This window comes from Chlorocebus sabaeus, chromosome 14 (assembly GCF_047675955.1).
Source record: "Chlorocebus sabaeus isolate Y175 chromosome 14, mChlSab1.0.hap1, whole genome shotgun sequence".
In the NCBI taxonomy this organism is placed as follows: Eukaryota; Metazoa; Chordata; class Mammalia; order Primates; family Cercopithecidae; genus Chlorocebus; species Chlorocebus sabaeus.
The window spans coordinates 101,175,036-101,247,124 of NC_132917.1; the positions used below are offsets into that span (position 1 = coordinate 101,175,036).

The 72,089-nt window shown below is 45.4% G+C and overlaps 1 protein-coding gene and 1 pseudogene across 4 annotated transcripts; one reads left to right on the plus strand and one right to left on the minus strand.

Annotated features, from left to right (window-relative positions):
* Positions 1 to 14,707: 14,707 nt before the first annotated feature.
* CHST10 (carbohydrate sulfotransferase 10) lies at positions 14,708 to 40,293 on the minus strand. Of its 4 annotated transcripts, none has more exons than XM_038004217.2 (7): positions 39,860 to 40,293; positions 37,582 to 37,652; positions 28,895 to 29,026; positions 24,840 to 24,931; positions 20,464 to 20,698; positions 18,080 to 18,185; positions 14,708 to 16,357 (listed from the first exon to the last, which is right to left on the minus strand). In XM_038004217.2, the coding sequence occupies exons 3-7, from the start codon at positions 28,992 to 28,994 to the stop codon at positions 15,820 to 15,822; spliced, it is 1,071 nt and encodes a 356-aa protein (XP_037860145.1). In that variant the 5' UTR covers positions 28,995 to 29,026; positions 37,582 to 37,652; positions 39,860 to 40,293; the 3' UTR covers positions 14,708 to 15,819. The 4 variants fall into 4 exon arrangements, with proteins under 4 accessions (XP_037860145.1, XP_037860142.1, XP_008006371.1 ...); XM_038004214.2 differs by lacking the exon at positions 39,860 to 40,293 and adding an exon at positions 39,744 to 39,827; XM_008008180.3 differs by lacking the exon at positions 39,860 to 40,293 and adding an exon at positions 39,333 to 39,351.
* A 7,274-nt stretch (positions 40,294 to 47,567) lies between these two features.
* On the plus strand, positions 47,568 to 48,902 carry LOC103241121 (ralA-binding protein 1 pseudogene; annotated as a pseudogene).
* The last annotated feature ends 23,187 nt before the right edge of the window (positions 48,903 to 72,089 follow it).

Sequence of the window (72,089 nt, forward strand, 5' to 3'; positions counted from 1 at the left end):
GTGGTGGCGGGCACCTGTAGTCTCAGCCACTTGGGAGGCTGAGGCAGGAGAAGGGCGTGAACTCGGGAGGCAGAGCTTGCAGTGAGCCAAGATTGTGCCACTGCACTCCAGCCTGGGCAAAAGTGTGAGACCCTGTCTCAAAATTAATTAATTAATTAATAAAATAAAATAAAATAAAATAAAGACATGCTGATTCCCAAATGAGTAGGACTGGCTGAACATTAAAGCTGAATGATGGATGAGGAGTCCCTGTGGGATGATGCTATGAACGTGGGCCACCACAGTTAACATCATGACCACTGTCTTTACATACTGGACCTTGGCAGACAAATTTTTACCAGCAGGCCCAGATTTACATGTTTCAAAGAGTATAAAAATAAACTATGAACAACATCCCACCTGCCTGGGACACATGCACATTGAACAGGAGATGGCACGAATTTCTGTATGAAGTGGCCGTTAGTCATTCTACAAGTACAGACCTTGTTGCCAGGAGTGGAAACAAGCCATCATTAGTGTTAGTGGAGTTATTGGCTGAGTGGTAATGAGGCTATTGATTGGACAAAAGCTCTGTGGCCTTTTTTCCCTTATGGAAGTCCCTGAACCTGAGCATGTATAGCATTACAATGGAAATTTCTCTCACCAAATCCTTTGCACGTGTCCTGGTAAATCTTCACAAAGTAGTTCTTATATGTATAACTCAGTTTCACAGATCTCCTAGATATCAGTTTGCATTCTCCAGAATTATGTGGCAAAAAAAAAGAAGCAAGCAGGCTAAAAAGAAATTAGACATAGGTCGGGCGCAGTGGCTCATGCCTGTAATCCCAGCACTTTGGGAGGTCGAGGCGGGTGGATCACAAGATCAAGAGATGGAGACCATCCTGTCCAACATGGTAAAACCCTGTCTCTACTAAAAATACAAAAATTAGCTGAGCATGGTGGTGTGCACCTGTAGTTCCAGCTACCTGGGAGGCTGAGGCAGGAGAATCGCTTGAACCCGGGAGGCAGAGGTTGCAGTGAGGCAAGATTGCACCACTGCACTCCAGCCTGGGAGACAGAGTGAAACTCCGTCTCAAAAAAAAAAAAAAAAAATCAAAGACGTAAAGCAAGCCTACCCATTTCTACTTCACATTCACAGCTCTTTCCACACCTGGTACCCATTTCTCAGATTCCCTCACTATACACCTTCCTGCCCTTTATTCCTGGCATTAAATGACTATATCTGCCAGGGTATTCCCAGGTAGGCAGGTTCACATGCAGATTCCCACAAGTAATTGTCACCCAGGCTGGAGTGCAGTGGTGCAATCTTGGCTCATTGCAACCTCTGCCTCCTGGGCTCAAGCGATTCTCCTGCCTCAGTCTCCCAAGTAGCTGGGATTATAGGTGCCTGCCACCACATCCAACTAAGTTTTAGTATTTTTAGTACAGACAGGGTTTCACCATGCTGGCCAAGCTGGTCTTGAACTACTGACCTCAAGTGATCCACCTCGGCATCCCACCTCGGCATCCCAAAGTGCTGGGATTACAGGTGTGAGCCACTGCACCTGGCCCCTACAAGCATCTTTAAAGCCATCTGCCATTAATACCACAAAGACAGAATCAGCAGGATGCTGTGTCTGTGTGCAGGAGAAACATATCTCAGGTGATACAGGCTGAAGGTTGTCAGTGAAGTGTGTACACGGTAACATGGGAAGCAAGAAAGCAGTCAATGTGTGGAGCAGAAGGCTTTTAAAGGAAGAAAAACCCCGCTGCATTACATAAAAGCAAAGTATACATTTTATATCTCTTTGCCAAGAATGGAAGCTATAGCTGTAGGCTTACTGAAACCAACCTGAGTTATATGGGTATGTATATACATGTACACACACATATAAAGCTTTTTCTACATATCTTTTTTTTTTTTTTTTTTTTTTTTTTTTGAGACAGAGTCTCACTGTGTCGCCCAGGCTGGAGTGCAGTGGCCGGATCTCAGCTCACTGCAAGCTCCGCCTCCCAGGTTTACACCATTCTCCTGCCTCAGCCTCCCGAGTAGCTGGGACTACAGGCGCCCGCCACCTCGCCCGGCTAGTTTTTTGTATTTTTTAGTAGAGACGGGGTTTCACCATGTTAGCCAGGATGGTCTCGATCTTCTGACCTCGTGATCCACCCGTCTCGGCCTCCCAAAGTGCTGGGATTACAGACTTGAGCCACCGCGCCCGGCCTTTCTGCATATCTTGATTTTACTGTTTGCTGGATTCTTATCAAGCAGGAACATCTTTCTGGAGAATAATCTGCAACTTTGAGCAATCATTGAATAGAAAAGTTGCTCACGAATGCTCTGTGCATTTAGTTAGATGGTTTTGTTGAAGCTGATGAGCGCCATTCTGCCAGGCACGGAGAGGCCTGTTTTTCTAAAACTCCCTCCAAAGCCCTGAGGAGCCTCTACTCAGGCCAAGGTGGGTTAAACCCCCTGTGGCTGACAGTTGCTTTCTTCACTGCAGGCGAAGATGCCCCTTTGTAACTGGAACGGCTGCTCTGGGCCCACCACAGGTCACCATTCCTTTTAGAGGAAGACATACACAGTTAGAATGACTTGTCTCAACTATTGCTGGGGCAGGCTCCAGGATGGGTAAAATCTTGGTGAAACCGTACTAAGACCAAAGCAAGGCATTCCAGATTTCAAACACATCACCACCACCGTCACTACCAACAACAAAACCACCACCGCCACTACCAACAACAAAACCACCACCGCCACTACCAACAACAACAAAACCACCACCGCCACTACCAACAACAAAACCACCACCACCACTACCAACAACAAAACCACCACCGCCACTACCAACAACAAAACCACCACCGCCACTACCAACAACAACAAAACCACCACCGCCACTACCAACAACAAAACCACCACCGCCACTACCAACAAAACCACCACCGCCACTACCAACAACAACAAAACCACCACCGCCACTACCAACAACAAAACCACCACCGCCACTACCAACAACAACAAAACCACCACCGCCACTACCAACAACAAAACCACCACCGCCACTACCAACAACAAAACCACCACCGCCACTACCAACAACAAAACCACCACCGCCACTACCAACAACAAAACCACCACCGCCACTACCAACAACAAAACCACCACCGCCACTACCAACAACAAAACCATCACCGCCAGTACCAACAACAAAACCACCACCGCCACTACCAACAACAAAACCATCACCGCCACTACTAACAACAAAACCACCACCGCCACTACCAACAACAAAACCACCACCGCCACTACCAACAACAAAACCACCACCGCCACTACCACCAACAAAACCACCACCGCCACTACCAACAACAACATAACCACCACCGCCACTACCAACAACAACATAACCACCACCGCCACTACCAACAACAAAACCACCACCGCCACTACCAACAACAAAACCACCACCACCACTACCAACAACAAAACTACCACCGCCCCTACCAACAACAAAACCACCACCACCCCTACCAACAACAAAACCACCACCGCCACTACCAACAACAACAACACCCTGCAGGTTTTAGCAGCCTTTTACCAGGAATTATCTTCTAGGGAGGGAAGCTTTGCACTGTTTTTAGAACTTATGATTTAATAAAACAGACAAAATTTCCGTTCCCACACTTCTGAGATTTTTGGCGATCTCTGTACACTTGTTTTCCCATTCTCTACCTGCTTGCTCTTCAACAGAGAAAAATCTGACCACATATGTCCTAGGCCTAATCTCCGAACAGTGGTGTCTTGTAACTGTCATCATTGTAGCTTCGGAGAGTACCTGCCTGAGTTTCCCCAAGTGAGTTTACAGAAAAAGGAACCTGGCTTTAGCAGGAGCTAGAATGGGAAGCAGCGCCCCCTGGAGGAAAATGGGGAAATGAAGCTGGCAGAGAAACTTCCATGCGGATAGCTTTGAAAGGTAGCCCAAGAATCTCCTTCACTTGTTGCCGTTCCTGTTCTTTGATGCCCTTCATTGTAAAATGGGTACTCTCACTTCTGCCATTCTGTTCATCTTCTTATGCTTGGAAGTGTGGAAAATACTATGCAGGTCAGAGGTTCTCGACACTTTCCTCCTCAGGAACCACTTTGGATTTATCCAAAATTACACACATCTTCATATTTGCCTCTTTTTAGGATCAATGGGAGGTAACATTAATGAGAGTGCTGGAATGGTGAAACATCAGTACTTGGTGACAGTGAATCACAAGGCTTCACGCAGACATGCTGGGGAGAAGGATTGTCAGCCTCTTCCCGCTTTCCACATCAGCTGTCATGGCGCTACCCAGGGCAAGCATGGCCACACCCTTCCAGACTCTGGTCTAGAAGTCTACAGCTTTTGGTCATAATTATCATATATATATATTTTCTTTCTTTCTTTTGAGACGGAGTCTCGTTCTGTCGCCCAGGCTGGAGTGCAGTGGCACAATCTCCGCTCACTGCAACCTCCGCCTCCTGGGTTCAAATGATTCTCCTGCCTCAGCCTCCCAAGTAGCTGGGATTACAGGCACATGCCACCAGGCCCGGCTAATTTTTATTTTATTTTTAGTAGAGATGGGGTGCGAACTCCTGATCTCAGGTGATCCACCTGCCTCGGCCTCCCAAAGTGCTGGGATTACAGGATTGAACCAGCACGCCCGGCCATAATTATCTAATATTTAAGGATCAGTTGGAGACCAGAAAATATGTTGCTGCTATTTTTATAATTAACCTTTTAGTTTTCAGATAATTTATCAGTGTAATTTGCCTATGGCTAATTCTTTAGTTCTATTCTCTCTGTAACATGGAAGTTGGACCTAGTTTTGCCCTTTGGAAAAGCCATAACATTGATTTGATTTTTCTTTGCATTAAAAAAAAAAAAAGCTGTTTATTACCAGCAATTCCATGCCTCAATATCCCATGGAAATGAAAACATATACCTATACCAAGACTTGTATGCAAGTGTTCATAGCAGCATTATTTATAAGAGCCAAACCTGGGAAACAACCCAAATTTCCATCAAATGTGAATAGATAAAATTGGTATCTCCATATAATGGAATTCCCACAGCAGTAAAAATGATTTTTTTTTTTTTTTTTTTTTTTTTGAGACAGGGTCTCACTCTGTCACCCAGGCTGGTGTGCAGTGGTGCGATGTTGGCTTACCACAACATCTGCCTCCTGGGTTCAAGCAATTCTCCTGCCACAGCCTCCTGAGTAGCTGGGATTACAGGCACCCGCTACCACGCCTGGCTAATTTTTGTATTTTTAGTAGAGACAGGGTTTCATCACGTTGACCAGGCTGGTCTTGAACTCCTGACCTCAATGATCCACCCGCCTTGGCCTCCCAAAGTGCTGAGATTACAGGTGTGAGCCACTGCACCCAGTCTACGAGCTAAATATTGATACATGCAGCAATACAGATGGATCTAAAAGACTATACTAAGGGAAAAAACCATACTCAAGCATTTTTACATTGTATGAATTCATTTATGTGAAATTTCTAATAAAGGCAAAAACAGAAACAGAAGGAAGATCAGTGGTTGTCTGGGCCTAAAACTGGACCTCAAATGGGTATTCAGAAGCTTTTTTGGGTAACAAATGTGTTCTAAAACTAGATTGTAGTAACAGTCACAAAAGTACATTTACTGAAACATAGAACTGCATAGTTATAAAAGGTAAAATTTATGTTTTGTAATTGCATGTCAGTTAAGCTGAAGAATGAAAACTAATTTTTAAAAAATCTATCTTTCCAGCTTATTAGGATTTTGTCCCTAAAAATAATATATGTTTTTGATAACTGAACTTCGCAGTTATTAAGTTGACTTACTGACTTTTAGGAATTTATTTTTGGCATGCTAGTTTAAATCAATCGTGACAAAATTTGGGTAGCAAAAGCATCGTATTGTTCGGGGTCTGTGAGACAGGGCTTGGCCTAGGGGACGGGAGTGGCAGAGTATGGCAGGTGCTACTAAGCCCCAGAGAAAGTAGCGAAGTCTGAGGTGGCAGAAAGCCAGAGCCCAGGAAAGATAGCTAAGGCTAGTTCTACATTATCATCTGTGACCAGGGACGGAGGTGGACAATGAGTTTCCAGGTTTCTCTGGGGTTCTGGAAAATGCAGAGGCCAGAGCCCATGTCAGTGTCCAAACAGTAAGGAGTCTGGGGCTCGGCCACAGAGCCTCCAAAAGTCTGGCAGCAACAGCAAGAGAGGAATAATCAGCTTATGGAGACCGTGTACCCAAATCCCACAAGTTCTGGTCTGTTCATTTCTGTCACTGAGAAAGGAAGAGCACTTAAAACACATGACACAAAATTAAAGATGGGTGCATATATTTCAGATTTCAACATTAGTGTCAAAAACACACACTCCGATTTTACATTAGAACACCAGAGGCCGGGCGCGGTGACTCAAGCCTGTAATCCCTGCACTTTGGGAGGCCGAGACGGGCGGATCACGAGGTCAGGAGATAGAGACCATCCTGGCTAACACGGTGAAACCCCATCTCTACTAAAAATACAAAAAACTAGCCAGGTGCGTTGGCGGGCGCCTGTAGTCCCGGCTACTCGGGAGGCTGAGGCAGGAGAATGGCATAAACCCGGGAGGTGGAGCTTGCAGTGAGGTGAGATCCGGCCACTGTACTCCAGCCTGGGCGACAGAGAGAGACTCCGTCTCAAAAAAAAGAAAAAAAAAAAAAAAAAAAAAAAAAAAAAAAGAACACCAGAGACAAACATCATGGGTATGAAGGAAAATAAAATGTTAAATAACTGAGAAATAAAATGAGTAAACCCTAAGCTAACCGGGGTTTTTACTGTTGCAACATGTCTAATGAAGTGGTTTCAACCATACCAAAAGGATCAGAACATGAGTATTTCCAGTCTACTTGGAATAAATGGATCTCATTCTATGAATCATTTAATAAAAACTGATCCTGGATAACAGGACAGGATCCACTTCCCTCGTTGTTAACTTGATACATTCTGTTCTATGTTAATTTTTACTTTCAAACTTGAGTACTGAGCAAATACTTTAGCTTGTCATTCCTCATCAACATCTTGGTGAAAACTGAGGGTTTGTGGGCAATTCACTTTCTGAAAAACGGAAGGCCCAGAGCCCATTCACTTATTCGTGTAGGGTCATGGGTACTAATTCTGAATTTAGAAAATGGAGCAAATGTATTGGTGTAGAACCAAAGGGCCTGGAAGCCAGATGCTCCAAGTCTATTTCTTGCATAAGGGATCTAGGAGGAAGGTAAAAGGAATTCTCTTTTCCTTCCTTAGCACCTGGGTTCTCAGTGGGTTTTTTATGAAGTCCTTGAATAAATGCTTATTAAAGCATATTCTCATCCAGCCACAAAGCACCATTTCTAACCTCTACATGTAGCCAAATTTTATTACCAGAACAGTGTGGAGACAGGTGGCCATAGTTCCTTCTTCCTGGTTATGCTCAGCCCATTCCATTCCAGCTTAGCTTATAGGCATAGCTACCTCTTCCTTTAGAACCTGGGGGCCTGGAGGAACTCATTGGGCCTCCAGGTCTTCAGGTGGAGCACAGCCAACTTGGCTGGCTCAAGATGAGATTCCCATGTCTTTATTTCCAAAGCAGTGGGACCTGACATGAGTTGAGCTGCTCAATGTTCACAGATAGCTTTGATATGATGTGCGAAGGTCTCTAAAGTACATTGTATACTGAAGTGACTTTGAGATTAATGAAAGTGCAAATTGCTATTGTTGCTTTACATCTGACACTTTTCTAAGGGAAAAGGCAATAGAGGGCCCACAGAAAGAAAAGACACATTTAGAAATTGGCAACCATATTTTTGTGGGAGTGCTCTTTTATTTCTCCTCATCCCCATCCTCAAATTATGGGAGATGATAAGGCTTTGGAATAGGGGGTTTGTGATAGGGTTCATGATAGGGTTTTGGAACAGGGTGAGGGTAGAAGGAGTTTCAGTTAATAACTTATTCCCTAGTTGAATCCTGGCAGCAGGGGAGGGAGGGAGGAAGATTCAGTGGTTGCTTCAGCCATGCCAAGGTATACAATACATGGGTAACCGAGGAGGTCAATGAATGTCCAGATAGAAAATGCCATATACGCATGACCATAACAAGTCAATTCAACATTTATGAAGCACCTAGTTTTCAGGCTTGGGTGCTGCAATGGTAAATGGAAACATTTCCTGCCCTGACCATCACATAGGGTTACAGCCCGAATGCTTGTGCTCCCGAGAATTACTATGTTGAAGCTCTAATCCTCAGTGCAATGGCAGTTGAAGGTGGGGCCTCAGAGAGGTAATTAGGTTTAGATGAGGTCATGAGGATAGGAACCCGTGATGGGATTAGTATCCTTATAAGAGGAGGGAGACCAGAGCACGTTCTCTCTCTGCCACATGAGGACACGGTGAGAAGGCTGACTGCAAGCCAGAAAGAGAGCCGTTGCCAGGAACTGAATCTGCCAACCCCATGTTCTTGGACTTCTCAGCCTCCAGAACTGTGAGAAATAAATTTCTGTTGTTTAAGCCACTCAGTTTATAGTATTTTATTGCGGCAATCCAAGTAGACTAAGAAATTACCACCAAGAAGGGGGTTCTACTGTAACAAATAATGTGGAATCAGCTTTGGAAATGGATGATGTATAGATAATGGAGAAGTTGCAAGATGCATGCTGACAATATGGACAAGAAATATGATTCTGACGAGGATTCAGATGGAAAAGAGAGGCTGGGCGCAGTGGCTCACGTATGTAATCCCAGCACTTTGGGAAGCCAAGGAGGATAGATTACCTGAGGCGAGGAGTTCGAGATCAGCCTGGCCAACATGGTGAAACCCCGTCTCTACTAAAAATATAAAAATTAGCCGGGCATGGTAGTGGGCACCTGTAATCTCAGCTACTTAAGAGGCTGAGGCAGGAGAATTGCTTGAACCGGGGAGGGGGAGGTTGCCGTGAGCCGAGATTGCATCATTGCACTCCAGCCTGGGCGACCAAGCAAGATTCCATTGCAAAAAAAAAAAAGATGGAAAAGAGGAGAGCTGTAGAGAAAGCATCCATCTTCTTAGAAGGTGAATATACACATAATTACGAACAGAATATTGGTAGAAATATGGTTGGTAAAGGCCATTCTAGTGAGGTCACAGACAGAAGTAAGGAAAGTGACACTGGACAATGCAGAAAGGGTTATTTTTGTTATATAGTGGCAAAGGATTTGCCTGACTTATGCTGACGTTCCAGTGTTTTGTGGAAGGTACAACTTGCAAGTGATGACATTAAATACTTAGCTGAAGCAAGTTCTAAGTAGTGTTGAAGAAGCAGTTTGGTTTCTCCCGACTGGTTATAGTAAAATGCAAGAAGAGAGGAATGACTTGAAGACTGAATTATTAAGCAAAAAGGAACCAGAGCCTAAAGATTTTGAGATTCTCAGTCTGTCCGTGTTGCAAAAAATAAGAAAACATGTTCAGAAGAGAACAAGGGTATGGCTGACCTACCACTTGATAAGGAGATTAGTGTGGGTGTGAAGCACGGACCTCACCAACCATCTCAACAGAGATGGCCAAGAACAGAGATGGGATAATACCGACAGAAACACTGCCAGCTGATACTAAACACACAGCTGACAGCAGAGGCTGGGCGCGGTGGCTCACGCCTGTAATCCCAGCACCTTGAGAGGCTGAGGTGGGAAGTTTGCTTGAGCCCAGGAGTTTGAGACCAGTATGGGCAACACAGGAGGTGGGGCCACCAGGTCAAGCTGTGGGAGTGACTTTGCCACCCCAGTGGTTCTGGAAGGTGAGGCCACTGCTCCAGTGGGTCTGGAGGACAGAGCATCAAACCAAAGAAGATTCATCTTAAGCCATAAACCCTAATGTGATTTGCTTTACTATGTTTTGGAACTGCTTGGGACCCATCATCCCTTTCTTTCCTCTGGCCGCTTCCTTTTGGCATGAGGATGTCTGTGCCTGTCGCACCATCGTATTTTGAAAGCACGTAACTCATCTGGTCTCATAGCTTCACAGATGGAGAGGAATTTTGCCCCAGGATGAATTGTATCTCAAGGAAGGGCATCTCGGGCTTAAGAGTTCCTAAATGCTTTCTGAGCTGGATATTAAGGGATGAATAGCAGTTAGCTATATGAAGAGGAGGGAAGAGAATCCCAGGTGCAGGGAACAGCATATGACAAGGTCTGGAGATGACAAGAGGCCATGGCGAACTCATGGAAACGAGAATAGGTGGCTATAGCCAAAGCCTATGGGTGGGGCATGGAGTGAAAGTGAAGGAGATGGTGAGAGATGAGATCAGAGGAACCAGAGTCTAAATCTTTAAAGACTTTGTACTTTATGTGGAAGAAACTGGACTTTTTTTCTAAGAGCAATGGGGAGCCATTTAACCGTTTCAGGTAAGGAACAACACAATTAGAGTTTTATTTGACAAAACCCACTCTAGCTGTGGGGTATAGAAATGATTGCAGGTGGGGCCAGGTGTGCTGGTTCACACCTGTAATCCCAGCACTTTGGGAGGCCGAGGCAGGCGGATCACCTGAGATCCGGAGTTCAAGACCAGCCTGACCAACATGGAGAAACCCCTTCTCTACTAAAAATACAAAATTATTGGGGTATGGTGGTGCATGCTTATAATTCCAGCTACTCAGGAGGCTGAGGCAGAAGAATCGCTTGAACCTGGGAGGCAGAGGTTGCAGGGAGCCAAGATTGTGCCATTGCACTTCAACCTGGGCAACAAGACCAAAACTCCGTCTCAAAAAAAAAAAGACATGATTGCAGGTGGCTAAAATCAGAGGCGGAGGCAGGGGGAGCAGCAGGGCAGGCATCTGTGTTTGTGGACGTGGCCCGCGTGAGACATCTAGTGGCCCATACTGGAGAGGTGGCAATAGGGATGGAAAGAAGTAAGTGGCCCGGGACCTGAAACCTGTAGATAGTTGAATCTACAGGATGCGGTGACTGATTGGATGTGAGGAGTGAGTAAGAAGGAGGAGTCCAAGATTCTGACCCAGATTTCTTGTTCAGACACCTGGATGGTTTGTGTCACTGTTGTCTGAAATCATGGCCACATAAAAACCAACAGGTTTGAAGGGGAAGATGAAGGTTCTGCTCGGGAATTAATAAGTTTGAAATGAGTGTGTGGCAACCAGGAGGAAATACCTAGTAGGCAGGTGGTATAAGAGTCAGAAGCTCAAAAAAGACATGCAGACAGAAGGCACAAACTTGGGTCTAAATCAGCATTCGAAAAGTCTTCTTTGAGAACCTTGTGCCAAGCACCGTTTTAGACAGTTGTGCTGCTACAGCGGACAAAACACACAAAAGTGCTTGGGTCTCCATGGGGCTTATTTCCATAAGATCTTCAGACGGTAACTGAAGATCTGCAGGGAGGCCTCTTTGCCCAGAGAGCAGCGACAGAAAAGAACTGAGCTAAGAATACTGGGAAGCAATAGAAATTAAAGGATGCACAGAAGAAAGGAATCTGGAAAATAGACTGCCAGCCCTGAAAATTGCCAGATTCAAGACGGGGGCGACATGTAGGGCAGGGCCCCATGTGGGATGGGGAAAGAGCTAAGGCAGGATGGTCTTAGGATTCGAGAGCCCTGAACGTGCTTGAATGCCACTGGGAAAGAGCCTGGTGGGGAGAAGGGGTGCAGATACAGGAGTCAGCACTAGAGCAGGAGGGTAATTCGGAATAGAGTGGGGAGGTGCGGAGTAAGGTGGGAGGCAAGCCCCGCCCACTGTACTAGAACATGGGGAAAGGGGAGAGGATGTGTGGATGCAGGTGTTTGCAGGTGTGGAGCTAGGATGTTGGAGAAGTGCTCATCTGATGGCACCTGTTCCCTCTATCGGGGACAAGGTCATCTGCCCACAGTAAATGAGAGTGGAGTAGAAGTTTGAGAAAAATGGGCTATGTTGAAATAGACACCGTGGTGAATGGGGAGAGCAAATTGAGAAGCCAAGGGGAGCTGCTGGGAGGCACTGGGTTGGGGGCCTTGGTGGGGCAGTCAGATGAACGAAGGGCAATGAACTGAAGAACAGCAGGGTTAAAACAACGGATTTGAGTCAGTAGAATGTAGCTGGCAGTCAACGCTGTGGGCTCTGGTGTCAAAGTACTAGGACTCAAATCCCCTGTCTGAGCTTCTCAGGTGTGTGCACCATGCAAGTCATGGTAAGTGAGTGGGGCAAAGGGCAGATGAAATGAGAAAGGGAACTTGTTATACAAAAACTGTTGGGCCGGGTGTGGTGGCTCACGCCTGTAATCCCAGCACTTTGGGAGGCCCAGGCAGGTGGATCACCTGAGCTCAGGAGTTTGAGACCAGCCTGACCAACATGGTGAAACCCTGTCTCTACTAAAAATAAAAAAATTAGCCAGGCATAGTGGCACGTGCCTGTAGTCCCAACTACTCAGGAGGCTGAGGCACGAGAATCGTTTGAACCCAGAAGGCAGAGGTTGCATTGAGCCGAGATCGCACCACTGTACTCCACTCTGGGTGACAGAGTGAGACTCCGTCTCCAAAACCAAAACAAATATATAAAAAAACAAGCGGTTGAAGCTGAGAGCTACTTGGAGCTCAGTGATCACTGTGACACATACACATATTTTTGAGAACGAGTTTCACTCTTGTTGCCCAGGCTGGAGCGCAATGGCGAGATCTTGGCTTATCGCAACCTCTGCCTCCTGGGTTCAAGTGATTCTCCTCCCTCAGCCTCCCTAGTAGCTAGGATTACAGGCATGTGCCACCATGCCCAGCTACTTTTGTATTTTTAGTAGAGACGGAGTTTTTCCACGTTCGTCAGGATGGTCTTGAACTCCCAACCTCAGGTGATCTGCCCACCTTGGCCTCCCAAAGTGCTGGGATTACAGGCGTAAGCCACCGCACCCGGCCGACATATATTTTTAAATTTATTTAGTAAAAAGAAAAAATAAATCCTCCAGAGCCCCTATTACCCCAATGACACCCAAACTTGCAGAGCACAGCCATTCCTGGTCACATCAAGCTACTTGCCTTCCCCCTCCAGGCGCCAACTACTTGCTGTGGGGGTGTGAGTCTGTACTGATGCATGCTCCTCCCTCAGCCTTGGGGACACCCCCCATCACCCCAATCATCACAGCTGTTGGTTGCCTTGTGCTTGCCCCTCCTCCCGGAGGGGAGGAGCACACCCCTGGAAGCGCTACGTGATGCTGCCCAGCCTTCCTGTCTGGGCGCCCACATTAATCACAGCCAACCCACCATGCCTTGAATGTGGCTTCCATCCCCCCGGTGTCCTCTCCTCTGGCCAACCCTTCTGTAATGCTCCCCAGTGTGGCTACCTCACCTGCCTGAAGCCGCCTGACTCAAGCTGGACAGGTGCAGCCTTGTCCTGGCACTTCCCAGGCCTCTCGTCTCTCGTGAGCCCACGGTTCTGCTCAGCCCTGGAACCGCACCATCCTGCTGAGGGTCTCCGCATGTCCGAGGGGCTTGGGAAACTATGCTGCATAATTTGAGTTTAGTCCAATAGGCTGCCTTTGCCTCACGTTTAGCTGCTGTCTTGATTTTTCCCTTTCTGTTCCCTGCTTCTGGAGATTCCAGTTGAGCAAACCAGGCCGGGGTTTAGAGTGAGGAAGTTGGGGGGTGAAAGCGAGGACTCCCCCACCGCCGGGTCAGAGGGTCTTCTTTCCAGGAACCCAGGGCAGAGGCCACCTGGGTCCCCTGTAGGCTGTGAGCACACATCTTCATGTGCACCCAGCCCCTGTGAAAATCAAATTTCATCTCAGCTCTGGGCGTTTCTCTGTAGTGGTTCTCAACACAAGACCAATAAACCTGACACTTGCTAGGAGTGAAATCCAGTAGGAGAGAAGTGGTCTAAGACATAAGCCCATTAAGTCAACCTTGTATTACTAAACTTCCTAATTTAGGAACTGCACTCCGGGCCCTAACACCACTTTTTGGAGGCAGAGTCGCTGTTTATGTTTCTCTCAAATCCAGGCTGTTAGTGTAGAGGTCCCCCTAGGCCTGCCTGCTCCAGCCGCCCCCGCCCTGGTGTCACTGCCTGGGAATGAGCTGTGCCACCATCCAGCCCAGTTCTGAGGGACGCCCAGACAGGGCAGCAGACCCCTCCATGTGGTGCTGCCTCAGGGGGTAGAAGGAGGTGCACCACCTGCTGTAAGCTGAGGAGGGAGGAAGTGGATCTGGAGCCTCGGAAGGAAGTTGGGGCACAGGGGAGTCGGGGTGCTGGCTGTGCAAAAATGAAGAGGGTGGGCTGCTGTTCTCAGCGGCATCCTTGCTCTGGACACAGTGATATGTCTAGGAGATACTATGGTAGCAATCTCCACTTATGTGGCAAAATATGTTAGGAAAATGACCCAAATGCCAAAGCGGAGGAAGAAACCATCCTGGGGCCAACCTTTTGTTTCTGAGGGAAAACACTATTTTAATTAAGACTAGCTTTAAGGCCTTCCATTCATATACATTATACAGATCCAGTTAGATTCCAAACAGCAAAGAGGTCATCAATCAGCTCATTTGATCTGAAACTGTAACAAGACTTTGCTAAACATTGTAGAAAAATAACCCAGCATGGTGTCCTCGGCACTGTGTGTCCATGGCGGCTGAAAGCTGGGCCTCCTGTGGTCTGCCTGCCCTAAGCAGCCGTGCACGCACGCACACCTGCCTACCCCACCTGGCTGGGGCACGTGTGGCCACAGGCACCCTTCCCAGAACCGCAGCTCATGTCAGGTTTGGCACATACATTTTATTTTACTTTCACATTGACACGTTCAGGAAACCATTCTGAGAAAAGGTAGAGGCCGCCTTGAAGCAAAGCCTGACTCCTTCCTCTACCCCGGGCTCAGCAGCACCACACAGGCTCAGGCTGGCACTCACCCCAGGAAACTGTCCCGGGTCTCAGAGGCCCGGGCTGTGGACGGTATCTGAGATGGTCGCTGTGGCTTGCCCTGCACCAGGGCCTACCTCGCTGCCAGGAAGTCACGCTGCTGGAGGCTACCTGGGCCATGGGTTTTATTGCTGGTGAACTTGGTTACCCACCTTCCAGTCACATGGTCCAGGATGGTGGCATGATTAGAAATGGCTCTGGCGGTGCCCATTTTGCTGAGATGAAAGGAATCGAAATATGTAAACGACACTGAATCCTGTGATGCTGGCATGTGGCCCCTGCTAGTCTTCAGCCCCAAGGTGGGAGCTCCCTGGAGGAGACAGGTAGAGATGGACCCCCACACACCACACCGCCCTCTGGCCATCGCTGACCACAGGAACAAAACAGTCACAGAAAGAATGCTTTGCCTCTACAGTCGTAGCAGCACCCAGATGAAGGCCAGAGGTGCCATTTTACTCCTCAGATCTGATGCTGCAAAAGCAGTTTCAGCAATCCTCTTGCTTCTCTGTCCCTCCTCAGAGTGCTGGGTGCTGTTCCTGCAACCAACAGTGACGGGTGAGGCCACCCCGACTAGCCAGGAGAACCTCAGGGGCATCCCCTTCCTTGACACCTGAGGGAAATGGCTCCCAACGCTGTGTGATGCTTCCTCCCTGCTGGGCTGTCAAACTGCAAATCTTAAGTCTTCTCTCCCCTCTGAGGTAAGCAAAGGCCAGCGACATCCTAATGACAATGGCAGGGGTGGGGGCAGGGTCCTCAGAGCATCTTACATCCGAACTAAGTTGTAACAGTCGGGGTCCTGAGTCATATGTCGAGGCAACTCACAGCCCTGTGGGAGACCCCAGGCATCCTAAAAGAAGGGGTGTGGTGGAGAAAGGGTCATTTCTGGGCTCCGACCTCCACCTGGTTAGCCCCAGGTCTAACAGAGATATTTGAATTCATAGGTCCTATGCATTAGTTTAGCAAAAAATCTGGTTTCTGGTACCCAAAGAGCTTAAAGTCCCCTTCGAAACGTGCATACAGGCGTCGGATGTCTCGTTTGCTGATGCCCAGGAAATAGTGCTCCACCTTGGTTCTGTTATACACGGTGATGCCCGGAGGGATGGTCGGGTATGACACCAGGTGGTCAATGCCAGCCTCTTTTAAGATGTAGGGGGCATCGTCCTCCAGGGTCTCGTGGTGTCCAATGACACTGTACATTATCTCACAGGGCGCACAGAGCTCCGCATACGTCACCCAGTGAATGATGTGGTCCCCAAACTGAAGGTCTAGCCATCTGTGGTTCGGATCGCCCAGGTAGCGCACGAAATCTTCAAACTGGATCCCCCGGGTCTCCGTCCGGTTCCTCCTATATTTTCTGATGATGCCAGGGGCAATCTCATGCCTGTACCAAGGCTCAAACCGGGGATTGTGAACAAATTTATCCTTAAATGCAGAAATAAGTCTTTCGAAGGGATCTCTTACAATAAAAAACTTGAAGTATGTTTTCAATCTAAGGAAAAAATGAACAAGAGGTTAACTTGACGCCCCAGGAGGTCACAGCTAAGGGGGTGGGAGAGGGAGGAGGGAGCGGAGCGCAGCACTGTGCATGGGACCCTCACCTGCCGAGGCTGCCGTGAACGCATTCCACACGTCTCTTACTTAATCTACTCCAAGATCCTGTGGATTAATCCTGTTATTACCCCACTTGGCAGGTGAGGAAACGGAGGCTTGGAAAACCTTACCTGTCCAAGGCCACAGCACTCATTGTAGGCAGTCACTGTAAAGACATCTATTTAATCTACATTCTGTTTTACTTGAATGATTCAAAATCATTGATTCAATGATTCAAGAATGTTTACGAATGTTGTTCCTGGGCAGAAAATCCTAAGGGCAGGAACTATGAGTGAGTCAGGAATAGAGGAGGCCAGGGAAAGTTACTTTAACGGCATATTTTTTAAAATTCAATTCCAATTGCCAGGGGAATGGGGGCAAGAGAAAATGGAGAGTCAGGCTTCACACTCCAGCGGGCAGAAGCGGGTCTGGGTGAGCTGCCAGCAGGCGGCAGCAGAGCAGGGCCCTGGGGAGGAGGGCCGGCAGCAGTGACGATGACAACAGTGACACCACGGAACACGGCGTGCTTACGACGGGCCAGAAACTGCTCTCTGTGCTTTGCACGTCTTCACTCACTGGGTCTCACAAAAGCCCCACGAGTGCTCAAGGCGACAGCAGGACAGTCCTCACCAGGAGCATCTCTGGTAAGGGTTGTGAGGGTGGGCGGGCACCATGCAAGGCAGGTGGCTGCAGACCCAGAAGGCAAAATCCAGCTGGTGACCTGACATGAGCTGCTGCTTCTGTATCCTCACTCCTTTTCAGCCTTGCTCTCCCGGGCCACCTGAGAGCTACTATGTGAGAACTTTCTCATTTATTAGCTAAGGACTCCATCTTTTTTTTTTTTTTTTTTTTTTTTTTTTTGAGACGGTCTTGCTCTGTCACCCGGGCTAGAGTGAAGTGGCCAGATCTCGGCTTACTGCAACCTTTGCCTCCAAGGTTCAAGCAATTCTCCTGTCTTAGCCACCCAAGTAGCTGGGACTACACGTGTGTGCCACCATGGCTTTTTTTTTTTTTTTAGTAGAGACGGGGTTTCTGTCAGTCACAGTCATCTTGAACTCCTGACTTCAAATGATCTGCCCACCTTGGCCTCCCAAAGTGCTGGTATTACAGGCGTGAGCCACTGTGCCCAGCCTGGACTCCATCCTTGCTGCGATCAGGGGTTCTGTCTCTCTACCCTGCCCATGCTGGGTGTAGCCCACACAACCACTCCGGGGGCAGCTCCCACGGCAGTGGGCACAATGCCTCCGGGAGAATCAAACACTCAGTGAGGTCTCTGCAATCCAAATCCCTTTCTTGTAAAGAAAAGATCACATTCAGCAAGCAATCTATAAAACTTTACCAAAGGAGAACAAAGTTGTCTGCTCATTTCTATTAATAAAATTATGTAACCTTCATGTTAATGGACTGTGTGAAGGTGAGGCTGGAAATTCTCAGAAGGAACTGAGAGTTGAGAGGAGCTGAATGGGGGGTGAAGTTTGCTGCCTCTCACTGATGCAAACCGACAGCCCTCTGTGGTCCTTCAATCAACCTGGCAAGTACAGAACTGAGCCTGGGGTTTTTCCCAAATTTCTTCCCAGGTTTACAAAAACTCCCCCCTCCCCTTTGAGGAAGCTGCTCTCACCGCTTCTGAATTTCTGCATCACTGAAGGAAGAGAGCCGAGGAAGGCCGTTCTTCTCGTGGTCGTGCACCACATTTTCGGGGATCTCCTCAATGGAAGGAAAGGCTCCTGGGAATTAAACAGAAGGGAAAGCGGGTTGGCTGCTCCAGTGCACCCCTTAGAGAAGGGCATGTCCTTACCTCGGGCCCCATGTTCCCCACGTGTGCATGATATGCCCACCCCCAATATCCAAGTTTAGGTCTTTGAGTTTCAACTGCTTCTGCCAGCAGGATGAGAGAGTGAAGAAAAGCTTCTGGTGAATCCATAAGCCAACTAGAGGAAACTGACGCTTTCAGAGAGGAGGGGGAGGGAGCAGGAGTGGAAATGCTGGCAGTGCCTACCCCTGGCAATGGACCTAACTGGGCTAAATCTGCCATTAGAGGAAGATCGCTGCATGCAAACAGAATTCCTAACACCAGCAACACTTACTCTACTCTGAGACTGGGGGAAAATGCCGGAGAAGCAGGACTTTGGAACGTCGTGCTCACAGATGCCGGCGGCAGCTTCACAGCCCTATCCCATAGACAGGCTAAGCTCTCCAAGCACCACATGCTGCCCGGCCCACAGTGGCACTCAGGTACCCCCGGAGCATCCCAGGCTGGCAAGGAGCAAGGACCTTTTGATGCTGGAAAAATCTGACTAAGCTATGGGATACATTTGAGACAGGAGTCAAAAGAGGACAAAGCGTGTCGAGTAGGCAGGGTCGTGCCAACAGCCAGGGTCTGTCATCAGGGAACAGTGCAGGTCCAGGCTGCTGAATGGAACTTAGGCAGGGCCATCCTCAGCCTGGGGGCCGAGCAGGTTTTTCACTCTTTTCTCAATGCAGACAAATGGAAATATACTGTCAGTATGCTGAGGTTTTCTCCAAGCCTCTGCAAACCTTGATATCCATCTCTGTGTTAATCCTGTAGGGTTAAGATTGGAGACCTGGCAGGGAAGACTCTCCCTTGGCCATCTGAGCAGTGGACACAGTCTTGTCTGTTTTATTCATTCCTCCCCCGAGTGTTTAAAGCCTAGTCCAGAACTCTGCAGTATGTGCTATGGATGGTTGCAAATTAGGTGTGGGGAGCACTGCTCTCAAGGGGACAATGACAGAACCAGCTCTGTGGGTCCACACATGGACCCATTCACGTACCTGTCCCCCTCCAGGTACACTAGTGGTCACCGAAGACAGCCACAAGGACCACCCGCTTCTGTATTACATGACACAGCAGGCCCACTCCGATTTCTACACTGCCCTTGTAAGTGGGTGTTTACTTCTTAAAGTATGCTGCTTCACACTGTGGTGGCTGATTTGTGAGTCTTTTGTATAATTCTTGTTTTCAATTTGATTTGCAGCCTCCTTCTGCTTCTGAAAACCCAACATGCTATCCAATGACTACAGAAGCACATTAACTATATGTGACAACCAGAAGATGAGGTGCCACCATGCTTTCTCCCAGCCAACCCGTGTGAAGGCCAAACAACAGCCAGGAGTGACCACGGACTCTGTGGGCAGCATCAGGAGTGGCAAGCAGGACATGGAGCCCCAGGACCACCCACCCATGGTGCCCCAAAATCTGATTCCTGATCCAGGAGTCCCACTGCTGCTGACAGGAACTAACTTCTGTCTGAAGCTAAATTTCATAAGCAGAGCCCATAATTATGAGGATAGGTTTAGACTAATTGGAATTAAAACAAATAAACATCTCTAAAAAGAGTAGTGAGTAATCAAAACTGCCGTGTATGAGGTCACTTTGTGATGATCTAATCTGTTCCCTAGCAAACATCAGGTTTCCTGAAGCAAGCTGACTCAACCCTCTGAACGCAGATGCTTAGTGTGAAATGGGGTACAATTTCTTCCTGCTCGCTGACAAAGAACGCTTGATCTGCAGGTAAAGAGGCCCAAGGCCCCGGGCCAGGGTTCCCCTCCCAGGATCTATGGTGTGAGCCCTTCTCATTGCAGAGAGGGTAACCGTGAGGCTACCTGGCGGCTCAGCGAGTGTGGGGCTCTGGGGACGTGGGACACAGTGGGTGACCATAACCATCAGCACAGGGAACCTGAAGAGACAAAGGAGGGGGGCCTGCGAGTGGGCGAGCCACCAAAAGTGAGGATCCGCTGTGACAGGTGAGGAGAGCCAGACTGTCGCTGTGCCCCTTTGAAAAGAATCGGTGTCTAAACGAGCTCCCCTAACTTTTAAGGCACAACACTAACAGGAAACAACAAAAGCAGGCCTGACTGGAAGGCCACCAGTCCTTCCAGGAGAAACCAGCCCCTGTGTGACTCCTCCCGGCCGTCCTCCCCAGTCTCCTCAGCCCGGGCCACCGAGACCCTTCCCAGAGGGACACTCAGCGAACCCACACACACCGTTCAGAACAATCAGTACTTTCTTCCACTGGGTGTTGCCCACTTTGGGAGTCTGGCAGAAAAGAATCTTGTGCTTGTCACAGACAAATATTCGGTCCAGGACAAACTTGGAGACGGGAGTGTGCGAGAGATTCTTCAGGGCGTCATCCCTGCAGACGTTTCTGATGAGTTCCAGGCGCTCCATGTAGACCAGGGGTTGAACAAGCCGGCTGTCTGGAAGCTCCTTCCCAGTTGGCTGCAGGTGACACGGAGCAGAAGAGGCCCAAGGACCATTAAAAGAGGCAGGACCGGGTCAAGCAGAGCTGCTCCTGCTGGCCTATCCCCTCCTTTCCATCTGGGGCCCTCTTTTCTTCCCTTCCTTGCCTTTCTACAGAGTGACACCCACTACCCCCAGCTCCCTCCCGAGGCCTTCCTCAGAGCCTCTCCACCAGCCTGATCGGCAGGCTGGGCAAGGAAAATGCATTTGAGCTTGGTTCCTTGGACGTCTTTGGAGATAAGTTTGACTTTAAGAAACAAAATAAGGCCGGGCACAGTGGCTCATGTCTGTAATCCCAGCACTTTGGGAGGCCAAGGTGGGCAGATCCCAAGGTCAGGAGTTCAAGACCAGCCTGGCCAACATACTGAAACCCCATCTGTACTAAAAATACAAAAATTAGCTGGGTGTGGTGGTGCACGCCTGTAATCCCAGCTATCTGGGAGGCTCAAGCAGGAGAATCACCTGAACCTGGGAGGTGGAGGTTGCAGTGAGCCTGAGATCGCACCACTGCACTCCAGCGTGGGCATCAGAGCAAGACTCCGTCTTGGGGAAAAAAAAAAAAAGAAAATTAAAAACCAAAGTAAGAGGTTTGGCATCCTCTGGCTAGGGGGAAAGAAAATGAAAAAGCTCAAATTCTACATGCTGGTCCTTTCTTTTCAGGGCTGTTTTAGAACCTAAGAGAATACCTGTAACGTGAGAGGCCTTGTGTGTGTGTGGGTTGGAGGGGGCACAGGGAGATGTACCAGTACACACAGAAGTTGCTCAGAGGCCCCTGTCCTCAGTGAGTTGAAGTCCCCTTGCTGCTCACACTTCCTTGTTCCCCGGGGGTATCCCGAGGGCACTCCTGAATAGCAGGGCTGCTTCCGCCAACACCACCCCATCGGCCTCCTCTAGCTGTGGCCCTGTTTCTCAGCATTTTGAAGGCTTCTGCTGCTACATCTATCTCTTAAAGCTACACAGAACTTCCCAAGATTTCAAAGCAGGCGATCCTTCCAAATAATTGTATTGAATGGACCCAAATGTCCTTGCTATATCTTTTAAAATGCGCTAGGCTTGCCAGGAAATCCATTTATAGGGTAGTTTTAACAACCTGTCCTCCCAGGGGACAATGTCAGTTAGAAAATGGGAAGGATGTAAGCCTTCTAGAACACACTAGAATGCAGACGCTGGAACTATCAGGATGACAGAGGGCGCCCCTCAATGCCCCCTTCCCAGTTCTTCCTTTGTGGATCTACTGTAACCAAACTCCCTTACACTCATGACCTCTGGCCAGGATGCTTTCTCCCTCATGTGTTTAAGTGAATTTCCTGGGACTCCCTGGTGGTGGGAAGAGCGTCCTGGGGGCTCCTGACTGCCTGCTTTCCAAGATGAAGACACTGGAAGCGAGAGGCCCCTTTGCAGAGTGGCCTCCGTTCCTCCCCACAGGGCATCAGCGGCTGCCCGGGGCCCTCCACCCGCCACAGAAAATCAGGAGCCATGCCAGGCACTCTCCTTGCTCTTAGAAGAACGGGTATCATTTAACCTCATTTCCTCATCCATCCCACCTTTTGTTCACTGATCCCAAAAAAGCCTGTCTTCTCCTCCCTCTGTTCCAAACCTAACCCCGATCATGGATGGCACTCAAGAGCAGCGTGTCAGGGGAGAGCACCTCCCAGCAAGTTCCCTTTAGAAAATGCAGAAAACTCTGCACTTTTAAATATTGCTTTCCTTTGAACAACAACAAAAAAAAGATATTAGATATTGCTTTTCTTTGAGCAAAGCATTAAAGACAAAGACAAAAATTCTTCTTTTAAGAGACGAGGTCTCGTTCTGTCACCCAGGCTGGAGTGCAGTGGCACAATCATGGCTCACTATAGCCTCCAACTCCTGGGCTCAAGTGATTCTCCCACCTCAGCCTCCCAAGTACCTGGGGTTATAGACACACACCACCATAACCACCTAATTTTTGTATCTTTTGTAGAGATGAGGTCTTAGTACATTGCCCAGGCTGGTCTCGAACTCCTGGATTCAATCGATTCTCCTGCCTTAGCCTCCCAAAGTGCTGGGATTACAGGCATAATAAGCCACCATGCTCAGCTAAAGAAAAAAGATTTCCTGTTCAATTGTTTCTACGAATGAGCATTGTTTTCTTTTTTCCTTTTGGAAATATACAAAACTAATTTAAAGATAGATATTATTTTCTATTTTCCATTCAAACATTTGGCTACATCACGCACAAAATAAAGTTTTTTTTTTTTTTTGAGACCAAGTTTTGCTCTTGTTGCCCAAGCGGGAGTGCAATGGCACGATCTCAGCTCACTGCAACCTCCACTTCCTGGGTTCAAGTGATTCTCCTACCTCAGCCTCCCAAGTAGCTGGGATTACAGGTGCATGGCACCACACCTGGCTAATTTTTTGTATTTTTAGTAGAAATGGGGTTTCACCATGTTAGCCAGGCTGGTCTCGAACCCCTGACCTCAGGTGATCTGCCCGCCTCGGCCTCCCAAAGTGCTGGGATCACAGGAGTGAGCCACTGCGCCCGGCCAAAAAAAACTTTTAAAGGCGAGCTACGGAACCTGATCACGTTGATAAATCCCCTTCCTTGTGAGAAGACACATGTTGAGTTTTGGTGTCACCCAAGGACACGTGGCCTCAGCGGACATCACCCCTGACATCCCCCACTTCCCTCACCTCCCATCTGAGTCTCATGAGAATGAACAGGGCAGGGGGTAAGAGAAGGGCACAGAGGACACTGAGTTCAAAGCCCAGGCTCACAGCTGGCTGTCCAGGGGATACTGACCCAGTGAGCAGTTCCTTGAGCTTCATGTTTCCCAAATGCAAACCGAGAATAAAAATATACCTCAGAGGGCGGCGCAGAAGACCAATGAGATCGAAGCCCAGTAAAGTACACTGCAAACTGTAAAGCACATTCAGGCGCAGTCTTTTTATTTGCAATGACTCCTGCAGGCTGGCAATCTCTCCGGGAGCCCCCTCCACCAGGAGAGAGGGAGAGGGAGCACCAAGATGACCGCCCTCTTCCTCACAGGATGTGGCATCCTCGAGGGAACCTTGTTGTGACACTTTACCGAAGGCTTACCCTGCATTTGTTTTCACCCATGTAACTGATTTCCTATTAAATCCATCCTATTAAAGTCACTCTCCTATTTTCCATAGGATTTTCTGGTCTTGTTTCTGTAGCCCATCCAAATTATTTTCTTACCCTGGGATGCCTCAACCTAAAAGCAACAACACCTAGGCTGTCTCAGAGTTCTGTAGACTTGACTTCCATTCCCTCAATGTCGTACGAGAAGTAACCTCCAGCAGCACTCTCCTCTGACTGGTGTATGTGTTCTATGTTTATTGAGTTCTAATTTATCGTCCTTACACTGTGAACCATGGCTAGGAGCTGTCCCCATCTCTATGGCTTGATTCTGGGCTTAAAAATATTTTCAGGGCTTGCTATACCCATTTCATCCCTTCTGGCACAATTGTAACTTCGACCCTCTAGCTCCAGAATGGGGGTTAGGAAGTGAGAGGCCTTCCAGAGTGCACCCTCATCCCAGCTAGGGAATGATTAGGAATTTAGGTGCACAAGAAGCCTGCAGAGAAAGACGCAGAGCCAGAATGTCAAGCCAGGCAAGGTCCAGGTGGAAATCAGCATGCCTGAGCTCTGCCAGGAACTCCATGGGACTGTGGAGGATCTGCCTTTTTCCTAGGCTCAGTTCTCTCATCCACAGAATTTGGAGGCTGAATTAGTTGCTCTACTGTCCAGGGCCCCCTTTTGCTCTAAAATCCCACGACTTGGTGAGACGTCTTCTCCCACTCCTGGTTTCCTCCTGACCCTGCCCAATACTCTCGGCTACCCGGGCGAGGCTCATGTTCACCTGGTCAGGAATGCCACCCAACCAAGTGACAGAGCAGCCCTGATGCGCCGAGCTCTGTGAGGAGCACAAAAATAGACCTGGCCTGTGCCTCCCCCAAATGGAAATTAACACAGTGAACTAAACATGGAGAAGTAACACAGGAAAAGGCTCTAACGCAGACGTGATGACAAGCGGAACCGGCCACAGGGGAAGGCCAGCTCCCCGCAACAGGGGTGCCGTGTTCGAGGGGACAAGGACCACGGCCTGGCTGTGCCCACCTTCAGTTCCTCGGGAATGTGCTTCTCTTCTGGCAACTTCCTCACTTCCGGCATGGTTGTCAGGAACAGAAACTCCTGTTTGGCACTGTACACTGGAAGACAGAGAGGTTGAATGTCTTCTCTAAAAGGAAAAGGCGCACAGGTGGATGGGACAGAACAGAGGCCCCAGAAATAGAAGCTCTCAAAGACGCCAGAATGCCTTTTGACAAAGCCACAAAAGCCATTCGGCGGAGGAGGGCAGTCTGTCCAACAAATGGTGCTGGAGCACCTGGACATCCACACATGGAACAAACCTCGATCCAAACCTCACCCCTTATTCAACAATGAACTCAAAGTGGATCACAGACCTGAATGTGAAACATGAAACCATCAATCTTTTTTAAAAAAACAACCAAGGAGAAAATCTGCACTGTGAAAGCCCATTTGAAGAGGAGGAAAAGACAAGCTCCAGACAGGGAAAAAATATTTACAAACTACTTATCTGACCAAGGACTCCTATCTAAAATATATAAAGAACCCTCAAAACTCAATAATTAAAAAACCAACCAATCCAATTAGAAAACAGGTACGACACACCCAGACATCTCACTGGGGAGTATCCACAGACAGCAAATAAACACACACAAAGATGGTCAAGGCTGCAGAGACCTTCACATCACAGGCTCTGCCCTCAAGAGGCTCAGAACGGATGAGGAGGTCAACCAGGAGAGAGGAAAAGCCAGCGCCTACACACACAAACCAGGTCCACGAGGGCATCATTTTGAGTCTCGCCATATGAGACCATATGAGACTCATTTTGAGTCTCGCCATCACATTCCCTTCACTGAGAGGAATTTATTTTCCTACGAGAAAATCTAGTTACAACACCTGATCCTAGTTCAATATGATACTGAAATTTGCTAACTGAGGATAAATCATTGCCACAAATATCACTGGCTCCACTGCTGAGCTGAACAGAAACTGTAACACTAAAAAAAGTGTTGCTTTAAACAGCAACTCAAGACAACCATGCTCTTCCTAGGGGCTCCAGTGGCAGGAGAAACCGGGAAAGGCAAGTAGGTGAGAACACGCACACCACTGACCGGGGTTCTGAGGCCAGCCCTGTCCCAGAGGACAGAGCTGAAAGGAGCAGCCCGGGAGCACTGAGGCCGAGGCTTCCCCACGCACTTTCCAGGAAATGGAACTCCCCGCTGAGGACACTGCTGCGTCTGTTATTTCCTCGTCGTGACACTTCACAATGGGCTTCCGGTTCATAACCAAAAACACCGTGAATGTGTGTGAAATAAACTCCAACACGTGAAAAACCCTTTATGGCCACAAGTTTACAAACCCTTTGGGTTTGGGTTTGGGTTACACAACCCTTTGGGTTTCCTGTGCTGCCCAAGATCCAGGCTCCGGGGCACACTCTCTAAAACACAGTGCTGGAGGGGCGGGCTCCAGGGGAGAGGCCTACACCACCCCAGCCCAGGGCCTCTCTGACGCCTGCAGGGCAGGCTCTGAGTGTAAATGCTCTTGATGCTTCAGCCCGGCGTCGTTGTGCACTGGCAAGATGCTGCGTGTCAGCTCGCATCCTGCATCCAGAACTCAGCCGGCGGACATCCACCTTCAGGATCCTAACCAGGTACTTTGGGACAATTAGGTAACATCCCACGTGAGTGAAGCAGGCTGGGTGGTGCTGTGGTGGCCACCCCGCAACTGGAGTGGGCCCACGACAGAGGATTCTCCCTGAGTTCACTGGACACTGTGCGGCCAACAGCATCCTCAGCACCAGCACCCCCTGCCTCGGGGTCCAGGGCAGCTCTCCCATCTCAGTGACCCAGCACCCACATGCCACACCACCAGATCTCACAGGGCAGGGGAAACGCCCCCTTCCACTCGCCTTCAGGCAGCCGGCTGGAAGGATCTCACGGGCAGGATTAAGGACCGCTGGCTGCGGTGCCCCTCTCCAGGTATAAAATCCGAAAGCCCTTCATCTTTCTTCATAGGTTTTATCTTCTAACACTCCCTACCACTCCTTTTCTCGTCTTCACAAAACCCTGCTCCACACCTACACTCGCTTTTTTTCTAACTGGGCCCACCCCTGCTTAGCTTCCAGGATCAGTGTTTACACTGAAAACATTCAGCAGGAAACTCGATACATCAAAGGAGAATGAGACCTCATCTACCAGACGCCGCTGGGATGCAAGGCATTCTTTAGAGGCCATTCTGCCAGGTAACAGTAACACACAAAGGCACATGTCTTATTTAACTATTACTAAGTCTCACTAAAATGTATCACATCTACTCCTACTGTTTTAAGCAAAATAAACCATAAACAATTTAACCTCGTGACCTGGCTTTTGAGTGCCTTCCACACCAGGAGGCGACATTTAGGAGCATCCCGAGTAACACCTATTTCTTATTCTCAGAGCTCTGCCTCTCCTCCGTGCTCCAGTTAGGATCTCCACTTGGGCTTCTCAACTGGCCGCACCCCTGGGGATTCTCCTCCACTGGGTCTCACGCACAGCAGGTTTGTAAAATCCCACAGGTGACTCTGACGTGCTGCGGGGATGAGAACCACGGCGCTAGGGCTTCGGGAGGGATCTCTCAGTGGCATGTCACTGGGCTGAAGCTGCCACGGAAATGTCCAAACTGGCAAACTGAGATCATCGTCTCACATTCCAGCAACCTTCCAAGCATCGACCCTTGCTCTGCTGACGGAACCCCGAGTCCTGGGTGTGAGCTGTTATGCTCCGTGACACCTGCCCAGATACTTGTAGGTGTAATACCACCTCCCAAGGCTGGGCAGACCTCACAGGTTTCTCTCCAGGGCTCCTGGGGGATGAGGTGGGACATGCAATGACAGCCAATCAGGGCCCAACAACTGTCACAGGGAGAACCACCATGCGGGCTAATTTCAGGGTGTCCCTCTTTTCCCTGCAGACCTCCCTTCTAACCTTGCTGTCCCTCTGCAGACAGATGGGGCAGACAGAGGATGGGGCAGGAGGTGTACGACATCGGGCAACCCTTGACACAGCCAGGGACGTGCCTGGGAGCTCTGTGGGGTGGAGCAGGGGCCTGTTCCCCACAGTCACACAGACAACACAGGTCAGTGCAGCCTCCAGGAAGGACTGCTGGCATGGAGGCATTCCTAGCTGCCCCTTCCCAAGGCCACCATCGGCAGGAGGATGCACAAAGCACAGTGCAGAGTAAAGATGCTGTGCTCACCTACGTTCCCCAGTATCTCCCCATCAGCCTGAAGGAATGGGCCAATCCACGGCGTGAATGAGGACTTCAATGACTACATGTGTCTGGCCTCCTCGTGCTCGCCTGCTTGGCCACTGAATGAAGTGGCCTCGGGGCTGGAGAGCACATCACACACCTCTTTGGACATATCCAGCACTCCACAGACCACAGAGCGCCTCACCATGCTCAGGGCAATCATGGGCAGTGCCAGAGCAGGCAGGGTGTCCATGTGGTGGGAGAAACACTGTGATGCAGACAAGCCAATGACAAGAGCACGAAGTAGAATCAGCGTTGAGACCCAGTTTGGCGCTCTTTATCCGTCCTCATCTGAATGCCTATGTTCAGTAGGGCTAAAAAAGCCTCCAAGACAACCTGAAGACGTACATTTAAATGACCCCCCTCCACTGCACGGAGGGTGACCTTCACACATGTGGCCATGCCGAGCAGTTGAGGGTGCACCTCTCGTGATGACACGAGGCAGAGAGAATTTCTAACTGCAAGCCTGAGAGGCAGTGTGCTGAAGGCATAAGGCCACTGCACCGCTGGGAGGAGGCCCTGCTCCTTGCTCCTCAGGCACCACCCAGGCCTCAGCCACAGAGAGCACCTTCCTTCCTCCAGAGGAGATGCTTGAAAAGACCCTCCAGCCCCTCCTACTCACCTCCCCTCGCACCTCTGTAACATGAAGGAACAGAGGCCATGACCTCCAAGGTCCCTGCTGGCATGAGGGTCCTTTGACTCTGTGACAGACGTCATCTGTGCATGTACCTAGGAACAGTGTTGCAGCAAGGTCTGAATTAGCCAAAATTCATTCCGCCACGAGGCATACCTACCATCTGGGTCTTTAAAGGTCAACGTGATGAACTTGCTAGCCACCATGAACATGAAGATCACCCAAAAGCACGCGGCCAGTAGCAGCCACTGGTGGTGCATGTTGTCACACTGCAGCCATTCACTGACTCTTCCTGGAAAACACAAGCGAGACGCCCCTGCTGCTTACAAATACATCAAGTCAACAAAGGGGAGTGAAGACGGCAGGTGATTTCCATCAGTAAGTATCAGCACAAATATTTCCGTTATTCCCACTGCTACAATAAGGTAGTTTCACTTGGCATTTAACTTAACATTTCACATTGAATTAATGATATAAATGATGGATTCAATAATAAAATCAAATTTAGAACACCCTAATGGAGAGACAGGATCATCAGAGAAGAGCACCTCTGTGTGTTCTTGGAACACAGAATAAGACTCCTTTGCACATTTGCTCCCTGACTCCTGTTGGGCCCAGGCTAAGGTCCCAGTGAGCTCCCACGACGGCCTGGAAGCAGGTGGCAGGAAGAGGCCTGCCAAGGACTAGGCTGTAGCTGAGGGTCATCCATAGTGGGCAGAAGCCACGCTGGGGCAATTATGAGCTGGCAGTGTTTAAAATTCCGACTGGCTGACAAGATGTAGCCACACCTAGAGAAGCTCTAAAAAAGCAAAGGAATGAACACTGATGCTTCTCGCCTCTGCCCACTCGCCAGCAACGGACTGGGTAGAACACTTGAGGTGGGTGTTTTTCATGCTATCACAGCCAGGGAGCAACACGGGGCATGTCGGTCCTCAGCCTGGCACAGAAGCCACACTCTGCTCCAGGAGGCACATAAAGAACTGGAAAGTCACCGTCAGTTCTTGGCAGGTGACACAAGAAAGTGTGTTTCATTTCACCTTTAACGCAGTGCTTCTTCAAGCCAAAGCTCTCCACGTACAGACATGACCCTGGGCTGAGCTGGCTTCCACCAACTGACTGAGGCCATCCATCACCTCTGCATGGAAGGAAGCGGTCCCCTCAACACGGTGCTGACAGCAAGTAATTTCAGAGAGAGCTTCCTAACCCTGCGTGGCTCAGAGCTCCAGGAAGAGCCAGGTACATCACTCTCCTCCTGGTCTCAACATTTACATCCTGGAATCTCACTGGAACCAGGCATCTGGAATGCAAATACGCTCCGTGACACACCCACCACGTGTTTATCCGGCCACACCTGAATACAGCCTGCAGTGGGGAGCTCACCACCTGCCAAGCTGCGTGGGTTTTCTCCGAATGGCTCATGAGCCACGCTCAGGTGCCCGTGTATAAGGCTTCATGTATCTCCTGTGGTCACCAACAGGGTTGCCTGATTAGACAAATAAAAATACAGGATATCCCCCTGCCCGAGTTAAGATTAAATTTCAGATAAACAACATAAAATTTTAGTGTAAGTATAACCTAAATATTGCATGAGACACGCTTATACCCCCCGCTCCCAAACCAGTATTTTTTGTGCTCAGATATCAGGCCCAGCATCCTTCCAGGGTTCCCCAAGTCGGGTTGAACAAATAAAAACACAGGATATCCAGTTAGGTTTAATTTCATTTTTTTTTTTTTTAGTATAAAGTACGTCCTAAATATTGCATATACTTATACTAAAAAAAAAAAAAACAAAAACCTATGTGTTGTTTTCTGAACTTCAGATTTAACCGAGCATACTGTAGTTTATCAGCAACACCACCCAGCAGGGGACATGCCAAATTCCTTGGAAGCCAGCTGTCCTGTCTCCTGTCTCCATCCCATAATCCCCTCCTCCTTCCACCACTCTTTGTCAGAGGCGGTGAGGCACAAAGTGAAGAGCCCCAGACGTGGTTCAAATCCCTGCTCACACGTGTGAGCTCTGTGACTCCGTAAGTCACTCAACCTCTCTAAGCCTCCATGTCCCATCTCTAATAGAAGGCGCTCTTCCTCCCAGAGTGGCCATGAGGATTAAATGAGACAATGAACACAAAACACCAGCACCCACCTGGCCTGGTGCAGACCCCCAGTCAAAACTGACCAACCCCTTGGCAGTCTTCATGATTTTCCAGCTTAATCTACAACCTTCTCAGTGTGGTTGCCAGAAATGAAGGCCACAGTATGGTCTGCCCCAGGAAGACAGAAAAAACAAAACACACTCTTACTCCAACAACTTCCCTTCTAGAAACTGAGGCTTAGACCGTGGCCAGAGGATGCAGGGCCCAGCAGTACCGAGTCCACTGAGCTCGTCCCTCTAAGACAGTGCACTCAGGGGGATCCATCCTCATCGGTCACAGTGAGAGCATCCCCCTGAAAAATGCCAGCTGCAGACTGTTTCTAACCGGGCAGCAGAGGCACCAGAGTGGGTTCGGGAGGGAGTAAAAAGAACAGGATGTACCAAGCAGGTTGCGTGCAATTCTGAACAGAGAGGTCCTGGCTCTGAGTATCCTGAGACTTACAACCCACCCTCTCCTAGGCTCAGGGCTATGAAAGAGGGAACAGTGATAAGAGGCACTGCCTCCGTCCTGCACATGATGCCTGACTGCAGAGCATGTGGTGGGAGGACCCGGGAACTGCACACTCCACCACCTGCCCTGCTCATTGCCTCCGGGCTTCCAACCCCCAAGCACCCTTGCCCTGCCTCAGGACAGCACTTGGGAGGTTTTTACAGTTTAAGAATCTAGTCTTTCCAATGGGAACTAGTCTTCTGAAGGAATCTAATACGATTTCGCCCACTGAGCTCATACCTGCAGGTAAAGTGGGAAGATGATAAGGCCTTACCTGAAAACGAAGAGCCCCTCTGCTGCTCTCCAGGAAGCCGGCTGGCCTAGGGATAGGATTTCGCCACCTACGCGAGTTGAAAACGGAGAGGCGCGCTATCCTGAAGCCACGTTTGCCTTCCTAAGTATTGGATTTTCATTTAAAGTCAGGAGCTCTTAGCTTCTTTCACCCGGGCTGGGGGTCAGGGACTGGTCTGCACTCACCCTCTCCCTAGCTAGGTGGCTGTGGGTGTGTCACTGAAGCGCTCTTTGGGCTCCCATTTTTCATCCATGAGAATAAACAGCCACCTGCACACCCATTAGTCAGGAGACCTTCTCAACAATCATGCGACTTACAACGTACCATCCAATGTGTTCTTTCAGATGGGTATTTCATTTTCAAAAAAATCCATTTTTAACTTGACTTCTGCAAACTCTTACCAAACTAAGATATACAGAGAATCTCCCCTTCCCTGGCCACTCCATTAGGACAGGAGAAGGGTGGACTGCAGGGTTCCCACCTCCTTCCCCTGCTTATTCCCTGCTTCTTGTCCCCGGGATGGTGCCAGGACATGTGGAGACCCCAGTGGGGGCTGTGGATTTGCAAAGCTTCGGGAGCAAAACCCTAGCCCTGCCAAAGCCACTCTCTTGAGAAGAGCATTACACCCCAGACCCCTATCAGCATTTCAAGCACATCTGCCTGCCAGCATTCCCATATCGGGCTGTAGGGCCCCTTGCAGGCCACAGAGCCTGTGGGCAGTCACTGTGGAGTCCAGGAGGGAGCTCTTTGAGGAGCCGCTCTCAGTCACTGGGCTTCTTGTACACTCGGGGTGAGCAGGGCCTGCTCCCTTTCCCGTGGGCAGCAGAGGAAGAGTCAGCTCTGCCTCATCACCACCCAGGTGGCACCCCCAGCACTGCTCTGCACCGCCTGACCTTGCTCCACTTCCTCCACTGCACCTAGCACAGCCCACATGCTCTCGCTGTGTGCCATTTGCTCTCCTTGCAAAACGTGGGCTCATGTTGGTCCGGATAGCAGCGCCTGGCATACCACGAGCCAACAATCACTATTTGCTAAATGACTGTGTCAACTGAGCGACTTGCTAGAATTCAGAAACATGGAAAGGTACCTCAGGAGGCAGCCTGCCCAACCCTCTCCCTGAAGGTCTCCGGGCTTTTCCAAGAATGAGGCCCCCTTTCAACCTCAAAATATTTCTCCAGTCTCCACAGAGCAGTTCCATGTTTAATATCCACTAACCGAGACCAGAAAACAACCAAATGCTATGAGGACTTCAGTATTACTTGGAAAGAAAATGATCTAAGCCACAGCATGTATATGCATTCAAATACACTTACTACTTAAAACACATTGGTTGGGGGGGTTAGGAAATCATGCCAAAGTCCAAAAACGTTTTCATTTTAAATAAAACTCTATGCTGAAAGCAAGCCAACGACATAGATCCATATCCAAAGTGTCAAGATATACCAGTAAACAAAAAAGACAAGTTGCAGGATGGAACATATGATCCCACTTGTTAAAAAAAATCACGTGGCCGGACGCAGGGGTTGAAGCCTGTAATCCCAGCACTTTGGGATCTCCGCCGAGATGGGCGGATCACGAGGTCAGGAGATCGAGACCATCCTGGCTAACACAGTGAAACCCCGTCTCTACTAAAAAAATACAAAACACTAGCCCGGCGAGGTGGCGGGTGCCTGTAGCCCCAGCTACTCGGGAGGCTGAGGCAGGAGAATGGCGTAAACCCGGGAGGCGGAGCTTGCAGTGAGCTGAGATCTGGCCACTGCACTCCAGCCTGGGCGACAGACCAAGACTCCGTCTCAAGAAAAAAAAAAAAAAAAATCACGTATGTGTGAAATAGATACGATTATACACATATACAAACATACATACATATATGTAATACATAGAATAAAATCATGAGAGGACAGTAAGAGGTCTTTTTGTACTTTATACAATTCATACTTAAAATATTTGTAATAAGTTTTTTTTTGTTTTTTGTTTTTTGTTTTGAGGCCGGGTGTCTCTCTGCCACCCCAGCTGGGGTGCAGTGGGGCGATCTTGGCTCACTGCATCCTCCACATCCTGGGTTCAAGCAATTCTCCTGCCTCAGCCTCCTGAGTGGCTGTGATTACAGTCATGCCACGCTCGGCAAATTTTTGTATTTTCAGTAGAGATGGGGTTTCACCATGTTGGCCAGGCTGGTCTTGAACTCCTGACTTCAAGTGATGCACCTGCCTTGGCCTCTCAAAGCGCTGGGATTATAGGTGTGAGCCACTGCACCCGGACTAGTTAAAAATTTAGAAAACTGGGACATGTTCTACAAGTCACATCCTACATGAGCCAATCAGAACCAGTAAGACTACAGCCAGGTCCTCTCTCAAAACACCTCGGGTCCAGTATCTCTACAGTTTACAAAATACAGTGCTCAAACATGAATCCGTATGTATGTGCATACAAGTCTAAGGACCAAATAGCCTAAAACTAATGACTTCAAGCTCATTATTCATTATCCAGTATCCAGTTTATTCATTCATCCAGTAAAACAGCTGCCAAGGATATGACCCTGAGTCCCTAACCAAACACACACACAGCTCTTGTCCTTATGGAGCCTGTCGTCTAACAAGCTCACACGAAGGAAAGAATCTATCTGAGGAGTGGTACTTGATGGTGTGAGAGGTACACGGTGCTGTGGGGAGAAAATACAAGGGGATGTGCCTTGGGCAGAGTGGTCGGGGCCAGCACAGTCACCTAAGGTGAAGGGCAGGGTTCCAGGCCAAGGGAATGGGCCTCTGAGTAACTAAAGGCAGGACTGTGTGACTGGAGTTCAGGGGCACAGGCTGAGGCAGATGCAGGCCAGACAACATGGGGCCTTCTAGAGCTATTACGGTTTTTTCCTTGCAAGCAATGGGAGCCCCTGAAGAGAGTTTTACCTGAAAAGAGGGGTGGTGATGTCACGATCTGATTTAAATTTTGAAACAATTTCTTCGGCAGCACAATGAAAGGTGCAAAAAGCAAATGTCCACTCAGCAACAGCCCGGTCTCAAGGTCATTTTCATTCATGGAGGAGGGAGAATTCTAACGGGGCACAAGCAACCCCGGCTGGGTACTCCACATCCCGTCATCTCTGGCCATGGCTCTGGAAGCCAGCGGATGAGCTAGGAGGATCCACATTATCTGACCTGGTGGGTTTTGATCAATCCTAAAGAGCAGTGTGTCCAGTTAAGTGTGGTGTCATTTGCTTCGGAATTATGTGCCTTCCGAATCTCGACATCTGAAGGTGTCTGCCTTTATGTCTGGGGTGGTGGATCACAGCCCCGGCTGGACACCTGGGAAACTTTCAAGAAACACAGTGACACCCCAGGCCCCGGGAATACCCCAGCCAAGACAACACAGATCTCTGGAGGCGGTACCTAGGCATTCTTTTAAAGCTCTGTTCGTGACTCTAATGAGCAGCTGGGGCTGAGAATTGCTGGTCCAGGACCTCAGCCCTTCTTAAATTTTAATGCCGACATGAATGCCCCTGGGGATCTTGTTAAAATGCAGACTCTAGGCATTCTGGCATAAATGCCATTCTCCCACCACCTCCTTCCATCTTAAGAAGGAAAATTGGCAGCAAAAAAGCGTCTAGTCAACGAGAGTCTATTGATGCTCTGAATTACAACGTTCCAAATACACAGCTAAAAGAGGTTTAATTAGAATCTAAGATCTTCCACCACTGCCTTCATTTTACTCTCCTTTCCAGCCCTCCCATCCATGGGTAACTAGACTGTGTAGAATTAGGCTTTGTCTGACTTTGGAAAACAACACAAAACTCTGCCCCATTTTTTTTTTTTAGAAGAGAGGCATTCCAAATTCACTTCGCCCCAGCTCCTCTAAGGCCGTCCTATTCTCTGCATTGTTTCTTTGAATAAAGAATTGCATCATGGGGTTTGCCTCCTACCTGGGGATGACACCACCAAGGCTCATTGTTTCCTCTACAAGGGGCCTGGGGCCTGCCACAAAGAGTCCTTCCTCAGGGCTCTGCCCAGGGCTGCTGCTCTCCGTACAGCCAGGTGACAAATGGCCTTTAAAAAGCCTGGCATTTTCTGTAATTAACTCCCCTTTGTTCAAGGAGCCAAGACAACTCCCACAGTGCCTCTGGAGCTAATGGTGGGAGCGGAAGCTGAGCCCCTGCACGCCCTCCAGTCACGGTAACTGCGCAGGCCCTGAAGAGAGCCTCCCTGATCCCTAGAATCTGCATATCCATCTTCAGAGCTTTCCTACTTCCAGTCATTAAATGGGATCTTCACTAGTAAAGATGTCAGGATCTGACACGCAGCCAGAGGATGTGGTTCCTCAATTCATCCCACAAGGCTGAACTGGCAGCTGAAGAACTTAAGGCCTTATGGGCAAAGCAGGGTCAGGGAAGGAAGAATCCACAAGAAGCCCTCATCTTCTCCCTTCCTCACCTTAAAGAAAAGAAAAATAGCACACATTGTACATGTTTGTAATTACTAACAATGGAAATGTTACTATTGCCGTCTCTTGATGCAAATCCTTCCTCCCCTGCATTTCGAAAAGGAAACTTGTAAATTCATTTTGCTCAGCTGCCAATACCATTCCTGCCAGCAGCTTTTCCCCACGTCTGAGTTGTCATGCAGAAGCACAGCGCCTTTCTTACTCTGCTGACGAGTTTGCCTCCCACCTGCCAGGCCCCACTTCTAATCTGCGCGTTCACTTAGTAAAGGTTCTGAAAAGTCCCATGGTAAATAAGCCCACTTCACTCTGCTTAACCAGCCTTTTTCCAGACATTCTTTCATTCAGCAATATTTACCAAAGCCCTCCTCTGAGCTGGGGCTGTGCTAGGCCCTGGGGATACAGCCACACACATTCCCTGGTCTCACAGGGCTTCCTTCTAACAGACGTAGACGGGCCATAGACAAATCAAGTGATCAATGTATATGATCAAGCCAGGTGACAGGTGCAGTGGCTAATAAACAAGGGCATGGGCAGGACATGTTGAGAAAAGGCAGGACAGAGTGTGGGAGCAAGCCATGCAGACCCCTGGGCAAAGACTGTGGTCTGGGTCCCAGAATTCCAAAAGTGGCAAGCAAGCCAGTGTTCCTCACGCAGAGTGGGCAAGCAGGGACCGGGTGGGTCCGATGAGGAGGCCCTTGACTGACAACCTCACCTCATACACACACCAGGGATCACATATCCAGGGCTCAACTTTTAAAATGCAGCTAGACTCTAAAGGAAACTTCACACACACACACACACACACACACACACACACACACAAACCCTGGTAATGTACAAGGAGCTGGTAACCCCAGGAGGATGACAGGGTGACAGGGGAGATGAGAACTAGACAGACCAGGGCTGCAGAAACGAGGACATTTCACCGTCAACCCTGAGCATGTTCTCAACTACAATGCATCACCCTATCATTAGAATCATTAAATTACAACTTCACATTGCAAACTGTGGCATATGAGTTTATACTATAAAGTTCTATTGTATGTCACTGAAACTTTCAAATTCACAGTAAAGGTTTCTCTCAATCTGCGTTCAGAAATTTCCTTTGTCTTCTCTGTTGTCATCCTTACAATTTATCACCTTGGAACGATTAACCACCCTTAGGAGAATGAAAACACATTCTTAACTGTCGAATGAGAAATACACCTGTAGTTAAGACAGGTTTTCATGAACAATAATATACAGTAAACACCTGTATGGGGTTCCCTCCATGCCAGGCACAGGTCTCAGCAGGTACTAACTCACATAATCCCAGACTCAGAGCGCGCTCCTATTATTACATTTAAGGAAACGTTTCTAAGTGTACATTTACATACTCCTAATCAAAAGTTTAAAATCTGCACAGGCAAGAAAAAAGGCAGTAACAATACTGAACAGCATGCTCAAATAACTGACGAGCTCACATTCTCCTTCGCGTACCTTCTGCGGCCTGGGGCTCACATTTCCTTGCTGTGTTTCCCCTGAACTGAGGTTCTTGGTTCCTCTTGTCACTGGATAGGAAAATTAAAAAAAAAAAAATCATTAAAAGTTACAGGATCAACTTACTTAACACAACTTGGTTTATACTTAGGAAGGAAATAGTTAACCATTTTGATGATTCAAATATATTTGGCAGAATGGATCTCTTACAAAGGCAGGCTATATTTGGATTTCTTGGTAAATGAATATTCTAAATGTACCAAAACCACTAGCTGTTTAAAAGACTCTTCCATGTAACTCAGGTTGAAAACTGAAACATTTTTTAGTAGCAAAAATAATCAAATCCAATTATGCCCGTTTCACATGTTTGAACTAGGTAAAGGATTCCTATATAAGATGATCAATTCTTCCAATGCAAAATGTTCTCTGGATTTTTGTGCTCCTTACACCTTTAGCACTTGGAAAATTCTAGCCAAATGTCATATCATAAATAACCAGAAACAAGCCAAATTCATGGAATTAGAGAGACCAAAGATTTAGGTGATCTACCAAAATAAACATACAACTCATTTAACATACAATAAAGCCCAAGCTGACTGGGACACATGCAGCATGGTCTCTCTCTGCCTCCCTTTACTCTAAGAACTCAATGCTAAAATTAAAAGCAATTTCCTATTATGCCGATTGAAAGATCAAGCTTCATATACAGTCATTCATCACTTAACAATAGGGATACGTTCTGAGAAACGTGTCGTTAGGCGATGTTCTTCTGCAAACATCAGAGTGTTCTTACACAAACCTAGATCGCACAGCCGATCACAAAGCTAGGTTATATGGAATCATCTATTGCTCCAGGGCTACTAACCTGTACTGCTGTTCCTGTACTGAATACTGTAAGCATCTGTAATACAATGGTATTTGTGTATCTAAAATTGGAAAAGGTAGAGTAAAAATAAGGTAGTATAGTCTTATAGGACCACTGTTGTATATGTGGACCATCATTGTCAGAAACAACATGTACGGCATTGGATGGTCCTCACATCCACGTTATCCAGACGTGTACGAAAAGAAAATGAACTCCTGGGTTTCTGCAATCTCTAAGGTCCTGCAATCACCTCTCTCCCGTTTCCATTCCTGGCTCTCTCCCACCTTTTTATTGTATGAACTTCTCAAACACTGAAAAATGATCCGAATATAACTGCAAGTTGCCTGTGATGTTTACAAATTCTTTCCTTTCTTTGTTCAGTTTTGCAAACACCCCAATTTTCATTTCAGCGAAGGAAAGAATTTTCCGCTCAGGTATTTCTTTGAGATTCTGTTCTTCAGGATCAAGAGCAATTCTGAATTCTGAATTCCAATTCTGAGCCAAGATGGACCAAGCTCTAATTATAACGGGGAGGGAAGGGGAAAGACCACTTCTCCCTTGGTGTCTTTTCTTTTTAACCCAGTCACTGAAAAGAGTGAAGGAGGAGGTGGTTGGTGATCAGAGAGCCAGAGCTAAACTGAGCTGCCTAATTTTAACAGCGTCTGAGACATTTCTCACTCTGGCACTCTAAGCAATGCAATAACCCAACTCCTCATGGCCCAAAGCCCCAGACTCCGGTTTTCAGACCAAAAAAAAAACCTTTCTGACAGTCCTGCCGCTAAGCTAACCAAAACCTGGCCGCACTGCTTTCCATTCACTGCCCAACCCTTTCCTGCCTTGCAGACTTGGAAAGCAAAAATGACAGTTTTTGGAAAACCTGGTTCACCTTCCCAGCCAGAAGTGCAGAACTGCATGCCTCAACCTCCAACTTCGGACAGGCCTCCTGACAGCGAAGATCAGAGGCTCTGGGCACCCCGGGGCCCCTCAGGCAGGGAACGTGCATCCCCACCCCAGCCTCCCCTCGCACTGAGGCTGCACATGCTCCTCCTTCCCTGCCCTCCTCAGCATGCTCCTTGGACCCGAGCGGAACCCTTTCTTCCTCTCTCCATCGACAATTACAAACGCAAATTCTCAGCCAAGGATGAAAGAAGTAAATCGTAGGCTCGCACAAGTATCAATAATTCCGCGGGTCACAGTATCCCGTACAAGGACGCCTTCTTATTGCATAATTAACGCGAGGAAGGCTCTTCCCGCTACTCCCGCGAACTAGGGAGGTCTTCAAGTCGCCAAAACACACCAGGATGTGGCTCGCTAGGACAAAACCCGCAGGTTCTCCGGTTTTTCCGTGCGCCCCGCGGCGGAGCCAGGGGCCCGGGCGCTGAAACCCACCCGCCTGCGCGTCCCCGGGCTCACCCTACTGGAGCGGCGCTCGTCCGGGTCCTTAGGCTCCTCCCCCGGCCCTGGGGGCGCAGCGCGGGTCGGGCCTCGCCGGGCCTGTGGGCCAAGCGCGCGGGGTCCCGGGAGCGCGGGAGGCCCGCCCCACCCTGCCCCGAGGCCTCCGCGCCGCCGCCGGCGGCCTCCGCGCCGCGGCCCGTAGGGTCCCGGGATGTGGCGGCGGCGGCGGCGTAAGGAAGACTCCCGGCGCGCGAGACCGGCTCTGGGGGCCAGGACGCAGCCGCCCCACGCGGCCCCCGCGCGCCTACCCGGCCGTGCGCGCCGCCTGCCCGCGCGCGTACCCGCCACCGTCCCCGGCCGTGCGCGTTCCAGCGGGCCGCGGGGAGTGGGGAGGGGCGCGGCCGCGGAACCCCAGGCCCGGATCCCGAGCCTCCCTTCCTGCCGCTGCAGAAGCGTTCCTTCTGACCGAGACGTGCGGCCGGAACAAGTTCCGCTGGGCCTCCATCCAGAAAACAGGTTTGCTTTGTGAGATCAAAAAAAAAAAAAAAAAAAAAGAAATCCCAAACTTGGAAAAAGGCAAAAACCCAAACCAAAACAACAACAACGACAACAGCAAACCCACACGCACACGAAAAAAAAAAAAAAAAAAAAAAAAACACCTTGGAAAAATGCAAAAAATAGGTAAGTAAATTTCTTAAATCCCCGGACTTGGAAAAAGGCCACTTGCTTGCGTTAAGGGTAACTTCTAGCATTTTCTAATAAGCCTGCTTAATAAAAGGGGGACGTTCTGTTCGTTAAAGAACCCCCTTGGCTGACTGTCTTGGAGATGTCACTGTTGTCCAGGTATAGTGGACTAACGAAAGACAATGATAACGGCCTCAACAGTTTACAGACCTGAAGACTTGTAACTTCTTAACCTGCAGAAATGGATAAGGCCTGAGTCAATCTCAAAGGTATTGGGATTTTATTGCCCACAAGAAGGTAAACTAGTTTTATTTTTATACAACCTACATGTAAACATAAAAATAAAACTAGTTTACCTTCTTGTGGGCAATAAAATCCCAATACCTTTGAGGTTGACTCAGGCCTTATCCATTTCTGCAGGTTAAGAAGTTACAAGTCTTCAGGTCTGTAAACTGTTGAGGCCTGTAATCCCAGCATTTTGAGAGGTGGAGGTAGGTGGATCACCTGAGGTCAGGAGTTCGAGACCAGCCTGACCAATATGGAGAAACCCTGTCTCTACTAAAACTACAAAAAAAATTAGCCAGGTGTGGTGGCACGTGCCTGTAATCCCAGCTACTCGGGAGACTGACTGAGGCAGGCGAATCGCTTGAACCCAGGAAGTGGAGGTTGCAGTGAGTTGAGATCTCACCGCTGCATTCCAGCCTGGGCAACAAGAGCAAAACTCCAAAAAAAGACAACAACAACAAAAAAGTGTGGTACTAAAGAATATTAGAGGGGATGAATTTAAAGTACAAAGCACAGTTGTCCCCCAGTAGTAAACATTGCAACAAACACACACTATTGTCACCGTTATTACTGCATTCCCAAGATACTGTTCAAAACTTTAAAAGATAGAGTCTGTTCTAGAAGCTTACACATTGACAACTAAGGTAACTGAGGGTTTTTTTTGGGGAATTTTTCCAAATTATTCTAGTTCCTCTTTTTTTCCTATAAATGAACTTCTAGGAAAATATTAGTATTTAGTCTTTTTTTTTTTTTTTGAGACGGAATCTCGCTCTGTCGCCCAGGTTGGAGTGCAATGATGCCATCCCAGCTCTCTGCAACCTCTGCCTCCTGGGTTCAAGTGATTCTCCTGTCTCAGTCTCTCAGGCAGCTGGAATTACAGGTGCGTGCCACCACGCCTGGCTAATTTTTGTATTTTTAGTAGAGACGGGGTTTCACTGTGTCAGCCAAGCTGGTCTCAAACTCCTGACCTCAAGTGATCTGCCCACCTTGGCCTCCCAAAGTGCTGGGATTACACGTGTGAGCCAAATATTTAGTCTTTATAGCAGGAGGATTGTTTCTAAAATAGCAGTTCTCAAAGAGTGATCTCCAAAAAGTGGATCTTTAGGCGTCTCCAACATCCTTTTGGAGGATCTGCAGTGACAAGACTGTTTTCATGGTTGTATTGGGACATTATTTGTCCTCTTTACAATGTAGACATTTGCTCTGATTGTTCAAAAGTAAGCACAAATCCCAGCGGCGGGACAACACCGAATCAGTAGTAACTGCATCCTTCAGCACCGTGCCGTTGCAATAAAAGCAAACACGAAGTGTCAGTGAAGAATGTCCCCTGTGAAGCAGTCATGCCCCTCGGGACAGGGTGGGAAATGCACAGAAACACTTCTGCTGCGTTCCAAGGATGATGGTTGCTGAAGGCCGTGCCCTTGTGCAATGGCCTGCAATGCACAAGCTACAGCTCTTTTTTATGGACCACTATTTTTACTTGAAAGCAGAACTGACAGACAAACTGCAGTGAGTCAGATTTGGGCACTTGGCAGACATTTCCTCAAAAATGAATGACATGAGCTTGTCACTTCGAGAAAAACATTGCCAGTGATAACATTCAAGCTTTCAAGTGAGCTTTCAGATTTTGCAAAACCCAAATCCATCACTGTAAGTTTGACAGCTTCCCAATATTTAAAGATTTTTCTGATGAGATCAGAAGTAGTACTAACAACTAGTTGTAAAAGAATATTGTATGGTGATCAGCCAATTGTAGTGTAATAAGAAATACGTATTTGGCCTTTGATCCTGGTTCCTGACTGATATAGTTTGGCTGTGTCCCCACCTAAATCTCAATTGTAGTTCCCATCATCCCCACGTGTCATGGGAGGGACCCCGTGGGAGGTAATTGGATCCTAGGGGAAGTTACCTCCGTGCTGCTGTTCTCCTGATAGTGAGTGAGTTCTCATAAGATCTGATGGTTTTATAAAGGGCTTCCCCCTTTGCTCAGCACTCATTCTCTCTCCTGCCACCCTGTGAGGAGGTGCCTTCCACAAGACTGTAAGTTTCCTGAGGCCTCCCCAGCCATGCAGCACTGAGTCAATTAAACCTCTTTTCTTTATGAATTACCCAGTCTTGGGCATTTTTTCATAGCAGTGTGAGAACAGGCTAATACACTGACATAAAGCACCTAAATCCCTTGGAGTTTCCTGAGTGATAGGAATGTCTTTTGTTCTAATGAAGCAACTCTTGCCGGGCCCCTAAATATTTTCAGATGGGGACTGGTCACTGGAAAAACCAGGCCTTGTGTAGAAGCCTGCAATTTTCAGCCCTATACCCCGTCCTCTGGAGAAACGAGAGGGGCTGGAGATGAAGTTAATAATGGATCATGTCTGCGTGATAAAGCCTCCACGGAAACCCCTAGACCACAGAATTCAGAGAGTTTCCAGATTGGTGAACACATTCAGGTGCTGGGAGAATGGTGTGCCCAGTGAGAGCATGGAAACTCTGCACCCTTTCCACTTTGCCCCATGCATCTCTGCCATCTGACTGTACCTGAGTTGTATCCTTTATAACAGGACATAAACTGGACATAGTAGGACATAAACTGCCTTCCCAAATTCTGTGAGCTGTTCTATCAAATTACCAAACAAGAGGGAGGGAGTCATGGAACCCCCGATTTATAGCCAAGCTGGAAAGAATTGGGATAATCTGGGGACCCAGTTCTTGCAACTTTCATCTGAAGTGAGGGAAGTCTTGTGAGACTGAGCCCTGAACCTGTGAGGTCTGACTGTAACTCCAGGTAGTTAGTGTCAGGATTAAATTGAATTGTAGGACAGCCAACTGGTGTGTGGAGAATCAGAGAAAGGGTTGTTGGTGTTGGAAAACATGCCAAACTGATGAATTTTAATGTCACTGAATATAAAATATTCACTGATAGGGTTTTGGATTCCACATTATACTAACCTTTAAACATACCACTTGTTGAGTTTGGGTGTAGAAACTCAAAATACCCCCAAATTATCTTAAAAGATGAAAATATTTCTTCCTTTTTCTACTTATCTGTATGAGGAAGGAGTTTCTTCATATTCTTTGACCAAAATATTGCAACAGATTGAGTGCAGAGAGAAGTGTATGATTCCAGCTGTCTTCTATTAAGCCAGACATTAAAGAGATTTGCAAAAAGGTAAACAATGCCATATTTTTGTTTTGAAAAACATAGCTATTTTTCCTTAAAGTATGCTATCTAAAGTAACATATAATGGGAATATTCATTTTCTAAAATGGATTAATAAAGCTTTTTAATTTTGCAGTTTTAATTCTCATGTTATAAGTATAGATAGATGTAGTCCAGATTAACAAAAGCTCTTTGGGTTCCTTGATAATTTTTAAGAGTGTAAATGGGTTCTCAGGCCAAAATGATTGAGAACTTCTGTTCTCAAAGAAACCCAAATTCTTAATAATAAAAGGAAAATATACCAGGTTCTTTAAGAACCCCCTACTCCTACCCCACCTACTACGAACTGAATATTTCTGTTTTGAACCAAACCAAGGCCCTTCCTGAAAGTGGAATAATAGAACAGATGCATCTAGAAAAACCAAAATATCTCTTACAGGGATTGGGTCATGTGGAGAACCATCTCCTACACAGGTAGGGATTTGCCGGTTCCCCTCAGGATTCTATGACAATTTGATAAATTTCTCCCCTATTCTTCATTTTGGGTTCAACATGTATGAACTCAGGGTCCTAGAGTGCTGGGTGCTAGAATCTAACATTGTTTTCCCTCCGGCCTCTTCCCTAGCTCCTAGCTGTGCCACAGAGAAGCTCCTGTAGTTTCCGTGTCAGCTACAGGAGGGGACAATTCCTAGAATCCTGGCCTCTTAGTCCTGAACTCTCCTCTCAGTATACAGAGTGGCTACCAGTCACTCAGGTTTTCTTGGGGTTCCTTTAAGAAATGGGTTTGGAAATGACTTCTTGGCCACTCTTGGCAGTAAATGTAATCGAAAATTGCGGAGAATACATATCTCGGTTCCTTTCTCTGAGCACACTGAAAAGTTCCATTTGGCTCCCTTGGTGGGTATATGAGAAGCTTACCAGAGTTGAAATGAGACTCTGTCCAGGGTAAAGTTGCAGGAGAACTGTAGTGGCCACAGCCAGGCATCTCTGTGTTATACCATAACTGAGAAATGTTCAGCCAGAGGGCCTTTTTCAGTAGATGTAGAGTTGGAGGCAGGGATTACAAACCCACACAAGCTGATTTCCCTTTCCTATTTCTAGATGGCAATGCAGTTCAAAGACTTTTTGTTTTTAAGTAGGAGATGGCTGAATGAAACAAGCTCAATTCCATACTCTAGCCCTTGGAAACCTTTGGTGTGTTTATTACAGTCTTAATGGGGAGCTGTTTTGCCTTGTTAAGAACTTCTACATTATCTAAAACATAATAGGGCTGCACATTTGGAAAAAATCAACAAGAGAAATTATTTCATATTTTAAGCCCAAGAGACATTTTCAATATCTACATTTAATTTTTATTTTCACTAGAGGTGATGTTTTGCTATGCTGCCCAGGCTGACCTTGAACTCCTGGCCTCCAGCCATCCTCCTGCCTCGGCCTCCCAAAGTGCTTAGATTACAGGAGTGAGCCACCATGCCCTGCCAAGACCTGCATTTTGAATTCCTGAAAATATATTTTAAAACTTACCAAAATAGGAAAATTTTTTAAAGTGCTGAATTCTTGAGGTGAGATCACAGACACCTCCCACTGTCAAGTCAGACTGCATTTCCAGTGGAATTGGCTAAGGATATAAAATTAGGCTGTAAGTGACGTGACCCCACAGAGTTGGTTTGGGCCTCATGACTGGGTTCTGGCTAATGAGATGTGTGTAGATATGGTCTAAGCCACCCCTAGGGCTCACGCTTAAGGACATGCCTGTGATCCTGAAGTTTTCTTCCCCTGATGTGTGCCACGTGTTCTAGAAGGCGGACACACAAGATGAAAGCAGGTGTGATCCCTGCATCACCATTTGGAGGAAAGTTGCATTATCCTCATGGAATGTGATGAGCAAGTAGTTGATACCTATTGTTTTAAGCCAAGGATAGTTCAGGACATATGATTTACACAGCACAGCCTGCCCTAATACATGATACCAGTTCAGTGATGAAAACACTGGACTGAAAGTCAGGAGGCGTGGATTCTTTGATGTTGAACTATAAGAATTTGTTGGTTTTTAACAGTTTTTGATACTCAAGTGGCAGTTTCACATGATTCACCACAGTAATTCATGTGACCCCTGACCAGCTTGATATGTGACATTGAATTAGTCCATTACTCCCATCTGGATCTCACTTTCCTCATCCGTAAAAATCAGATCTAATAAACATCTATAGAACACTCCACCCAGTAACAGTAGGATATACATTCTTCTCAAGGACACATAGAACATTTATCCTGATATTTATGCTATAGGCTAATCTGTAAAATAAGCCCCAGTACATTTTTAAAAATTAAAATCATACAAAGTATGTTCTTTAACCACAATGGAATTAAACTTGTTAATAAATTAACAACAGCAGGAAATCTAGGAAATTTACAAATAATGTGGAAATCAAATAACACACTTAAATAACCAATGGGTCAAATAAATCACAAGTAAAATTAGATGTATTAGTTCGTTTTCATGCTGCCGATAGAGACATACCTGAGACTGGGCAATTTAACAAAAGAAAGAGGTTTAATGGACTTACAGTTCCACATGGCTGGGGAGGCCTCACAATCAAGGTGGAAGGCAAGGAGGAGCAAGTCACGTCATCAATGGATGGCAGCAGGCAAAGAGAAAATTATGCAGGGGAACTCCTCTTTGTAAAACCATCAGATAGGCAGAAGGTGGCTCCAGTGGCTGTGGTGGCAGCGTGAGCATGAGGAGGTGGTGGCTGTGGCGGGGCACAGGTGTAATGGATAGATAACAGGGAAGACCTCGTCCCTTCCTAGTCAAGACATCGCATGACCAAGTGCTTCCTGCCCCCTACCAGCAACCCCAGTGAACACCACGGGTTGGAGCATAGCAGTGGGCTTACCCAGACCCCCAGCTCTGAAGAGATCAGCCTTACTAAGTTTCCTGGATCGTACCACACTGGCGAGCGCTCGCCTCCCCGTGACATCCTCCACAAGCCTCCTGATACAGTGTCCGATGAAGAGAAAGACCATGGGAAGAAAAAAGGAGATTTTAAGAAAAAGGAAAAAGGAAAAGGAAAAGAGGAGTGAAGGCTGTGCAGCCTTTCATGAAGATAGCTCTGGAGATGAGGCAGAAAGTCCTTCTAAAATGAAGAGGCCCAAGGGAATCCATGTGTTCAAGAATCCCAGCTTTTCTTTTCTTTTTTTTTTTTTTTTTTTTTTTTTTTGAGATGGAGTCTTGCTCTGTTGCCCAGGGTGGAGTGCAGTGGCTGGATCTCAGCTCACTGCAAGCTCCGCCTCCCAGGTTTACGCCATTCTCCTGCCTCAGCCTCCCGCAAGAATCCCAGCTTTTCTAAAAAGAAGGAGAAGGATTTTAAAATATAAAAGAGACCCAAAGAAGAAAAGCATAAAGAAGAAAAGCACAAAGAAGAAAAACATAAAGAGAAGAAGTAAAAAAAAAAAAAAAAGTCAAAAACTTGACAGCAACTGATGTTGTTAAAACAGTGGAAAGAAAAGAAGAAAAAGAAAAAGCCAATTTAGGAGCCAGAGGTGCCTCAGATTGATGTTCCAAATCTCAAGCCCATTTCTGGAATTCCTTTGGCTGATGCAGTAGAGAGGACCATGGTACATGATGGCATTTGGCTGCCGGCCATTTTCCATGAATTACGTAGAGAAGTATGGCATGAAGTGCGAAGGCATCTATAGGGTATCAGGAATTAAATCAAAGGTGGATGAGCTAAAAGCAGCCTATGACCAGGAGGAGTCTACAAACTGGGAAGAATATGAGCCTCACACTGTAGCCAGTTTGCAGAGGCAGTATTTGCGAGACCTTCCAGAGAATTTGCTTACCAAAGAGGTTATGCCCAGATTTGAAGAGGCTTGTGGGAGGATCACGGAGACTGAGAAAGTGCAGGAATTCCAGCGTTTACTCAAAGAACTGCCAAAAGGTAACTGTCTTCTGATTTCTTGGCTCATTGTGCACAAGGGCCATGTCATCGCAAAGGAACTGGAAACAAAAATGAATATACAGAACATTTCTGTAGTGCTCAGCCGAACTGTGCAGTTCAGCAATCTAGTCCTGTATGTGTTTTTCACACATGTGCAGGAACTCTTTGGAAATGTGGTACTAAACAAGTGACGAAACCTTGGCGATGGTCTAACATGGCCACGACGCCCACACTGCCAGAGACCCAGACAGGCAACAAGGAGGAGATCTGGAGACAGGAGTTGCTTTTGAATTGTTTACATCAAGATCCGCAGGGTGGGATAAAGGATTTGTCTAAAAAAGAAAGATTATGAGAAGTACAAAGAATTTTGACAGCTGTCAAAAGACAACTGAGAGAAGCTGAAAGACAGGAGTGTGAAACCAAGATTGCACAAGAGATAGCCAGTCTTTCAAAAGAGGCTGTTTCCAAAAAAGAAATGAATGAAAATGAAGAAGTTATAAATATTCTCCTTGTTCAGGAGAAAGAGATCCTGACTGAACAGGAGGAGGTCCTGGCCATGGAGCAGTTTCTGTGCCAGCAGATTGCCTCAGAAAAAGAAGAGATTGCGGAAATTCAGAGTCAACAGCAGCAGGGCTTAAGCAAGACTGAGGAGAACTCCTCCAAGAGCGACAGTGAGGATGAGGAGGAGCTGCAGATCACTCTGGAAGATTTACAGAGACAGAACGAAGAGCTGGAAATAAAGAACGATCATTTGAATCAAGCAATTCACAAGGAGCGTGAGGCCATCATCGAGCAGTTCCAGCTGCTCCAGATGCAGCCAGCCATGGCCGAGCAGCAGGCGCAGGAGGACGAGGAGCCCGAGTGGCGTACAGGTGCTGTCGAGCCGCCCAGAGACGGCGTCCTCGAGCCAATAGCAGCTAAAGAGTAGCCAAAGGCAGGCAAGGAGCCTGCGAAGCCATTGCCCAGCAGGGACAGTAAGGAGACGTCCATCTGAGCAGCCTGCGTCGCCGTCCAGAGTCCACGAGACTGAAAGGACCCGTGCATCTTATTGTAACCCGGGGGCCAGGCCGGCTCTCTCGCTGTACATTCTGTAAAGGTGTCTTCTCTTCTCACACTCTTCCTCTGTCACACGTCTGACTCCTTCGCGTCAGGCTTAGGTTCCATGGGAGGGCAAAGCAGTGGATGCATTGTGGGCTCAAGGGACAGATGAGTTTTCCAGATAGTGTCAGCGTATTAATTTTCTTCCTTAACTTGAAATAACCATTTTAACCCTTGAGCGGCTTCTTTTTAAACCAAAAATCGTCTTTCTTTGCTTTTTTTATCACAGCGGAATCAGGATCTCGTTCTCATTCTAAGGGGAACTACACCAGGTCAATGCTGCGCCCTCGGTGATCTCTGGTACCTTCACTCTTACTTGTGCCTTCAACACCTTCTTGGTGCAGATCCCTATGGGGGAGCTGCCTCAGGTTCTCTGGTCAGAGCAGCACCTGGTGGGTGTTCCCTGGCCCATCCTCCTAACTCTGTCCTGCAGTTCTAAACCACAGTCCATAAACCCAAGTCACCAGGACGGCCTATCTGGCCACAGACAGGCTGCCTGTGGAGCCCGCTCACCCACCCCCGGCAGCGCAGGCCAGCCGAGAGGCTGCCCGTTCCCGCGGGTTCCTCACTGCGGGGACCAGCAAAGGCCTTCTTGCTGGGTTGGTCGAAGGTAGTCACCTTGGCCTGGTGCATCCACAGAGGATGTTGCTCAAACCAGAAATCTTTTAAACGACTGACCTTCCTTAAAAACAGAATGACTCCGATTGCTTGCTTGGGCTAGAATGTACATGTCTTCTTGCCTGAATAAGCTATATATGTGCTCTGAAACAAAAGTTTGAAATTACCCATATCATCTCAGTGGACCTACTGGTGGGTTCCCAATTGACAAGACTGAGCAATAATAAAAAAAATTCCTTTCCTTTGAATCACAGCTGTGATTCACCCCGCCCCATTTTCTTGTTTGTGGTCAATCCGATGAGACTTGATGCTCTGATGCTCTGAAGCTTCTGGGAGGCCGGGCTCTGGAGGCAACGTGCTGCAGGTGCACTCTGTCAGAGTGAATAGCACCGCGAGACAGGCCAGGCTCATGGCTCAGAAGACAAACCCCACACACACTCAAGGAAATGAAAACAAACCCCACCCGAGGGTGCTCTCCTCCTCCTCCTAGGTAGTATTTATTTTCAGCACCTGTTTGATGCAGTTTTTAATCCTCTACCTATTGCACTGTTGTGACTCGTTGGCCATTATTTGATTTTTGTATGGGAAAAAAAAAAGCTTTCTTATAGAAATCAGCATACTATTTTTTAAATCTGGAGAGAAGATATTCTGGTGACTGAAAGTATGGTCAGGTGTCAGATATCAATGCGCAAATGCCATCTTGCTGTCCTGTCGGTCTCAGTACATTCACTTTGTAGCTGCTGGTATTATTGAAGATTCCTTTTTTGTTTGTGTAAACTCTAATTTCTATCAAAGTGTCATGGATTTTTAAAATTACTATTTCATTACAAATGTCTCAGCATTGGTTAATTCATTTTTGCCAGGACCATTATTGATCAAGCAAATAAGTTCAACAGCCATTTGGGAAAAGGAAAAAAAAGCCCATCAGATCTCGTGACACTTATTCACTATCACGAGAACAACATGGGAAAGACTTGCCCCCATGATTCAATTGACTCCCACTGGTTCCTTCCCACAACATGTGGGAATTCAAGATGAGATTTGGGTGGGGACACAGCCAAGCCTTATCATTAGAAAATACTTTCAGATGAATGAAAATGAAAGTACAACATACCAAGTCTTATTTGCAATGCTCAGAAATTTATAGCTGTCAGTGTCAACTTTAAAAAAAAAAATCTGAAATCTAATCTTTCACCTTAAGAAACTGTACAAAGAATAGCAAACTAAACTCAAAGCACAATGAAGAAATAAAAAAGAGTAGAAACAAATGAAAGAGAAAATAGGAAAACAATAGAGAAAATCAACTAATGAAAAGTTTTTTTTTGAAAAGATCAACAAAATTGATACACCTTTTCCTAGCCTGACCAAGCAAAAGAGGAATCAAATTACTAAAATCAAGATTGAAAGAAGGAACATTATTACAAACCTTACAGAAACCAAAAAGATCATATATCAATTGTATGCCAACAAATTAGAGGACCTAATGGAATATACAAATTCCTAGTGAAACAAACTAGGTAAATTAACTCAAGATGAAACTGAAAATTCAGATCAAACCTCAAGAAGTAAGAGATTGAATTAATTTAAAATTTTCCTACAAAGTAAAGACACAGCCTACTTCACTGTTAAATTCTACCAAACATTTAAAAAAGAATTAATACCAGCACTCCACAAACTCTTCCAAAAAAACAGAAGAGTATGAAATACATCCTGTATTTGTCCGTTTTCATGCTGCTGATAAAGACACACCCGAGACTGGGCAATTTACAAAAGAAAGAGGCTTAATGGACTCACAGTTTCATGTGGCTGAGGAGGCTTCACAATCACCTCAGAAGACAAAAGGCACATCTCATATGGTGGCAGAGAAGAGAATGAGAGCCAAGCAAAAGGGGTTTCCTCTTATAAAACCATCAGATCTCATTAGACTTATTTGCTACCATGAGAACAGTGTCAGGGAAACTGCCCCCATGATTCCGTTATCTCCCACTGGGTCCCTCCCACAACATGAAGGAATTATGTAAGCTACAGTTCAAGATGAGATTTGGGCGGGGACACAGCCAAACCATATCACATCCCAACCCATTCTCTGAGGTCAATATTACCCTGATACCGAAAGCAGACTTAGATATCACAAGAAAACAAGAAGCCAATAATAATAATAAAACTTTTTATAAATAATGAAGCCAATAATAAAACTTTTTATGACTGTAGACACAAAAACTCTCAACAGAATACAAGCAAACTGAATCCAGCAACATATTAAAGAATTATAAACTATAGCCAAGTGGATTGTATCCCAGGAATTAAAGGTTGCATTAATATATATCAGTAGGACAAAGGACAAAATCATATGACTAAATAGAATCAGAAAAATCGTTTGACAAAATTTAACTCCCTTCATGATAAATACATGCAACAAACTGGGAATAGAAGGAAACTTCCTCAACCTGATAAACATTATCTACAAAAATCCACAAATAACATCAATGAGAAAAGACTAAAAGCTTTCCCTCTGAGATCAGGAACAAGACAGGGATGTCTGTTTTCATCATGTCTCTTCAACATTCTGCTTTCATCAGTTTTTTTCAACATTTTACTGGGGCTCTAGCTAGGACAGTTAGGCAAAAAAAAGAAAGCATCCGTATTGGAAAAGAAGTTAAACTATATTTGCAAATGGCATAATCTTTCACATAGAAAATCCCAAAGTCTCCACCAGAAAACTATTAGAACTAATACGTGAGTTCAGGAAAATTACAGACTATAAGATCAAGATATAAAACAATTGTGTTTTTATAGACTAGCAAAGAACAACCTGAAAATGAAATTAGGAAATGATTGTATTGAAAAGAGCATATAAAGGAATAAAATTATTAGGGATATATTTAACAAAAGAGGTTCAAACCATATACTCTAGAAATATTTTTGAAAGAAATGAAAGAACACCTAAATAAATGTAAATGCATCCCACGTTCATATATCAGAGGACTTAATACTGTTAAGATATACTCTGCATGTTGATCTACAACTTTATTGCAATCCTCATCAGAATTCCAGCTGGCTTCTTGGTAGAAATAGCCAATCTGAAGCTAAAATTCACATGAAAATGTAAGACACTTAGAGTGGCCAAAACAGTCTTCAAAAGGAAGATCAAAGTCTGAGGAATCACACTTTCTGATCTTAAAATGTACTACAAAGCCACAGTAATCAAGACAGCATGGTAACAGCATAAGGACAGATATATAAATCAGTGGGATAGAATTGAGAGTTCAGAAATAAGCCCTCACATTTATGGCCAATTGGTTTCCAACAGGAGTGCTCAGAGAATAAAATAAAAAAAGGAATAGCCTTTTCAATAGATGGTACTGAGACAACTGGATAGCCACATGCAAAAGAATTAATTTAGATGCCTCTCTCACACTTACACAAAAATTAACTCAAAATAGACCAAAGACCTAACAAGAGCTAAAACTAAAAATCTAGTAAAAACATAGGCATAAATCTTGTAACTTTAGGTGAGACAATATCTTCTTAGGTATGCCACCAAAAGCACAAGCAACAAAATAAAAAAATAGATAAATTTAAAAAAAAAAATTGTGCTTCAAAGGATACTATCAGGAAAATGAAGAGAAAACCCACAGAATTTTTTTGCAAATCATTTATATGTGTATTAGTCCATTTTGCATTGGTATAAAGGAATACCTGAGGCTGGGTGATTTATAAAGAAAAGAGGTTTATTTTGGCTCACAGTTCTGCAGGCTGTGCAAGCATGGTGCTAGCAACTGCTTCTGGTCAGAACCTTAGGAAGCTTTTATTCATGGTAGAAGGTGATGGGGGAGCAGGTATGTCACACGGTGAGAAAAGGAGCAAGAGAGAGAGTGGGGAGATCCCCAATTCTTTATAACCAGATCACACATGAACTCATAGAGTGAAAAGTCACTCATTACCATGAGGAGGGCACCAAGCCATTCATGAGGGATCCACGACCATGACACAAACATCTCCCACTAGGTCCCTCCTCCCACATTGGGGATGGCATTCGCACTTGTGTTTTGGAGGGGACAAACATCCAAACTATAGCAATATGATAAAGGACTAACATCCAGCATATCTACAGAATTCTTACAGTGGAATAATAAAAAGACAAATAGCCCAATTTAGATACGGGTAGAGGATCTGCATAGACATTTTCCAAAGAAGATATACACATGGCTGATAAGCACATATAAAGATGTCAAACATCATTCATCAGTAGGGAAATGCAAATAAAAATCACAAATACCACTTCACCCCCACCAGGATGGCTATAATGAAAAAAGACAATAACAAGTGCTGGTGAGTTGTGGGAAATGGAGCCCTTACACATTACTGGTGAGAATGTAAAATGGTGCAGTTGCTTTGGAAAACCTTTTGGCAGGCTGGGCGTGGTGGCTCACGCCTGTAATCCCAGCACTTTGGGAGGCAAAGGCAGGCAGATCACCCAAGATCAGGAGTTCGAGACCAGCCTGACCAACATGGTGAAACCCTGTCTCTACTAAAAGTACAAAAATTAGCTGGGCATGATGGCATGCTCCTATAATCCCAGCTACCTGGGAGGCTGAGGAGGGAGAATCACTTGAACCAGGGAGGCGGTGGTTGCAGTGAGCCAAGATCACACCACTGCACTCCAGCCTGGGCAACAGAGCAAGACTCCATTTCAAAAATAATAATAATAATAATAACTTTTGGCAGTTTTTAAAAATGTTAAATGTAGAGTTACCGTATAACCCAGCAATTTCACTCCTAGGTATACACCCAAGAGAAATTAAAACGTGTCTATGCAAAAACTTGTACATTAATGTTCAAGACATTGTTATTTGTAATAGCCAGAGTAGAAAAACACATATTTCCATCAAGTGGGGAATTAACTTTTATTTTTATTTATTATTTTTTTGAGATAGGGTTTCACTCCTCTCACCTAGGCTAGAATGCAATGGTACGATCTTGGCTACCTGCAGCCTCTGCCTTCCAGGATCAAGTAATTCTCCTGCCTCAGCCTCCCAAGCATCTGGGACTACAGGTGTGCAGCACCATGCCTGGCTAATTTTTGTATTTTGTGTAGAGACAGGGTTTCACTATGTTGGCCAAGCTGGTCTTGAACTCCTGGGCTCAAGTGATCTGCCCACCTTGGCCTCCCAAAGTGCTGGGATTACAGGCGTGAGCCACCATGCCTAGCCCAGTGGTGAATAAATTTTTAAAATGTGGTACATTCATGTACTGGAACATTATTTGTCAAGAAGATGAGATGAAGTACTGACTCATGCTGCAACATGGAGAACTTGAAGACATTATGCTAAGTCAAGGAAGGTAGTCACAGAGGACCACAGTTTCTGTGACTCCACTTATGTGAAATGTGCGAAAAAGGCAAATCTATAAACAGATCATAGGTTAGTGGTGATTGGGGGCTGGAAATTGAGAATGACTACTAATAGGTACAGGGTTTCTTTGGGGGGTGATGAAAATTCTGAAATGAGACTGTGATTGTTGCACAGCTTTGTGAACATCCTAGAAACCTTGGAACTACATACTTTAAATGGGTGACTTTTGTGATATGTAAAATTATATTTCAATAAAGGTGTTACCTAAAAACGTGGGTGTGGGCCAGATGCGGTGGCTCACGCCTGTAATCCCAGCACTTTGGGAGGCCCAGGTGGGCGGATCACAAGGTCAGGCCTTCAAGACCAGCCTGGCCAACATAGTGAAACCCTGTCCCTACTGAAAAATAAATAAATAAAACTTAGCCAGGCATGGTGGCGTGTGCCTGTAATCCCAGCTACTTGGGAGGCTGAGGCAGGAGAATTGCTTGAACCCAGAAGGTGGAGGTTGCAGTGAGCTGAGATCATGTCACTGTACTCCAGCCTGGGTGACAGGGTGAGACTCCGTCTCAAATAAATAAATAAATAGATAAATAAATAAAATGTGGATGTGTTGTGATTTTAAAAATACCCTGACTGTGATGGTTCATTGTGTATGTCAAGTTGGCCGGGCTAAGGGATGCCCACATAGTGGTGAAATTATTTCTGGGTGTACCTGTGAGGGCATTTCTGAAAGAGATTAGCATTTGCATCAGTAGACTGAGGAAAGAACATCTGAGCAGCCATCACCCCATCCACTGAGGACCCAAAAGAACAAAAATGTGGAGGAAGGGTGAGCTCTGTCTCTCCTTCAGCTGAGAATCCATCTTCTCCTGCCCTTCAACATTGGAGCTTCTGGTTCTTGGGCCTTTGAACTCAGAATAAATTACTTTACTGATTCTCCAGCTTGCAGACGGCAGATGGTGGAACTTCTCAGCCTCCATGATTGTGTGAGCCATTTCCAATAATAAATCTCTCGCTCTCTTCCCCTCTGCCTCCCCAACACACTCACACATCTATGTGTACTACTATATATATTGCATCTACTATGTATATATGTAAATAATATATACACACATATGCATATTACATATATATATGCACACTAGGTTCTGTTTCTCTGGAGAACTCTAATACTCTCACGCGTACTCCAGTTCACTTCGTTGTATGCATCAAATGAATGGAATCGTAGGTGGAAAGAATACTCAGCTACTGTTCATTTCATTCTGGCTTTGTTGTTGACTCTGGTAAATCACTTAACTTCTGGGCTTCCATCTTTTATTAAGAAATCAGTCTGTTATTTTGAATGACTGCTGGGTTCCCTTCCAGCTCTAATACCCTATTATTCTATAGAAGCTAGGCCTGAATCCATGCAGTCACCGTATGGAGTATACATTTATATCTGGATCTATGTTCTGTAACAAAGGTAGCAAAATATGGAAGGAAAACTGTAGAAAAATGAGAAATAAGGAGAAAATGTAAGAAATGAGTAAGTTGATTTTTGTGTGTGGCATATAGCTAGATAATTACCCATCCAGCTGGTTGAAAATATAATCACTATTTTCTCTCCAATCACGGAAGGGTGAGACCTATTTTTATGTGTCTTATGGTAAGGAGAATGCTAATTAAAATAAAGTTAACTGTTTTCTTTTTTCATACAGGGTATGTTGCTCAGAATACAATTGTGGGACCATCTCTTATAGTAAAGTAATGTAGTGCTAGGTTGGCACTTGAAAAATTGGTCCCATCTCTCTTCTAATGTTGAGCTCACATCGCATGAAAAAAATGTATCCCTCTGAGAAAAGACCTGTTAATAATAAAGCATGAATAGACCCTAAGTACAAAAAAGTAACAAACTCCTACTTTCTCATTACTGAATATCTTAGGGTTGATATCAGGAAATCTCTGCATCAATTGCAAAGTTGGAAACTCACCACGCATGTGCTTTATTTTCTTTACCATCCAAATCTCTTCCTAATAATAATTTAGCTGCAAAGGAGGTGCATTGATTCTTCTGAGCAGGGGGCAACCACTTGGAGCATGTAAAAAAAAATTGCAGATCTGTGGGCCAGTGTTTCTCAAGTAGGTCCAGGTGAAACTGGGAGAACCTAATTTTTAAAAGCTCCCTAAACAATTCCAGTAAGCAGCCAGGTTTGGGAACACTGACCTAATCAAGGCCCCAAACTGATGGATATAGTCAGTACTCAGATGCCACTGACTGTAATAAGATTCTATGTTCATTTAGAAACAGTTTTTGTAGGAACAGGGCAGAGAAACACTACACTGATTGTACTAAAACTCTTTTTGCAAAGTAATCACATATCCCTGCAATTGCGTACTTTTTTTGTCTTTCAGGACTACTTTCAAAGTTTTAGTCTAAGTCCGCTTTGTTTTTAGAGTCTAAAGACTGCCCTGCTTCCCTGGCAATAATACACAGCATTGTGGAAGCGAGCTGCCCTCCGTAATCCGAGTGTGTGATCTTGATCACTTGAGAGCTCTCAGAACTGAATGAGTGATTCTGAAGCACATCAAAGAATACTAGCATTTTATCTGCATTTTCTATTTGGTAAAAATAGTTCTGTACACACCCTTACCTCCCCTTAATTGGACTACTCGTTACTGGATGTTTAAAAGCTCGTTTTTGGACTTGGCTAGAGGCTTTTAACAATGAGTAATCCAAAACACTGAAATAGACTATTGCAATGTGTACATTGGTTACCGTTGGTTACAATCACCTCTCCTAGCTTTGGGCATTCTGTGATAGGAGAGGCCTGAGAAATCCCCCAGCCTTTAAATTGTTTTGCTTTGTACACCCAAAGACACTGTTTCAATGCTGCATTGTAGTTGTAAGCCTTTTCTTTCTAAATGAAAATTAAGAATCCAAATTCAAGTTAAAATTTAGCCACACTCAATGCCTGTAATCCCAGCACCGTGGGAGGCCAAGGTGGGCAGATTGCTGAGCTCAGGAGTTCAAGACCAGCCTGAGCACTATGGTGAAACCCTGTCTCTACAAAAAATACAAAATTAGCTGAGTGTGGTGGCTCATGCTTGTAGTCCTATCTACTTGAGAGATTGAGGTGGGAGGATCGCTAGAGAGCAGGACGTCGAGGCTGCAGTGAGCTGAGATCGTGCCACAGCATTCCAGCCTGGGTGACAGAGGAAGACCCTGTCTCTTAAAAAAAAAAAAAAAAAAAATCAGCCACATATGGATCCTCCAAAGTAATTTACCTAACTGAGGTGACAATGGGATGAACACTGCCTTCATGAATGAGTTTGTATATGTGCAGGCCATGGCAACTATGTTTTCTTCTTTATGGTGGCCAGCAAATTTCTTTGCTATCAGTTGTAAGAGGCCATCAAGGATCCAAGTGATACCCTGATTCCTAGTAAGAGTCAAGGTAAATAATATCTTAAAAGAAGTCACTACTCTTAACCTCTATTGAAGCCACTCCATTAAAAGCCACTGATAAACAAATTAACTCATTCATAGACATTTTTCAAGTGTTCACTGTATGCCAGGTACTGCACAAGGTTCTAGAGAGCCATAAATTATTAAGAACAATAGCAAACACTTATATAATGCCTACTATATGCAATCTATGTTTTTCAAACTGCACATAGCAACCCATCATTTAAAAGAATAGAAGATAATTGAATCAGAAATAGTAGAGTGCTTCCTTCTTACGAAGGGTAAGAATTATTTCATAAGGCTGGGTGTGGTGGCTCACAGCTGTAATTCCAGCACTTTGGGAGGCTGAGGTGGGAGGATCACCTGAGCCCAGGAATTCAAGACCAGCCTGGGCAACTTAGTGGGACCCCATCTCTACTAAAAATAAAAAATTAGCTAGGTGTGGTGGCATGTGCCTGTCATCCCAGCTACTTGGGAGGCAGAGGTGAGAGGATCGCTTGAGCCCAGGAAGTGGAAGCTGCAGTGAGCTGTGATTGCAGCACTACACTCTAGCCTGGGCAACAGAGTGAGACCCTATTAAAAAAAAGAATTGTTTTATAAAAGCTTTATTTTATACATACACTCACACACTTCACACACTCACAGATCTATGTGCACTGGTCACAATGTAACGTGTTTTGTATCGTTTTGGTCAAAAGTTTTAAAACCAGTGATCTAGAGCATAATTACAGAAAAATATGCAGTTTTTCACATTTTTAGTCACATTACAAGAAAATAAAATTATAGACCAATATTTCTCAAAAAGACAGAAACATCTTAAGTAAAATAATAGCAAATTGAATTCAATTATATAGAAAAGGGTTAATGCATCATGACCAAGTAGACTTTATTCCAGGAATGCAAGGCAGGCTTAATATTTGAAAGACAACCAATATAATTCACCACATTAAAAGAATAAAGGCAAGAACAGTGTGATTATTTCAGTAGATGCAGAAGAAGGCATTTGATACAATTAAATACTCACTCTTGATAAAATTCTCAGCAAACTAGACACAGAGAAGAAAATGTTCATAATCTGATAAAAGGCACCTACAAACAAAAATAAACAACCCCCCCAAATCTTATAGCTAACACTATATTTGTTGGGTGAACAAGGCAAAGCAATACACTATCGCCATTTCTATTCAACATTATCCTGGAGGGATCTTGGTTTAGAGAGAAAGAATAAAACTATCTTTACAAACAGATGAAATGGTTGAGTACAGAGAAAAACCAAAGGATTAGATATATTAAGTCATTTAATCCTCACAACAACGCTATAGCCAGATAGAGATTTTCTGAGATTAATATTTTCCCTCCTTGAAATGTTTGGAAGACTTCACTAGGGAAGTTTGCTGCTAAAATTCTTTTGTGAGAAAGTACTTAATTATAGACTCAATTTTTAAAACAGATATAAGGCTATTCCGAATTTTTATTTTTTATTTAAGTTTTAATACGTGGTGCTTTGGAGAAAATTTTTCCATTTATCCAAGTGATATGGGTTGGCTCTGTGTCCAAATCTCGTCTTGAACTGTATTCCCATAATTCCCACGTGTTGTGGGAGGGACCCCGTGGGAGATCATTTGAATCATGGAGGTCGTTTCCCCCATACTGTTCTCATGGTAGTGAATAACTTCGTGAGATCTGATGGCTTTATCAGACGTTTCCACTTTTGCATCTTCCTCATTTTCTGTTGCCACCAACGTGTAAGAAGAGCCTTTTGCCTCCTTCCATGATTCTGAAGCCTCCCCAGCCATGTGGAACTGTAAGTTCAATTACACCTCTTTTTCTTCCCAGTTTCCGGTATGTCTTTACCAGCAGCATGAAAACGGAATATTCCACCAAGTTTTCGAATTTATTTGCACAAAGTTATCCGTAATGTCTTATTATCTTTTAAATTATCTGTCAAATCTGAATTGAGGTTTCCCTTCTCATTCCTGACATTCATCATTTGTGTTTTCTCTTTTTTCTTGTCCAGTCTTGCTGAGATTTCTAATTTATTAATATTTTTTAAAATCCAATTTCTGGTTTTATTGATTTTCTCTGTTCCAGCCTATTTTATTAATTTCTGCTTTTATGTTTATTTCTTCCACCTCATCCTTTTATTGCCTATTCTTTTTGAATTAGAAGCTTAGATTATTTTCCAGCCTTCTCGTTTCTGATATTTGCACTTAAAGCTCTAAATTTCCCTCTGAGTACTACTTTGGCTGTACCTCGTAACTTTTGATATATAAGATCATCATTCAATGCTTGTTCTATTTAATTTGGCTCGCTTTTTCCGTCAATGTCCAGTTACTGTTTCTTTTCTTTTGTCTTAGGGAGTTCAGAAGTAGACAGCGTAATTTTGCAAACATCAGAGCAATAAGCACATAGTTTCACAAATTGTTTTTCCTTATAATGTATCTAACAAAATATCTTTTGGCATTGAGTCCTGAAATAGTTTTGATCAGGAGAGCATGTTCTCATTCTTCCCTGCTTCTATAAAGTATGTGAGAAACAGCATCTCAGAGTCTTTTAAAATATAAACTATTAGGCTGGGTGCGGTGTCTCACGCCTGTGATTCCAGCACTTTGGGAGGCTGAGGCGGGTGGATCACTTGAGGTCAGGAGTTCGAGACCAGCCTGAGCAATATGGCAAAACCCCACCTCTACTAAAATACAAAAATTAGCTGGGTGTCGTGGCATGTGCCTGTGGTCCCAGCTACTTGGGAATCTGAATGGGAGGATCACCTGAGCCCAGGGAGGTCAAGGGTGCAGTGAGCCATGATTGTGCCATTGCACTCTAGCCTGGGCAACAGTGTGAGACTCTGTCTCAAGTGTGTGTGTGTGTGTGTGTGTGTAAGAGAAAGGGAGGGGAGGGAGAGAGAGAGAGAACTCAGCTCTGATTTTTTTTTAACATCCCCAAATTCCTACCTAAGGGGTCTGGGGAGTTATATCTTGTAAACCATAAAGTCTTATCTGAGGGGTTTTTATTTTAACCCTATAGAGTGAGGTCTGCTTTCTAACCTGACTCTGGCATAACATCATGTAACAAATAAGGCAAGAAGTCAAAATATTTTAACCCCAAATATATTTCCTTGCCAAATCTTGAAATTGCCCTGCAAAGTTTTCTCTTGTGGGAAAAAATTCGCATTCTATACAGAATTACCTTTCCCCCCACTTTTTTCCTTCCTCGCTTTCCAGATCCAGGAGATCAACTAAGAGCCAGGCACCCTTTTAGGTCCGATGAGAAACATTTAACAATCTACTCTCTCTGAGGCCTGCTATGTGAGAGCTTCCACTGCACAATAAAACTTGGTCTCCACAATCTTTTGTCTTAACCTAAACACTTCCTTTCTGTCGATCCCAGTCTTCAGATAAACTCAACGAATTGTCACTTGGAAAATATTTAAGTCTACCTGTAACCTGGAATCTCCCCACCCACTTTGAGTTGTCCCCCTTTTCTGAACCAAACCAATGTACATCTTAAATGTATTTGATTCATGTCTCATGTACTCAATTGATGTCTCCTGTCTCCCAAAAATGTATAAAACCAGGCTGTGCCCTAACTACCTCGGGCATATGTTCTCAGGATCTCGTTAGGGCTGTGTCATGGGCCATGGTCACTTATATTTGGCTCAGAATAAATGTTTTCAAATATTTTACAGGGTTTTGACTCTTGGCTCTTTTTTCATCAAATTATATCTATATATATATACACACACTGTTAAGTGTTATTGTTCTTAACTTCCAGGATTTGGGCAAATAAGTAAGTGACAATGATCCTCTTTGTCTTAATAAATAAGACTTAGTGTATTCAAACTTTCCAGAGGATGGAGATGCTAAGTATTATAATCAGAGAAATACTTTATTTCTAATCAATAAAATAAAATACTTTATTTCTAATCAAAAAATAAAAATATTTATTTCTAATTCTGACAACTAATCAGAATTACAGACTTTGTACATATAAAAATTTACTTTCATAGTAACAGTATCTGAAATCCAGTTACATTTGCAAGAACAGCTTTAGTATGCAAAACAAACTCTGTTTTCCCAGAGATGTGGAGGAAAGCAAGATGTTTTCATCTTTTCTTCCTGAGGTATCTTGAGAATGGCCTGCAGTCTAAGACTAACTACTAGAATTCTATTAGCACTGAGAGAAAAGTACAGGCCCAGGAGACTCAAATCTTATAATATGAAAATGGGGCAGAAAAGAATGATTAACAAATGGAAAATGTGGGGCTGCTAATGTTTTTCTTCTACAATTCTGAGTCATTTTATCATGTATGGAAGGACCTTAAAGATTCATTTTAGCTCCTGATACAGACATTACTTGACTCATGGCACACAGTGGGATGAAAACTGACCTGGTTAATTGCAGTGCCAGGCTTTCCGGAAGGAGGTAGAAGTTGTTTTGATTGTTGAAAATCAGAAAATGTGTTTCAGAAGCCCTCACATTTTGCATAGCCCTTGACTTAGCCCTTCACTTAGATTGTTCTGAGGAAATAACCATTTATATGCGTGAAGATTTAACTATAAGAGCGTCCATTATAACATCACTTATAATTCTACAAAATCTGCAAAAAGCCTGTGTTCTCAGGCAAGATAAGTATATTATAGTAGAAAATAATGGAGCAAAAATGATGCTGCTGATGGATATTTCATAATATAGAAGAACATTCATGCTGTATTTTTGAGTTAAAATATGTTTAATATAATTCAGTTTTCATATTTTTAAAAAGAGTATATATTTATGGTATATGATATATTATACATTTATGCATTGATAAAAGACCAGAAGGATAGATACCAAATGTTGACAGTGGTTATCTCTTCAAGATTATAGATGATTTTATTTTCTAAAATAGTTTCTAATATTTGCATTTAAAGAAATTTTAGCTTATCTGTGGTTTAAAAAACTTTTAAAAACATCCATGCCTTATGTTTGTAATACTAAAAGTAGAACCAATTGACCAGGCACGGTGGCTCACGCCTGTAATCCCAGCTCTCTGGGAGGTTGAGGCAGGCAGATCACTTGAGGTCAGGAGTTCGAGACCAGCCTGGCCAACATGATGAAACCCCATATCTACTAAAAATACAAAAATTAGCCGAGCGTGGTGGTGCACGCCTGTAATCCCAGCTATTTGAGAGGCTGGGGCAAGAGAATCGCTTGAACCCAGGAGGTGGAAGTTGCAGTGGGCTGAGATCGTCGCACCACTGCACTCCAGCAGGCCGGGCAACAGAGTAAGACTCTATCTCAAAAAAAAACAAATGTTCTGTAAATTGCTTTCAGCAATTGAGATATGAATAAATATGGACACTTGCTGTGAAAATTTCCAGATATCTAACATTTGGGTGGTTTGTTTTTGTTTTCTCCTCTGCACCCTGTGGGGGTAAATCTTGTGCCCCAAATCCTCCCTGACCTGTTAGCTGGCCAAGGCCTGGGAAACAAGTCACAACAATAACCATGATAGAGATCCCAGGCCAAGGGACATTTATGATAATGGTGGCTGCCCAGCATCTTTTGACCAACCCTTTCAAGTTTGGAGAAAATTATTGTAAGCCCGAGGGGTTCTTCCTGTCTGCTGCACAGACAAAACCAATTCACTGAGACCATGGTATTGTAGTAGAGAAATCATTTAACTAGTGCAGAGCTAGCCAAGCTAGGGGACTGGAGTTGTTACTCAAGTCTGTCTCCCTGATAACTCAGAAGCTAGGGTTTTCATGGATAATTTGGTGGGCAGGTGGCTAGGGAATGGGTACTCCTGATTAGTTGGGGATGAACTCATAGAGGTATGGAAAACAGAACAGTCCTCACATGCTGAGTCAACCCCTGGGTGAGGGGGTCACAGGACCAGTTGAGTCATGAGTTCTGGATCCAGGTGGTCGGTTGCCGGAATGCAAAAAAATGAAAAATATCTCAAAAAACCAATCTTAGCTTCTACAATAGTGATGTTATCTATAGGAGCAATTGAGGAAGTCACAAATCTTGTGACTTTTAGCCGCATGACTCCTGAGCAGCAAGAAATTATAGAAAGGCAACCTAAGGGACAATGGCTGGTTAACGTTTAGCTACACCTACATTTTAGCAGAATTCAGGCCCCTCCCGTAATCCTAATCTTGTGGCCTTTCCTTAGTCTTATAAAAGCAGTTTTGTCCCTGAGCAAGGAAGGAGTTCATTTTAGGGAAGAACTATTATCATCTTTGCTTCAAAGTTAAACTATAAACTAAATTCCTCTCATGGTTAACTTGGTCTATGCTCAAGACATGAGGACGGCCAGCCTGTGAGGCTAGAAGCAAGACGAAGTCAGCCTTGCTAGGCTTCTCTCACTGTCATAATCTTTGCAAAGGCAGTTCCACCTGTAATCTGTTTCACAAATGAAGAAGTCAGAATTCCAGGCTTCCTCATTGATGGAAGCAGGGTTGGTAGCCACCAGATGTGCTATGCACAGCTTCAATCCACACATAAGCAACGTGAGGCCATAGGCTGTGTGTGATGCTTCTGTATGGCTGGTATGGGCCAGGCAGAGGTGTTGGATTACAAGGAGAAGTGGTTGCAAAGGTAAGTGTGGGACACAAGTGACATGACAAAAGGAATTCTGGGAAATGTAGTTCAGCCAAGTAGAGCCATGCTGGGGATAGTTGCAGGGGAGGGGGGTGTTGGGAGGGTTGGGGTGTTGGGGAGTTTGTTGGTCACAGGCCAGGAGCTGCAGAGGGTAGAAGGGAAGGGTTTCAGTGGGAAGTTGTAGGGCTGGGGTACGGTTTGTACTTAGCAAAGTGGGGAAAAGAACTCCAGGGATGGAAGGATGGGGACAAACAAAGATTGAGATCCTGAAGAGGACTGAGATCAGTCTTGATCAGTCAGTCTTGGTGGTCTCTAAGTAGAAAGTTCAATTTTCTGGTCCAGAGTACTTAGTTTGCTCTTACAGGGTGCGGGACAAGGACTCCCTCCTGCATTGAGGGAGGTAGCAGTAACCTGGCAGGGGTGGGGAAGGAGTGAGACACTTCTCTGAGGAGAGGTGGAGGTCTCAGAGTGCCCTCCCCAGGAAAAGCACCTTGTGATTTAGGGGCAAGGTTTACCACCTTGTTGTGTATAATATAAGAGAATTAGAGGTAGCCTAAATTCCCACAAAGGGGGTCTCTGTAGAACACTCCAGTTGCCCCATAAAATGGAATCACCTGAAACCATTACTAGTGATACCATGTGAGAATATTTAAAAATAAAAGAAGGATCCCAGGAATATGAAGGTGGTAATGGCAGCATAGTTTTTCAGTCTTTCAAAATATCCACATAAAAAACAGAGTAACAAGCTAGTAAAGCCAAAACCCATGAACAACATTTGCAACAAAAGGTGAAAAGGTATTACCACAAACCTCAAAACACCAGTGGGCAGGGACAAACCACAGACTTGTCTCTGGCAGCATCTGTACAGGAGGAAAAGAGGGAAGTGATAAGGCAGCATCTGAAAGACCAGAGAACAGAAGCCCAAAACAGCACAGTGGACGGGTTTCTTCAAAAAGACCAAAAAAAGACTGGGCGTGGTGGCTCACGCCTGTAATCCCAGTACTTTGGGAGGCAGAGACAAGCAGATACTTGAGGGCAGGAGTTCAAGACTAGCCTGGCCAACATGGTGAAACCCCATCTCTGTATTTGCCTTAAAAATACAAAAATTAGCTGGGCATGGTGGCACTTGCCTGTAGTCTCAGCTACTTGGGAGGCTGAGGCAGGAGAATCGCTTGAACCTGGGAGGCGGAAGTTGCAGTGAGTGGAGATCATGCCACTGCACTCCAGCCTGGGCGACAGAACAAGACTCAGTCTCAAAAAAAAAAAAAAATTCCAAAAGAAATGAACAAACAAAAAAGATGTAAGAGAAAATGACAGATATTGAAGATAAACGAAGAACAGTGATGATGATAATAAGAATCCTTGAAGAAAACCAAGGCAAGGGAACAAAACCTATACTAAAATGTGTAATTCAAGATGACTTTTCTCAAATAAAGGAAACTTGAAACTACATATGAAACGGCCCGTAATGTACACCATAATCATACCGGTATTATCAACACTGAGATGAATTCTAGTAAAGTTACTGGGCTTTAATGAAAAAAAAATTATTTTAGCATCTAAAAAATAAAAAGAATTCATGACTTCTGAGGGAAATGTAATTAGATTATCATCAATCTTTTTGACAGCAATTATTATGCTAGAAGAAAATGGAGGAACATAAGTATAGTCTTGAGATATATATATATATTTTTTTAATGGACAGAGTCTTGCTCTGTTGCCCAGGCTGGAGTGCAGTGGTGCAGTCTCGGCTCACTGCAACCTCTGCCTCCTGGATTCAAGTGGTTATCGTGCCTCAGTCTCCCAAATAGCTGGGACTACAGGCGTGTGCCACCATGTTCGACTAATTTTTGTATTTTTAGTAGAGACAAGGTTTTGCCACGTTGACCAGGCTGGTCTTGAACTCCTGGCCTCAAGTGATCTACCCACCTCAGCCTCCCAAAATGCTAGGATTACAGGCATGAGCCACCACACCCTGCCAGTGTTGATAATTTCTTAAAAATGTGATATCCCTTTTAAGTTTCTTTCAATTTATAGGTTCCCCCTCCATCCTTTCATTTCTTTACAATTTGTCTGTTGAAGGACCTAGTCTCTGTGATTAGAAGAGTTTCTCACAGTCTGGATTTTGCTGATTACACATTCATGGTGCAGTTCACATGTTCTCTGTCCTCTGTGTTTCCTGCCAATTGGCAGCTCCATCCAGAGACTGGATTAGAATTAGATTCAATTCCTTTGGCAAGATTCTGGGTTGTGTTTGGCCACGGGAGGCATGAGGTTTCTGGTTATCTCTTTTGTAGTCTTATCAACCATTGATGCTTAATGACTACCATTCTTTGCCAGTTGCAAAATGTGATCTCCCAGTTCTAAAGTTTCTTTTTCATTTATCAGTTGTGAAACTTGTACAAATAGTCACTACCTTCCCTACCTCCCATCTACTATTTGGTTGCTTGAGGGTCTAGTTCATATGGCAAAGGCAGGAAAAGTGCTTGATTCTTTCTCTTTACTTACTAGTTTGCAATATAATGAATTGATTCCTCATCATCCTCTGTAGGTTAATAAGTCTTTTTTAAAAATATCATCGTGAACTTATAGACTCAAACATATTTCAGGGGTTTCAATACATTGCAATGAACAGTATTAAAGCTTGTACTGGCTCATCTTTGATCAGTTGGAGTCTCCTTGGGCTGGCTCCTGAGTCCTTTTGACATGATTCTGGTAGTCTTTGAGTGTTTCCTAACCATCTGGTATGATAAGATGTGCTAGGTTCATCCTGTACATTTCTTATGCCAGAGCTGGAGTCATTTCCCCAAGAATCTGTGGATTATTTTTGTAAGACATGGTAATTTAAGACTAATTATTATTTAGGCTCCAGAGAAGTTCATTGTTACTAGGTTTCACGTTGTCTTTTTGCCTTTTCATCCAAGCTAAGAAAATATGTAGAGAGAATATATATAGAAAATACATGCATACATACCTATATGTATACTTCAAAAGTTCATACTGTTACTTCCAATTTTAATTTAAGACTAGAGCTTTTCAGTTTTTATTGATTGCATCTGCATTTCCTTTCTTCCATGTTGAGGGTCATGGTTGTGACCCTGAACTCGGAATACATATTTGGGTGAAGCAACTATGAAAAAACACAAAGATATGATTACCTTAAAAGTCAGGATAGTGGTAAATGATAAAGAGTGAGAGGACTGACTGACAAAGTTCTTAACTTGGGTGGTGTTTGCCTTATAATAATTCAATAAACTGTATGTTTTAATTGTGTGGTTTTCTATACAGTAGATCCCCCATCATCCTCAGGGCATTCATTTCAGGACCCCCAGTAGATGCCTGAAACTGTGGTTAGTACCCACCCATATACTATGTTTTTTTGATCTGATAACCAAGATGGGCATGGAGTAAGTGAGGAGCAGGTAGTGTACACTGTGTGGACATGCTGGACAAAGGGATGATTCACCTTCTGTAGGGGGCAGAGTGGGATGGCACAAGATTTCATCATGCTGTTCAGAATGGCATGCAGTTTAAAACGTATGCATTGTTTCTTTCTGGAATTTTCCATTTAATATATTTGGACCACAGTTGACCATGGGTAACTGAAACTATGGAAAGTTAAAGAGCAGATGTGGGGGACTATTGTGTCTATTTTTATTTTATAATAAAAACATTAGAAAACAATTCAGTGTTCAAAGGATACAAAATTTCAGTTAGTAAGATGTGTAAATTCTGGATCATAATGACTACAGTTAAGAGTACCATATTGTATAACTGAAATTCACTGAGTGTGAATATGTGAAATGTGAAGTAATAGAAATGTTAAATAGCTTGATTGTAATGATCATTTTACAATGCATATGTGTATCAAAGCATCAAGTTGTATACTTTAAATATATACAATTTCCTTTTTATTTTATTTTTTTTTGAGACAGGGTCTCACTCAGTTGCCCAGGCTGGAGTGCAGTGGCACGATCATGGCTCACTGCAGCCTCAGCCTCTTGGGCTCAAGCAATCCTCCCACCTCAGCCTCTCAAGTAGCTGGGACTACAGGCACATGCCATCATGCCCAGCTAATTTTTTGATTTTTTGTAGAGACAATGTTTCACTATGTCGCCCAGGCTAGTCTTGAACTCCTGAGCTCAAACAGTTGTCTTGTCTCAGCCTCCTAAAGTGCTGGGATTAGAGGCATGAGCCACCGCACCCAGCTAAATATATACAATTTCTATTTGTCAATTAAACCCCAATAAAGCTGATAAAGATCTAGTGAATCTATATATTTTGATGTTAAAATGTTTATCTAAAAAAAAAATAGATTGTGAACATCTTTTCTTGTTTATGTAGAATACAAATACACAACAGTACATGCATATATGCATAGTGTGTTCCCCTTTGTTTTAGGAAGATTCTTTTTTTTTTTTGAAGACACTCTCCCTCTGTCGCCCAGGCTGGAGTACAATGGTGCGATCTCTGCTCACTGCAACCTCTGCCTCCAGAGTTCCAGCAATTCTCCTGCCTCAGCCTCCTAAAGTAGCTGAGATTACAGGCACCCGCCACCACACCCAGCTAATTTTTTTTTTTTTTTTTTTTTGGTGTGTGTGTGTTTTTAGTAGAGATGGGGTTTCACCATGTTGGCCAGGCTGGTCTCAAACTCCTGACCTCAGGTGATCCACCCCTCTTTGGCCTCCCAAAGTGCTGGGATTACAGGCATGAGCCACTGCACCCGGCTGATATGTGGTAATTTAAAAAGAATTGAACTTTCAAAATTATGTCACTCAGAGACTCGATGATACACAAACTGGAGACGTCCTGTGAGATATCCAAAGATCTCTCCCTTTACTTCCTCTTGCGGAAATGAAGGAGTACATTGAGAAGGCCATTTCAACCCTTGACAGAGATATGCTACAGATAGTCTGTGCTTAACCATCAGGTGACATGAGAGGCATAAAGGGGACAATTGTAAGTAAGATTAGAGAAATAGCTGTGACAGTTCCTTTATAAACTGCTTTTGACTATGTATTCTGACATTTTACTGAATATTACATTTTTAAAAGTGTTTAATTCTTTTTGAATGACCTTGTCTGTAGGCATAGCATATGTCAGGAAGACAATCAACAGAGTGCTAACCACGGTTATACATGAGTGATGGGATTTTTTGCTTTGTTTTCTTTTTACTTAGCTGAATTTCTAAAAGTTTCATCATGGCAGAAAAAACCAAAAGCCATAAAAGAAGCAAAAGAATCACAGTTCCAAAATTCTATATTTAAAATGTTGTGTTTTGTTGTTCTGGTGAATTTTTCCCCTTTTTGTTTGTCTGTTTTTTGGTGGTATACCTATATCTCCCCCATTGGGTGATCTCTGGAACCCTCAAAGTTTGAGTTTCTCAGTTCTAGTGAGTTAGCATTGATGACAACGTTTAGAAAAAAATGGAAAATCAGCCAGGTGTGGTGGCTCACGCCTGTGAGCACTTTGGGAGGCCGAGTTGGGCAGATCACGAGGTCAGGACATAGAGACCATCCTGGCTAACACGGTGAAACCCCATTTCTACTAAAAATACAAAAAACTAGCCGGGTGTGGTGGCGGGCACCTATAGTCCCAGCTACTCGGGAGGCTGAGGCAGGAGAATGGCGTTAACCCAGGAGGCGGAGCTTGCAGTGAGCCGAGATTGCACCACTGCACTCCAGCCTGGGCAACAGAGTGAGATTCCGTCTCAAAAAAAAGGAAAATATTGATTTTGCTCATATATCCATCAGAGTTCAATAAAAGAAGCACATGGCCACTAGGAGTGATATAGAGTATGAGACCTATTATGGGGCTTTGGCCTGTAATAAATCTCAAGAAAGAAAAGAAGAATGTAACATGAGGGCAGGCAGGGACAGGCTGGGACCCACAAGGAGGGACTCCCACCAGCATCTGCCTCCTCTCCGCCTCCACATCTCAGACCTGGATGATGCGTTCGACCAGCGGGAAAGGCTGGTGCCCTTTGCCACAGAGCTAAACGTGTACCTGACCCAGGAGGCAGAGAATCCGGAGGAGAAATTCAGCAGGACTGGAAGAGCTGTGGGTCAGCTGCTGCCGCACCCCAAGGTGTGCCCACAGAGCCGCAGCACCGTTCATGGGCTGCACCCGCACCTGACACCTCACTACCGCCTTCCTACCACTTCACTTCCAGCCTCACACACGTGCCTCTAGCGGCCACAAAGAAAGGGGAATTATAGCCATACGGCTTAACTACTTTGCCCTGGTAAAAGCCACTGCAATGCCTGTTTACTACTGACCTGCTGGAGGATCATGGACAAGGTGACCTATCCTCTGGGGCTCCCCAAACCTCTCCACTGTAATCAGAAGACAGCACTAGCCCCTTCTTGCTGTGTACATATAGAGTAAAACATGAGAAAGAAAAGAAAAACATTTAGGCAACTGTTTGTATTCGTTTTGTACCATCATTTTAAGTTGCTTTACGTTCATTGATTGTTCTCTGAAATAGGCCTGTGTGTGGATATGCTGCTTAATGTGAAGCCAACTACTAAAATACATAAAATATTAAGATCCAATAAAAAGAAGCATGTGTATGTGAGCCAAGAATAGCCCTTAAGGGTATGTGGCCATCCCTGAAGAGCAAGTGAATACCTTGGGACTTCTCCCCATGGGAAAAGCGGGAAAACAATGATAATATTTTACCACTGGTAAATGTCCCAAAAGGGAGAAAATAATGTCGTCTAGAGTTTCTAGCTGACATGCATCAGGAAAGACATTGTGTTGACATTTGACACAAAGAATGCGTAGGATCTGGGCAATAGGAGATGTGAAGAGAAGACATTTCAGGTGTAGAGAAAGGCAGGAGCAAGCATTGGAGTTGGGACTGTGTAGGGTTGATTGGGCTGGTGCTCTCAGGTAAGAAGGGGAACACTGAGCTGGGAAACAATGCTGAGAGAAAGCAAAGGGGGACAAGCCCCTTATAAAACCATCAGATCTCCTGAGAACTCACTCACTATCACGAGAACAGCCTGGGGAAACCGCCCCCATGATCCAATCACATGGGAAACAATGATAATGTTTCTCTTTAACTATGTATGAAAAC

Bases quoted from the DNA above. Each gene is read 5' to 3' on its own strand.
- CHST10 (XM_038004217.2), bottom strand. From the start codon at position 28,994: ATGCACCACCAGTGGCTGCTACTGGCCGCGTGCTTTTGGGTGATCTTC. The intron at 24,932-28,894 runs GTAGGTATGCCT...TCTGTCTTCCAG, and splicing joins GACCTTTAAAGACCCAGATG to TGTACAGTGCCAAACAGGAG. The intron at 18,186-20,463 runs GTGTGTGTGGGT...TTTAATTCCCAG, and splicing joins AGTACTGATTGTTCTGAACG to GAGCCTTTCCTTCCATTGAG.